This window comes from Setaria viridis, chromosome 7 (assembly GCF_005286985.2).
Source record: "Setaria viridis chromosome 7, Setaria_viridis_v4.0, whole genome shotgun sequence".
NCBI classification, from domain to species: Eukaryota; Viridiplantae; Streptophyta; class Magnoliopsida; order Poales; family Poaceae; genus Setaria; species Setaria viridis.
Window position 1 is genome coordinate 28652734 of NC_048269.2, and position 68450 is coordinate 28721183.

The 68450-nt window shown below is 45.3% G+C and overlaps 8 protein-coding genes and 1 long non-coding RNA gene across 14 annotated transcripts in view; 5 read left to right on the plus strand and 4 right to left on the minus strand.

Moving 5' to 3' along the window:
* LOC117865710 (galacturonokinase) overlaps window positions 1-475 on the minus strand; it is a 5993-nt gene extending 5518 nt beyond the window's left edge. Inside the window, exon 1 of the mRNA XM_034749945.2 lies at window positions 35-475. Within this exon, the coding sequence (XP_034605836.1) occupies window positions 35-97 (63 nt within the window). The 5' untranslated portion in view covers window positions 98-475. The remainder of the gene's footprint in view (window positions 1-34) is intronic.
* A 7155-nt stretch (window positions 476-7630) lies between these two features.
* LOC117864527 (uncharacterized) lies at window positions 7631-8621 on the plus strand. Its single transcript, XM_034748663.2, has one exon. The coding sequence runs from the start codon at window positions 7659-7661 to the stop codon at window positions 8181-8183; it is 525 nt and encodes a 174-aa protein (XP_034604554.1). The 5' UTR covers window positions 7631-7658; the 3' UTR covers window positions 8184-8621.
* Window positions 8622-12918: 4297 nt separating this feature from the next.
* LOC117865634 (nuclear pore complex protein NUP88) lies at window positions 12919-20040 on the plus strand. 2 transcript variants are annotated; one of them, XM_034749864.2, is made up of 10 exons: window positions 12919-13418; window positions 14388-14539; window positions 15745-15867; window positions 16046-16190; window positions 16700-16761; window positions 16987-17200; window positions 17950-18864; window positions 19084-19333; window positions 19420-19688; window positions 19761-20040. In XM_034749864.2, exons 1-9 carry the CDS (start codon window positions 12990-12992, stop codon window positions 19686-19688), a joined length of 2559 nt encoding a protein of 852 aa, XP_034605755.1. In that variant the 5' UTR covers window positions 12919-12989; the 3' UTR covers window positions 19761-20040. The 2 variants fall into 2 exon arrangements, with proteins under 2 accessions (XP_034605755.1, XP_034605754.1); XM_034749863.2 differs by having other exon boundaries at window positions 19420-20040.
* Window positions 20041-20839: 799 nt separating this feature from the next.
* On the minus strand, window positions 20840-26611 carry LOC117865633 (26S proteasome non-ATPase regulatory subunit 1 homolog A). 2 transcript variants are annotated; one of them, XM_034749862.2, is made up of 13 exons: window positions 26359-26610; window positions 25212-25275; window positions 25020-25125; window positions 24815-24926; window positions 24565-24733; window positions 24292-24426; window positions 23867-24210; window positions 23635-23770; window positions 23306-23554; window positions 23006-23226; window positions 22670-22928; window positions 21756-22499; window positions 20840-21411 (listed from the first exon to the last, which is right to left on the minus strand). In XM_034749862.2, exons 1-13 carry the CDS (start codon window positions 26505-26507, stop codon window positions 21076-21078), a joined length of 3024 nt encoding a protein of 1007 aa, XP_034605753.1. In that variant the 5' UTR covers window positions 26508-26610; the 3' UTR covers window positions 20840-21075. The 2 variants fall into 2 exon arrangements, with proteins under 2 accessions (XP_034605753.1, XP_034605752.1); XM_034749861.2 differs by having other exon boundaries at window positions 24565-24926; window positions 26359-26611.
* A 770-nt stretch (window positions 26612-27381) lies between these two features.
* Window positions 27382-29649, plus strand: LOC117865821 (uncharacterized). The gene is made up of 4 exons (XR_004642640.2): window positions 27382-27539; window positions 28133-28350; window positions 29344-29426; window positions 29510-29649. It is a non-coding gene; the product is annotated as an uncharacterized lncRNA (long non-coding RNA).
* LOC140223371 (probable nucleoredoxin 3) lies at window positions 27925-30597 on the minus strand. The gene is made up of 3 exons (XM_072295148.1): window positions 30263-30597; window positions 29301-29792; window positions 27925-28692 (listed from the first exon to the last, which is right to left on the minus strand). The coding sequence occupies exons 1-3, from the start codon at window positions 30344-30346 to the stop codon at window positions 28099-28101; spliced, it is 1170 nt and encodes a 389-aa protein (XP_072151249.1). The 5' UTR covers window positions 30347-30597; the 3' UTR covers window positions 27925-28098.
* A 1906-nt stretch (window positions 30598-32503) lies between these two features.
* On the plus strand, window positions 32504-36352 carry LOC117863474 (YTH domain-containing protein ECT3). 4 transcript variants are annotated; one of them, XM_034747187.2, is made up of 9 exons: window positions 32504-32718; window positions 33315-33397; window positions 33475-33649; window positions 33973-34049; window positions 34167-34404; window positions 34541-34608; window positions 34797-35252; window positions 35362-35574; window positions 35659-36352. In XM_034747187.2, exons 2-9 carry the CDS (start codon window positions 33320-33322, stop codon window positions 36025-36027), a joined length of 1674 nt encoding a protein of 557 aa, XP_034603078.1. In that variant the 5' UTR covers window positions 32504-32718; window positions 33315-33319; the 3' UTR covers window positions 36028-36352. The 4 variants fall into 4 exon arrangements, with proteins under 4 accessions (XP_034603078.1, XP_034603079.1, XP_034603080.1 ...); XM_034747188.2 differs by lacking the exon at window positions 33315-33397 and having other exon boundaries at window positions 33455-33649; XM_034747189.2 differs by lacking the exon at window positions 33315-33397.
* A 204-nt stretch (window positions 36353-36556) lies between these two features.
* Window positions 36557-41376, minus strand: LOC117863475 (serine/threonine-protein kinase STY13). Its single transcript, XM_034747191.2, has 3 exons — window positions 41143-41376; window positions 39686-40675; window positions 36557-37274 (listed from the first exon to the last, which is right to left on the minus strand). Exons 2-3 carry the CDS (start codon window positions 40597-40599, stop codon window positions 36935-36937), a joined length of 1254 nt encoding a protein of 417 aa, XP_034603082.1. The 5' UTR covers window positions 40600-40675; window positions 41143-41376; the 3' UTR covers window positions 36557-36934.
* Window positions 41377-59870: 18494 nt separating this feature from the next.
* Window positions 59871-63056, plus strand: LOC117863032 (coniferyl alcohol acyltransferase). Its single transcript, XM_034746608.2, has 2 exons — window positions 59871-60367; window positions 61837-63056. The coding sequence occupies exons 1-2, from the start codon at window positions 59927-59929 to the stop codon at window positions 62764-62766; spliced, it is 1371 nt and encodes a 456-aa protein (XP_034602499.1). The 5' UTR covers window positions 59871-59926; the 3' UTR covers window positions 62767-63056.
* Window positions 63057-68450: the final 5394 nt, after the last annotated feature.

Sequence of the window (68450 nt, forward strand, 5' to 3'; positions counted from 1 at the left end):
GTCGGGCCCCCTTGCCGGCGCAATGCCGCCTCACCTCCTCCGCTGCCGGCCACCGCGATGGGCCTCCTCCGACTCCGACTCCCTCCGGCGCCACCATTACTTGTCCACCCACCGCCGGTCGCGGCTCGCCGCCCGTGGCTGTGGTTGTCGCGCGGGTGGCGGCGCGGCCGCAGTAGCGCAGGCGGCAGGCGCAGCCTTGAGTGGTGGCGCGTGCGAGTGCGGGTGGCGTGGCGAGATCGTAATCGTACGTGGTGGGGTCGGGTCGGGTCGGGGTACTTCCAACTTGCTTTGCTTCAGGCCTCGGCCAGCTTTCTCCGATTTATCCCCACCGGGGTCGAGTCGAGGGAGTCGTTCATCGGCGTTCTCGGATTTGGGCCGGGTTGGCCTCTTTCCATGGCTGCAGTGGCCGTGCGGTGGATTTGGAGCTAACGAGGGGTAGTGGATTAGTGAGATCTCAACAAAGATTAGTAGCTACTGTACTAGCTAGTGGATCATCACTCTCACTCAGTCACTCGCCGCAAGTGGTAGCGTCGGGGGCTCGTGAGGGTGCAGCATGGTTCGTGTGTCCTGAAGTGCTGGGGCGGGGAATTTTATCTTTTTCGTTGCCGTGGTCTGATGACGGATGATGAGATGGATCCACGAGGATCGTGTGAACCGGCTCTGATCTGCTCCTGCGGTCTGCGGATGTGCTTCCGAGCTCTTCTGTTTGGTGCGTGCAGGGGATTGCGCCCTTGTGCAAGAGACGAGGCGCGCCGCTGTGCTTTTGTTGCACTCACCCAACCTGCCATCAGCGGCCAGCTAGATTAAGCCACTGCGCACATGTCACCTACCGCTACCGGATGTACGTTTGGGTATACAACAAGTGATCGCGAGGACAACGACAGAGCAGACGGTTCTTGTGCAGCTGTGCTGCGCCTGCGCCACGGCCGTGAGCCCGTGATCTGCACGCAGGCAGGACCACACACCGACACACAGCAAGGAGCCAAGGATGATGGGGTTTCTTCTCTATTCTCTTCTTCAGGTTTCTCCAGGTTTGAGTCATGATGGCCCAGTTTAACCGAAGATATTTCCGGGCCGTCGGAAGTCTAGGCCTCCTGGGCCAGCGGCCCCGACTCCATCATCATCTCGTCTAGTCTTCTTCTACATACAGCCCAACAGGGGGAGCGAACCCATGAACAAACACAAATGGCCCAGTCGTGCCAGCCCATTCATCATCATCCTACTCTTCTAGATAAAGGCAGCCCACAGACCAGCTTGACCCGAAGCTTCCGTTTCTCCATTTCCAAGTCAATACAGGCGTCAACACACAAGTGGAAGAAAGCATCGGGGAGAACATGAAGCCGCCATCCGCCATCTTTGCGCACGAACAAGCTCCGGCCGGCGGCGACTGACCGCGACGACGTCGGCGAGTCGGCAGCACTCGGGCACCTTCCTGGTGGTGGCTGGACCTGGACGACGAATAATCTTCGTTCACGGCGCGGCTCGGCCGGCGACTGACTCGATCGATCGCTTTCCCTGGGGTGGAACGGCGACTGCTGCCGGTAAGAACACGCTGCGGGCTGGTCGATGTCGACGCGTATTTCCAATCTCGTGGTCAGAGGTTATTGGCTAGGCCGAGGAATCTGCGGTTGCGTTCCAGAGATTGGAAATACGTTCTTGGCACGTCGGCAACGTGCCGAGATTGGGTCACGCTGATCGATCCTTGGGTGCACGTAATAGCTTGGAAGTACTCTGGTAGCAGCTAGCAGGTCCAAAGACTCCAAGCGATCGATCTCGCTCTGTCGCCTCAACCGTGACTGAGATCGTTCTGCATCGATCGAACTGTTTCTGTCAGTAAATTTTCTTGCTTTCGTATGGACCGGGATTCCTAGTGCCAATGACGCCGAAAGCTCGAGCACGCATGCAGCAGCCAGTTAAGCACTGATACTGTTGCAGGAAGGTAATTAACAGCTTAATCGTCGCTGCAGTGAGAAGCAAGGGGCACTGGAACTGGAACGAGGAGACGGTCGAGGCAGAAAATGAGTGTGCCAAACGGCTTTAATTTGCGTTCCGCCATTAATCATTCCTTGCCTGCGCTTTCGCGCGCATGCATGCGCGGTCGCCAATATTGATGCCGTGGCACGCGCCTGCGTGTGGTCGAGTGACGCGCATCCTCGGAGCTGCGGCACGACGGCTTTTGCTTCCACCTCCTAAAATTTTAGAAGCTAAAAAGTAACTAAAATCTGCCTAAAAAATCAAACACATCACCTAAATACTTCTAAAAAATTTCACCCCCTCCTAAAACCTCCTAAAATCCATCCTGAACCCCCACAACCCCGCCCACATCCCGAACGCACGCCTCCGCTCCCTCACGTCACCCCACTCCCTCGTGCCGCCAGATCCGTCACCCTCGTCGCCGCTCCCTCCCCAACCCCGCCACCGCTCCCTCCCTCCTCCACGCCGACGCCCGTCGGATCCGCCACCCCCGCTCCCTCACGCCGCTGCACGGGCCTATCGCGGCGCCCCCACTCCTCCTCGGCGCCAGCGGCCGCTCGCTCCCCCTCCGGTCCGCGCCCTCCCCCTGCCGGATCCACCGCCCCCTTCGCGCCCAAACCCGCGGAGGCAGCGACGGCGTCGGGGTGAGCATGCGGCTGAGCGAGATGTACACGAAGGAGGAGCGGGAGCTGCTGGTGGAGCTGCGCGAGCCGCTGCAACAGAGCGAGAAGGACCGGAAGGGATGATATTTTTTTTTTGCGTGCAAGGGTAGCAGGGGCAGTAGGGAATGGCACCATGGTTCTTTTGTCACAGCATTTATTGCTTTTAATCAGTTTTAGGAGGTGGAACCAAACAAAAACTTTTAGAAGATTGCTAATTTTAGAAGCTAAAATTTTAGGAGCCCTGAACAGGCCCTACATTTGCGACTTTGGGGCTCGATCGGTCGACAACTTTTGCCCACGAAATCGAAAGGCTCGAGTTTAGGTCGCCGCATGCTCCAAAAGCACGAGAGACGCCAGAGGGTCCAAGCGACATACTGACATTGATGACCGAGTGCAGGCTCGTTCTTAATTTCCGTCGTCTACACACATAGCTGCTGCTGACGTAGGAGTACTGTAGTAGCATGAAAGATAGTGGATATAGAACAAGCACGCTCCAACGCCACGCCTCCATATATCTGATGATTATATGCATGCATGTGTGATGCTCCCTCAATTTCAAATTATAGTTTACTTTAACTTTGATCTTTTCTAAAAAAATATATATTAACACCTCTAGTACTAAATATGTATTTCGCGATGGATTTTAAAACTAAACAGATATTGTAAACATTGGTGTGTGTTTGAGTGTTTCCTACAAATAAACTTAGATCAATGTTAGAGGGATGCGACTTAAAAAGGCAAATAAAGTGTACTTGCAATTTGGAAAGCGAGAAACACAACTATTGTAGAACTACTATACTCACCGAGAGGAATTTTCGCTGAAAAGAAACTTCCAACAATGACATCGACGAGCCGCCAAAATATTCGCCGATCAGCTTTGACACGTCCCTTTCGTTCGTGTGCAATCACCTCTCGTTGAACGGTCGTGTGTTTAGTTGGAACTTGGAACCATGCATATCATATATATGTTTCCATGACAATTTATATGGTGCTACTCTGATGTGTATAGCGTCATTGTTTCCAAGGATCACGGTATAAAAAAGTTTCGTCCAATGAAGCAATGACAGGTCGAACGCGCCGTATGCGTGACGGGTGTCCATTTTTCAAAGTCGGGTCATCAGATTGACCGTTGGTTGGCGACAAAACGAGCCTCCTGTACGCAATACGCAATACTACTAGCTAGGGTTTGACTGTGCCAACTAATTTAACTGCCAGAGTACTATGCCAATTTCGATGTTGCAGTAGATGTATGTAGTAATTGCCGCATGCATGTTTTGCACAGTCTCCAAGCAACTTCGATACTTTGGGTTTCCAAGCACAACGTATCTTTTTGCATGCGGCGTGCACCGGCCTAGGTGATAGAAAGTCAAACTTAGACCAGCCAAGAATCTCACGTAGCGTAGGACGCACAAGTATTGGTGCCTGGTGGTACGCTGGTACTGATGTGTCGGTAAGGAACTATGGATAAAATGTAAAATTAGCAGTACAGCAGTACGTTGGTGGTTGCAAGTTACTGCTAGTGTAAGGAGTGCTTGGTTCTTTAGGAGCTTCTAAAATTTCTGTCACATCGAATATTTAGATACTAATTAGGAGTATTAAATATAGACTAATTATAAAACCAATTGTATAAATAGAGGCTAATTTGCGAGACAGATCTATTAAATCTAATTAGTCCATGATTTGACAATACGGTACTACAGTAAACATGTGTTAATGATGGATTAATTAGGTTTAATAGATTCGTATCGCGAATTAGCCTCCATCTATGTAATTGGTTTTATAATTAGCTCATGTTTAGTCCTCCTAATTAGTCTCCGAATATTCGATGTGACATGAATTTTAGTCCGGATTAAAGATCCAAACACCTCCTAATGCTAGCACTAGGAATACAATTTTTCCAAAACACAAACGCACAAGTCGTGAACTTGAATCAATATGGCAAGGTTACTGCCGAGTAAGTATAATGAGATGCTAATTGAAGGATTAAATTAACTTGAAGAAATATATTACTACTCTCTCCGTTTCAAATCGTAATCATTTTGATTTTTTTAAATACATAGATTTTGCTATGTATTTAGACATAATGTGTACTACTTAGATATGCATAGTAAAAAATCATGCATCTAGAAAAAGATAAAAAATAACTTACAATTTGAAACGGTGCAGATGGAGTAGTAGTGATCATTAGTACACAATGGTTACCTTTTAAGTATTTTGAGACTTAATCTGAATTGATAGCTAGCATTTGGTCGATATGTGTACCACTCCGGCCATCCATTTTCAATTTCGTTGAGGTTTAATTAGGAGCTAGGGTTAGAGTTCTTGTTCTTCCAAACACACACACATCTGAGGATCAAAGGAAGTTACGGATATGATGTTCACAAACATAAAAAATATCATTGGGGGAGATTGGACTAGAAGAAGTCCTAGTGAACTATAGCAGCATACATGACAGCATGACACAGCTGATCCTCTCCCTCCCCGCTGCAAGAGAGAACAAAGTACATGCATGCGCATCACGAGCGGTTGCTAACTCTGCTTCCGCTGGATCTCAAAGTTTAATAGTACCTGGCTTAGTGTTGGCTAGCGGAATAGTTGCATGTTCTTTTCCTTCGGAATTGCTGTATCACGTTTCCGTCCATAAATGCCTCGAGCAAGGCCGGCTACCAAACAAAAATATAATTCGGAGGCAGGCACGTACGGTAACGTACCCGCGCCAGCAGAGATCATCGTGATGCCAAGGAGGAATCCACATGCATGACCTGCATGTTTCACTGGTTACTGATGATCACTAACACTGTTTGATTTGGTCTGTACAGTATATCATTGGAAATTAGAGCAAAGGATTTATTTGCATGCTAAAGCAATGTTGATGTTTTTTTTTTAAAAAAAAAAGCCATGTTAGTGTCGATTTCGTCCCCATCTGGATGTACGCACGGCATCCGCGTCTTTGTGGTTTGTGATCACGGTTCGTGTTTCGCCACGTATCAGTCGCCAGGGGCTCGTTGTCATCAGTGGGCCGGGGTTTCACCTCGTGGTAGCAACTTTCTAGAGACTACGTACGACCGGTTCTGAAGAATGATATTATAGCAACATTATGAAGTGGAGGTACTTCCGCATGTACTTGACAAAGCGAAAATAATTGTGCTTGCTTAGTTGGTTTAGTGACGAGAGATGCTCTCGTTAGTGCCGATCTTACTGGAGGTTCAAGTGTGTCACGTGCCTTACCGCAATTTGCGACTAATTTACAACGAAAAACAAACCGGAAAAGGGCACAAAAAAAATGTCGTTACACATCGGTTGTCACAAGTCACAGCTCGCAACTATCTCGCCGCGGACTCGGTGTGAGGACTCCACATGACATGGCGCCTGAGACAGTACGTATGCGTAGTAACAGGAGCAGCCACATGTCAAGTTTTTTTTTTGAGGTAGCCACATGTCAAGTTGTCATCAGCCAAGTGTCGGCCGTGCATGTTAGCTCTTTGGTTCAATAACACAAACAGAAACACAGATGCTTTCATCTGATGCACTGCCAAAATTGATTGTAGCTAGTAGCTTTTGCGTAGCGAGGAATGGGCCAAATTCTCAGAGCAGAGACTAGCGATGCAAGAAAGGTGAAAGGGAATCCGCCGCTACACTGACCAAACCAAAATGATTGGTCTCTTCCTGCCGGTTCGGTTTCCCCGTCGTGATCCCAAGTAATAATCCATCAATCTTACCAACCAAATAATGATCATCAACCTCACCCTTATACGAATAAAATCAATCACCAGCAACTCCTGCAGAGACGACGAAGACGATGCAACGAACACCTTGCCATGAGACACTTGCCCCCGCGTTTAACCACCGCAGTGGCGGTGTTCAGACTTTGCTTAAGCATCAGACTAAAAAACACAGCCATCATGTGGTACGTTCGTACAGGACAACACGATCAGTAGCGCCGGTGCAGGAGAAGGGCGACGCCGTAGATCCCGAAATCTGAAGGCCGGGCAGATTAATGTATCCAAGTCAATGCTGTGCCATTGCCAACCGCCAAAATGATTAGGGCAATCACAGGCAGCTGGCTGGCTAAGCTCAGAAAATTAGTGCTAGTATAGTGCTTGGCGGGTGCATTATTCAGTGTGCTCATCACATGTTGCTAATGCCTTCGATCACCTGCCATGCATGTTCTTCTGATCTCTCTCTCTCTCTCTCTCTCTCTCTCTCTCTCTCTCTCTCTCTCTCTCTCTCTCTCTCTCTCTCTCTCTCTCTCAATGCGTACACCGTACATCCAGCAGCAAATCCAGAGGAGGAAGAAGATGGCCAGTCATATGGAGCCCCTAGACACGCATGCAGGCCTCGCTGGATTCCTGGCCGCCCAAAGCGCAGAGGCTCTGACACCGGCGAGCTGCTGTGGATCTGCAGCAGAGGCTAGAAAATTTGGTCAACTGGTGGTTTTCGAAGCAAAGGCTTGTTGGAGATGGTAGTAAGGGTAAGCTCTGCAGCAGAACGGCAACGCTTCGTTTGACTGAATATTTGAGCTCAGGTGACTGACGGTAGATTTGCAGCGGTTTTCGATCCGTTTTCCCTGGATCTGAACCGCCGACGGTGCTTGGGCTCCTCGACAGAAACGCAACAAACTTTCAGATAAGCTTGCACATTGCCCGGACTGACACCAAAGGCCGCATTTTGCCCTAGATGGCATAGCCACGAGAAGCCTATTCAGATTCCCCGGACTGGCATTCTCTTTACGTACGCAGAAACCTCAACTTCATTCATTAATCGACAGAGCGAGAAAATCACAAAGAAAAAAAATACAAGGTGGGACCCACCGGAGAAAGAGCCTCAACTGGGGCCCACCACCCCATCCTTCCTTTAAATCCCCACCTCCATCGGCGCCGCAGAGCTCCACAACCACAGCATCACAACGGAACCCGTAGGAAACGCCCCCAAGACCCACCATAATTTCCGTCCTCCCCCCCCCCCCCCCCCCCCCCCCCCCCCCCCCCACCGAGTTCGTAGCCAAGAGAAGAAGAAGCGGAAATGGAGCAGTCCGGCGCAAAGAAGTCGAACAAGATCACCGAGATCGTGCGCATGCAGCAGATGCTCAAGAAGTGGCGCAAGCTCTCGGTCGCCCCCAAGCACCCCGGCTCGCCCACCGCCGGCTCCGGCGCCGATGCCAACGGCGGCGGCAATGCCGGCGAGAGCAAGGCCAAGAAGTTCCTGAAGCGGACCCTGTCCTTCACGGACAGCCCGCCCTCGGGCTCCCCGCCGCCGCCGCCCAAGGGCCACCTGGCGGTGTGCGTGGGCCCCGCGATGCAGCGGTTCGTGATCCCAATGGAGTACCTCAAGCACCGCGCCTTCGCGGCGCTGCTGCGGGAGGCCGAGGAGGAGTTCGGGTTCCAGCAGGAGGGCGTGCTCCGCATCCCCTGCGAGGTCCCCGTCTTCGAGACCATCCTCAAGGCCGTCGAGAAGAACAAGAAGGACGCCGCCTTCTGCTACTGCAGCGTCGAGTACGCCGCCGACGAGGTCGGACGCGGCACGCCCAACAACCCGCTCTGCAGATAGGTGGAGCCTAATAACGAAGCAAAACAAAAGAAAATGTTCTGTTTTTTCTTTTACATTCTTCTTGTGTTTTGTAAGCGTGGTGTGGTGAGGGATGAATCGATAGTATCTCCCCCCGCGGATTAGAGTTACTGCCAGATTTTATCTCTGTTGAGCTGAACCATCATGGATGCAACTGGACTATCGAAAGATTGATTGGAACGAAGGATTTTTCTGTGTTCTGTTGAAAGGCAATGAGTAGGAACTACCCCTAACTGAAAGATTCGATTTTTTTTGTCCTTTCATCACCCTTGATTTGCAGTAATTGCCCTTTTATCTTTATGCAGTGCATCACGGTTGTTTATAGAGAATCTTGACTAGTTGCGCATACTGCATTGTACTTGTACTTCATCAGGACATTTGTGTACTATTATAATGAAATGGTTGCAACTTTAGAATTAACTTGTGGTATAGTTTGATCAGAGGCTGTAATATCAGTTGTAATTAAAAGCAATCACGATTATTGTTATTTTTTGTTCAGAGGAGAGCCTTTTGACTAATACTTCCTCCACCTCAAAATAGTATTTTGTTTCGGTAGGACAAGACTTTGACCTACAATTGCTTTATATTAATATATATCATTTATATGATGCGGAATTACAATCATAATTACTAATTGGGTACTTTTGAATACAAATCTAATAACATCAATTTTGGATCACACAAGTTAATATTCTAATAGAGTAATCGTTGGTCAAATGCCTTATATTTGAGATGGAGGGAGTGAGTACTCATGAGGGCAACGACGCAAAGTATGTGGTAAGCATTGATCAAGACTTGCCTGAACGAAGGAACAAGCAACAAGCTCGGATACTGATACCCTGCAAATTGACAGCCAATCGTTTGGTGGAAGAACTGCAGGGATAATGCAACTTTCGAATTTCTGAAAAAGGTCGTGGAAGAACTGCAGGGACAACGCAACCTTCGAATTTCTGAAAAAGGTCAGTAATTCTAGAGAATGCACCGGTGCACTTTGTTCCCAATCAACAGCTAAGTTTACTGATGAACGAGCAGGGAATCAACACCTGAGTCTGTTCAGCTCCTCTCTACTAAATCCATCGAGCCTACATATTCCTGATGAAATTCAGATTTGGCGCCTGTTTGCTACATCCTGTTCTGTATATTTCGTGGTTTGGGTTTTCATTGTGTCTTCAAGAAAAAAGTTTGGCACAATATCTTCAGTTCTCAGAGCTTCATGGTTATCTGAGCTTTCCATTTCGTTGCAGTTCTTTTTAAACCTTATATTTTTTTTAAACCTCCATTTTGTTGCTGTTGCTTCTTTGATTTTTCTCATCTTAGGCGGTACTAGTTCTCTCTAATGATCTAATCCACATTATCCTTGAGAGATCTGTACTAAGTTTTCCTTCTTTTCAGGTCAATGTTTTTTCTGCTGTTTTCCGCTTTAGCGTTGGCTTGAACGCAAAGGAAAAGTGGAGTGCCTTTTTCTCAATTAAAAGGAACAGCCTAATGATTTCATCTGTCATCTTATCAGTACATTTTCAATAAATGTGGGGAGAAAATTAGTCCTTGAAGTAGAAGAGACCTCCATATTACTCCAAGAAAAGTGGCTTCACACCCCTGATCGCTCGCCGACCTTATATCTTCTTCGCTCAAAAAGGTCCATCAGCTGGTCCAACAATTCATCTCGATAAGGTGCCGCAGCTTCGCCTCCCAATGCAAACGCATGCTGCACCTCGCCGGAGGTCTACTATGCCTACGTTGAATTTCCGGTTAGGAGCACAAGATTGTTACGCCCGAGAAGCGTAGATGCCGATCCCCTGAAGTCCAACCCAATTATGCAACTTCTTTATTTTGAAAGCTTCAGAAGCTTCAGTCCAACTCAATTATCCAGTGACAAGGATACGAAATTGTGAACGGATGGCCGGTTGTCAAGAACTTGGCCTTCGACTTCTGCACTCTTTACACACACATATCAGTGATCAAGTGGATTTCACCCTCTGGAAGGAATGGCTTGAGCTGGTCAGTTATCAAGGCTGGAAGCTGAGATTGACAGTTCTGAACATTCAGACTGTTGACAACTGCAATGTAAAAACTTTATCTTATCCGGTTCTGAAAAAAGAACTGCCACCATTTTCAATCGTTGCACATCTGAACTCTTCCTTGGATTTCATGCCAATCCCCATGAGCTAATGAGCCTCTCAAACCGCAAGAGCCAGCCATGTGAGCTGGGCATGTGCCCTGCACGTTGCGAAGTGCCAAGCAAGTCATGGAGATTGTCGTCGTCCCCGTAGGTTGGGGTGGCGGATTAGTTTTATGGGCATCGATGGGTTGCCAGCCATTGCCCAAGTCAAGTACCTGCAAGGACGGTCCTTCTGATGCGGCTCCAGTACCTGCACTGCACTGCATCTGCGTTGGATCCCACGGATCCATTGAATTGCTGTTACCAAGGCACGAGCAGCACATTGCGTCGCAAACTACCAGTGGTTGCCGGCTGCCGCTGCTTGTTCCTCGGCAGCCGGGTCGCCGCATGTGGGATTCACGCGACTGCCGATGAGGAGAACCGGCCTATGCAATCATAGACAGTAGGATACTGACTAATCTCCTCCAGCTGCCGTTGAGTATGCTGATAAGGAAATAAGAGCAGAATAAAAACTTTGCTATGGGGAATACGGTATTGCAGGTGATTGAAAAAGTGTTTTTTTTGTTCCTTCCGCAGAAGAAAGTATTAACATTGAAAATAAGGCTGAATTGTGAGACATCAGTGACGTGTGAAATAGACCTCTTTTTATTTCACATGTAAGGTGCAGAATTTTCCAATAGAGTGATGAAAGCAACAATTGCTCAAGTCGTATGGCTTATCATGGAACGAAAGAAGTATTACTGAATGGAACACAAAGGAAGCTTGAGTCAACTTTGCATCTTAACTAAAGAAGTATTACTGAAGAATTCAAAGCTTGAAGTTAGACTGCACATTTGGTTGTTTTCAGCTGCTGTTAATAATTAATTGAAGGTAAAGAACGGTGGATCACTGTCTTCAATTGACAGGCAAATGATCATCTTCCTTCATCTGCCTGAAGCCCTGAATGAAGTTTCTGGTTGTAGGATTGTAGCATAACAATACAAACAAGTTGGCCACATCAAGTTAGCAGCAACAAACAACCACCGTGCTCACTGCTCCTGGCCTACTGATGAGTGATGACAGTTATTCGGCTGAAACAATAATTCGGATCGGTTTCATTTATCGCAAACATCGGAGCGTGAACGAAATGAGTTTGCCATGCAAGGACATGTGACAAGGCACCTCCATTTGAAGGCAACACACAGCTCGCATTACTTGCTGTGCCCTACTGATGGATGGCCAGGGAGATCTTGTTCATGTGCTGCTGTTTGCAACTGCCGATGACACAGAAGCATGAGAAGCTTATGCAAGTTGTTGTTGTTTATTCGCATGTGATGAGATATGGAGAAGATTTTTGCTGGTGCTTTGTTTCGAAATCGTGTCGGAGTATGTGTGCCTGAGTTGCTGCTTGCACAAGAGAACTGCAGACAGATACTACAAGTGAAGAGAAGAGGCACGTTGGTTGTACCAAAGAGAGAAGATATGGAAGCACATGACCTAAATCCTCTCCACATTTTGTCCCAAGTTTCGTGTGCAATGAAGTATAAGAAGGCTTAATCCTGATACTTATCATGTGAGAAGATGTCAATGTTTCTTTCAGAACCTGTTCGGCATGCCTACTATATCTCTGAAAGCGGAAGAGAAGTACTGATCATGACGGCAAATTGCTCCAATGTCTTCCTATACTGAAGAGAGCTACCAGCATGCATCACTTAGTACTGATATCATTCACGTGGCACGATCTGAGCTCATCTTGCTGCCTAAATCCTGTAGCCTAACTACACCAATGCAACAGATGAAATTGTGCAGTCTGAGCCGTTTATCCAGGGGCGAGGTTTCTTCAGTGCAGATAAGATGACTGCATATGATACGCTATCAGAATCACAGCTTCAGACTGACCTAACAACGAGACAGATGAATCACTGAAAGATCTGCAGTTCGTTCGCAGCTGTATCAACTCATGAGCACACATGGATTCAGACATTGCGTCCATGCCATCCACGTGACGGCGGTACGCCAAAGGCTTCGGCTCCACGTTTTGCTGTCTTCGGTGCTAGCTGCCATAAGGATCCTTTGAGTAATCACATTTGTCCAGAAATAAGCAGGCAGAGAAGCCATTCAAAAATGTTCAGTAAAGTGGTTGGCCCTACTGCATGCAGGAATCGGATTCATTCAAACTGCAAAAGCGAGCATCGAAGCATATGAACCTTTTCATTCACACCATCTGTTTTTAGCAAATTGAGGTGCCATCATCGCATCATCTGCTCCCGTCGATGTCATGATGGTGACGAAAGCGAAATGGTAAGGAGCTGTTGTTTGAAAAGGCGCTGACGCTGGCACGCTGCTGCTTAGTTTGGAATGCCAACCCTGCTTTCGTTTCCATTTTTCTTCGTTGCTTTTTTTAGATGATTTTTCTTCGTTGCTGTGGTGCTTCCCTTTGTTGACATTGTTGTGCAGCGGTGCGCTATTCTCTATTTGGGCTGAGTTTCTCAATGGGCCCACGTTGTTGGCTCGGGCGTTTATTGATGGGCCCATCACGGAACTTGGGTTTTGTTGTGTTGTGTGGCCTTTTTGTTCTTTCTTCTTCGGTCTCGTTCCGTTGTCGGAGTCGCTCGAGACCTCGAATCGAGCCCAAAACCCTTTGCCCCGACCGTTCCACTGCACTTCAGCACTTGTCCTCGTCGCCGCCGATGACTCGCATCACCGCGCCGCCGCCGCCGTCCTCGCCCCCGGAGTCTCCACCTCCCATCCGCCACTCGCCGGCACCGGCGACCCCGCCCTCCCGCCGCCGTGGCCGCCACTCGCCGTCCCCGTCCCTCGCGCTCACCCCCTCATCCGCTTCGACCTCCGCCGCCACCTCCTCGAGGCCGAAGCTGCGCTCCACGCCGAAGCGGTCCTACACGCCGGCGCAGTGGGTGCCGCTGTCCTCCCACCCCGCCTTCTCCAGACGCGACGGCGAGGGCGGCGGTGGCGGCGCCGCGTGGGACGCCACAGCGTCGCGGCTGTACGCGTGGGACCCTTCGGCGTGCGGCGCCCACCGGATAGGCGTGCGGATTAGGGACCCGGAGGTGGAGAATGATGGGGGGGAGGTCGCCGTGGAAGCCGCCGTCCCTTCCGAGGTGAGGTGTTTCCCCTTGTGTTTGCGCTTTTCTTCTAGGGCCATGTGAAAACGCTAGGGATCGCTTCTGTTCTCTCCGTAAGTTCGATCCGGTAGGAGCTTATGTTTGAGAATTCGCTGTAGTGACGACCTCAATATGCAATTCGCTTCCACCTTAATACTAAAATTTTCAGAGTACCTTGATACTAAATTTGCCAGTGAAGCTTCTGTTGCCGAGGTGCTGTGGAACTGTGTGCACATTGGGATTGTTAGTGCTGCAAGTGGAATTAGAGTGCAGGTAGCAGCTGTACAACTTGTGTGGTGGCTTGTACTGTCTAATTTCTAGAAATGGGAAGCTTGTTTTTAGCACCATGTTTGACAGGATGGGAAGGACTAGAAGAGGCAAGAGTTCCTTCCAATCTCTGTTCCCATCTAGTTTTAGGGGGCCTGTCTCCCTCTTCCCATTCTGTTGAGCATGTTATTCAAACATGTTAGTATGCAATCCCTAGCATACAAGACCAGCTTCTACACATGAGACTGCAGTCGCACAACATCTTAGCTGCATGTTTCTATCTTCTGGTGATTGGGCGGGAACATAGAAGCAGCAGACATCCTCATCCCTATTACTTCTGCAAAGAAATTATCTGATTCCTTCCTCACAATAGTGAATGGGTCATATTCCCTGTGGGAGCGAGAATTCCTTCCCTCGGAGTGATATGATTCTTTTTAAGGTGGTGGTTCTTATTTAATATTTTGATGTTTAATGACACTTTTAATTCTACCCACCTGATTTTGTTCTTTGCAGTATCACTTCACCTGACCTCAGTTTTGTGCATGAAATTCTGTCATAATTGAATTAGAAAAAAACAATGTGCTATGCTTGTACTCCAGGAGCAGAAATCTTTTATAAGTCGCAACACTAGTGTGTTGGTTTGTTACGGATGTCATATTCCATGGTACTTCATTCCGAGTTATTACTTTTGCTGTACAGATTTTGATGCCAGAGACTGATCTTGGTTACGTGGTCACTCATGTATCACTTAACACTGATGGTTCATCACTGCTACTTGTTGGATCACACCATCTTAGTGTCCTGTACGTACATGAGAGGGTGTCTGAAGACGGTGATACAATCATATGCAGGTATATAGCTGCTCCATACTGCTTTATCACATACTGACTTCATTCACTTGTTCCTTCATTTCCTGACTGTTACCATTATGTAAGTTGCAAAGCTAATATTGTAACAAAATCAATTGAAAAACATTTCCCCCAGCATTCCATTGTTCATGCACCTGAAGATCATTTTTCAACTTGATATTGTTATAACTAGATTATTAATTACTGAAGAAGGTGCCCCAAAAGCTTGCATCCATCTACACTATAGATTAAGGGAATGTATCTGGTGCAAACCAGATACCCTGTGCAACCTTGGAAACTCTGAATCAAGGCTACAAGATGCTAATCCAATGGATAGCGTTAGAGATTGGGTTATTTTGCACTTAATCGCCTGCCGGCCAGCAATGCAAAATTGGTTTTTTGCGAATCCCCCCTGCCCCTTCCATCCAACCCCCCCTGCGGACCCATCTAGGGACGCCGCCGCCGCCCCGTGTTGGCGATTCGCCACCGCTCGTGGCCCTCCACCGGCCTGGTGAGAGCGCCGCCACCCCTTCGCTGCCGCCTGTGGCCCGTCCTCGCACCAGTCGAAGTCGGTCGGGAGGCCGTCGGTGGGGAGGATGGGCGCCTGGTGCGCCGACGACCCCTTGAGCAGGTCCCGGGCGGAGGAGCGGCGGAGGTCGAGGAACTGGCGGCGAAACTCGTCGGGGGTGAGGTCGGAGAAGTGGGTGACCTCGTGGACGGCCATGGGGTCGAGCTGCTGGTGGCGCCACGTGCCGCGGAGGTTGGCCTTGAACACGGACATCCGGTGCGCGCGCTCGCGGTCACCAGGCTGGCGGAGGGCAACGGGCGGCGGCGCCCTCACCAGGTTGGCGGAGGGTCACGGGCGGCGGTGAAGGGGCGAACAGTGGCGGCGGCGGCGGCCCTGGATGGGTCTGCATGGGGGTTTGGATGGAAGGGGCAGGGGGGATTCGCAAAAAACCAATTTTGCATTGCTGGCCGGCGGGCGGTTAAGTGCAAAATAACCCCATCTCTAACCCTATCAATTGGATTAGCATCTTGTGGCCTTGATTCAGAGTTTCCAAGGTTGCACGGGGTATCTGGTTTGCACCAGATACGTTCCCATAGATTAATGAGCTGTTTATCTATCTCATAGCTTGTTTTTTGTGTCTTTATTTTACTAGAACATTTTCTTTCCTACATTTGACTTATATATTTGAAATTCACAACAGGACTGCACCAGTTGCTTCTCAGATCCTACCCAGTAACAGTGACGGCATAAAAGTTCTGCAGGCATCTTGGCATCCTTTTAGCAACAACCATTTTGCAGTTTTGACATCAGATGCCGTTTTCAGGTATGCTAAACGAAATTTGGTTCTATGTGGACAAATGCCATTCTATTACTGTATAAGCTTCTTTGTCTTCAGTTTATTACAGTCGGAGTGACTGAGAAAGATGAGAAGCATGTCTCACACCAGTTCGTATATTTTTCTTTATAATCCTTTGATTGAAAATCAACAAATCGTTCTGCAGGTTATTTGATCTGTCATCCGATTTAGAGCAGCCAGAGCAGGAATTTTATTTGCAGCCAATACTACCTGGGAAATGTCAGAATGCTTCGGCGATTTGTCCAGTGGCATTCTCTTATGGGAGTGATCATCTATGGGATAGATTTTCGGTATGTTACATAAATAAGCTTATCTAGATCTTATAAAAGTCCTCTAGAAAAACTGAATTAGTTGTATCATCTATATTAGGTATCAAGAAGAAAAAAAAATCAGAATTGATTTTTTTATTCATCTGGATTATTATGATAACTAGCAATGAAGATTATGCAATAGCCATTTTCCACATAAAGGATATAGTGTGGTCTTGTTCAAATCATCCTTAGGGCAATTTACTTGTTATATAATCTCCACAATTTGCACTAGTGACATCTTTGTACAATGAACATGGAAATGACATGCTATTTTTTTTTGTTTGTTTGTGTGTCCACACTGCACATATAATTTTTTCCCTGTGGGATCTACTCCTGCAGTAAGTCATAACTGAGTTACAGGAATACATGGCATGGTTGGCGGCTATCAAATTTAGTTTGAAGTTAACATTTGGACATGCCACTCTTTATAGTTACCATTTAATTTTGTGTTGGATGGCTTATTCTTCTGCTTGATTTCACATATGCAGGTTTTCATCTTATTCAGTGATGGTTCAATTTTTGTGCTCTGTCCTGTTGTTCCATTTGGAAGGTAATATGACTTCTTTAGTTCTGTGTTTAATTATTGGATTATTTTAATTTTTCTACACTGCCTGACATTGTTGAAGCTACAAATTCTTAGATTTTTTATTTTGCAAAAGGCATCTGTTAGACCAATAAATCAAAATTTAATGCCTCAATGTTACTTAAATCCACAATGTCTTTCTCTATCTGCAGGTTTGTCTTTATTTTTGAGATTTGTTTTTCTATGATGCAGTGATTATAGCAAGAAACATATCCAAGAAATATATGAAGATGTTAATGCATTTGGATTGAAATCTTCAAATCCAAATGTTGTCACTAACTCACATTTGGCCATAGCTTGGTTGGAGGCAACATTTCCTGACTTGTTACATCAATCAACAGAAACCAGTTTGCTGATGTCAAAAGCTCATCCATATGCGCCTGTAGATGATTCTCTAACTTTACAGGTCTGCTTGTACTTCAATTTTATGATATATTTGTCTGAGACCTTGTGCTATGCAGCAAACAGTGAGTGTCTGTTTATTACAAAATAACACTCAAACACTGAGAGTCTGCTTATATAACAAAATGACTTCCCAATGGAGCAGTATAGTAAAGTGGTGCTGCTCATTTTGATATTGGAATACAGGCTGATATTTCTCTTACCTTTTTAGTTACTTTTATCGTATGTGGGGGTGTGGGATGGCTAGATTTGTAACTTGTCCTCGTACTAGATTATTGCATATAGTTGGTCAGTGTAGCATCAAGCAAATACTTTTTTAGGGAAAGAAGTGGATGGCTATGTTCCAAAACCAGTTTTGCGGAAAATAAAAGAGAATAGAATGTTTACTAGTATACAATAAATTAATAATCCACACTTTTGGGGCCGGTTCACAGTGTTTATGTATGAAGAAAAGGAACTGAAATATTAGAAGGTTACCTTACTTTCAATAGGTAAAGCGTCCTCTATAAGTTAATCTATTATAAGCTTGATGTTTCAAGGAACAAGAACAGTTATCTACTAAATAACTTATCTCTGATTGCTATTTATCTATTTCATTATTATTATCTTGCAGAAAATTTACAATCTTTTGAAAAGAAAGTTACAAAATATCATCAATTGGATAAGTGAACTGCTGGAGAGTGTTCCTTCATTTATTTGACATTCCAAATTCAAATTGCTATTGTACATTGATCCAGTTGAGCATCCATGCAGGGGCCTCTTTGTAGGGTTTGTGAGGAAAACAATGAATCTGAAGGCAAGACTAGCACTTGTGAAGGCAAAGCTGTAGGTTTTATGTACAGTTCTGCTGGCAAAGATTCAGTTCTCGTGACTGCCTGGGGTAGTGGACAGCTCCAGGTTGATGCACTTGCTGATGAAATTCAACCACAGTGGAACATTGGGATTCCTACTCGCCTTAATGTCGATTCACATGGAAAAATAAAGAGTGTTGCCATGATATGTGACTCCAATTCACAAGATCCGTTAGCCTTGAGATCGCATCGACCATCCAGTATGGGATCAAATGTGAAGAGCAACATAGAAGCCGTTTGGATGGGGCACTCTCCTCCTTTGCTAAGGCTTGCAATTGTGGATTTAGCGCTACCAAAAACTCCTAGTGATAGCTCTTTGTCCCTGTTTCTAGATCCCCTTGTTCCAGAGAGATTTTATTGTGCTCATGGTGGGGGGCTTGACATGGTCACGCTGCACTTCCTACCATTTTCATACCCTGAAATGGCTTCAACACCACCCTCCGTGCATCCTATCCTCACTACAGGCAATAGTGAAACAAGTTCTCCTTTCCTTTGTGGATTTGTTACCATAGCTGATGCATATGGTCACGTACAGTTAGTTGGCATCACATGCCTGGGTGAGTGCTTTGTGGTGGAGATGAAGGGTTGGAAGGAACCTACACCTCTTCAGCTTGACATAGATAGCAAGAGTATTAAGGATGTGGAGCCTCCTGCAACTGGAATGATCAGCAAGGAGCTTATTGCTGGTCCAGACCCACCCATACTTCCATCTTCGTCAAGCCTGAAGTCATTGACCCCTGACTCTATTGAAGGAAAATCCACGCTTCATCACTATATTAAGGTCTTCCACGAGTACTATGTGGAATACGGACACAAGGTACGGAATTTTTACCATGATGTTTTGTAGGTAGTCCTTATCATATTTGCATATTTTTCAGACCATAAAACACTATTTGCTATTGTTGGTGGACAACTGCAAGTATGCAATCACTCAGTTCTGCAGATACCTGAAATTGTTAACATCATTACTGATTAGATAATAATAAATGAAGGGATGAAAGGAAAATATGCTGATCAAGAGTTTGATGATAATTAGGTCTTCATTGAGCTCAAGGAGCATGCAGACTATGTGAAGACAGAACTTGAAGACAAACAGAAACGCTTAGAAGCAGTGAAGAAATCACTTCTATCCATAGAAACCAAAGACCAAGACATTAACAAGAGGATAGATCGGGCCTTCAAGGTGTACGAACTGTTGGAGAAGCGGATAGATAGCTTCAAGATGCTTCCTGCTGCAAATAAGAAACCATTATCTCAGGCAGAGCAGGAGTTCAAGGCACAACTAGGTCTGTACATGTGTTAGCTGACCTCACATTCTTTTCCTGCAGTCTCATGTGCTAACAGAATTTGTATCCGCTAAAACTTTTTGCAGATAGATTTGCAGATGTGGAGCTGGATGCTTTGCGTTCTTCTATTGCTGCCCTGAGCGCGAGGATGAAGCGGTTTGCTCAGCAGCCCGTGGGAGGTACAGCTGGCACAGGAGTGATACTGTGGCAGGCTCCGAAGGCGGGACGAAGCCATATTTCTGAATCCCAGATGTCGCTGCTGAAATCTTCGCTCGAGAAGCTCTCGATCCTCAACGAAGAAAACAATCTGAAGTTGCGGCTAATTGATCATGAACTCAAGAACAAGGAGCAATAGGTGATATGCTGCTGTCCGAAGGCAAAAAAATGTAGTTGTTGGGCACAAGACTAACAATCTTATGGTTGGCAGGTCTTGGCCCATATGTGAATTTCATAGAGACAGTTTGCTATCACACTTTATGTGGCGAAGGTCTGGTGGTCCTGTGAACTTCACTGAATACAGCAGCAACTGTTGGTTAAACTTTTCAAGGGAAGGCTGCACACGATGCGAAGTGTCAAGCAGTTAGCTCTGCAATTGGGTATCTGGGTGATGTAACTAAACTAATCCCGTGTAGTTCTTGCATTCTGCCAATTTGGGCCATCGTGTATTTCTCGTACAACCTTAACATTACGGAGTTGCAAACTGCTAATCCGTGTTTTGTGTGTAGTCCAGTGGGTACAGATTAGATGATCGGTGATTGAAAAGGGGGTTCACCTCGACGACCGAGAGCATTGACTGGCATTGGATGAGGTTCGGTTGCCGGCTCGCCCTGGTACTAGCGTGTGTTTCGTATGGCCGGCATACGACTGCTTGTTCACGTTAAGCCTTTTGTAGTGGGGAATAGTCTAGATCGTGCTACAACATGAGATGAGCATCTAAACCGGTGTGGTGTCCGGTGGTGCATCACAACAAATAGCGAGGGAAGTGCAATCACGTATGCATGCATATTTTGAGCTTGTAAAGGAGGAAGAGTACACACTCGTGCTGATTTCTGCTGTAATTTCCCGCACAAGGTTTAGTACTGAACTTCTGATCTGTCCCTTCCGTGATGTTTGCGACAAAAACCAGAAGGAAAGTTTGGTTTTGGACACGTAAGGATTCCCGTTTCAAGAACGGCCGTACCACCGAACTTCCTCAATTTGTAAAAAACATGATCAAAATTTCACATCAGCATACCACGTTCACGTTTCACCATCAAATTCCTCCCTCGGTACTTTGCACGAGTATATAAACCTCTTGGGTCAATCTATGTGTAAAAAAACATTGCATGCTCTTAACTGCCCAGCGTTCGAAAAGTGTGCAATATCAGCATTGCACACAGAGAATTAAACCGTGGCAAAAACGTGTTCCAGGACAAACACTTGAGCATATTACATCACAGGGAAAAGAAAGCAGGCAGGAGCGCTGGGCTTTGACCCAGATTCCCAACGTCGATCCTATAACGCCAATTCAAGTAAATTCTCTACTCATGATTCTTCAAAGGTCTTCAGACCAACAACAAAGATCCTATAACGTCAATTCAAGTAAATTCTCAACTCATGATTCTTCAAAGGTCTTCAGACCAACAACAAATTTCCGCACACTACATACTCAAAAAGGGGGAAAAACGAATAAGCAAAGGTATAGCAGGGATTTGTAAGTTCAGGCCACCAACACAACCCTCTACAGACCCAGGCATCTATGCTTACGAGGTGTACTCGAAGGGTTGAGGTGGCTGCGGCTCCTCATCTACAGCCATGGCGGATGATCCGGATCCTTGTTGACCTGCAGCAGCTGCCGTGTTGCCAGTGGTTGCTGCAACTGTTGAAGGGGCATCGGTCAACGCGAGGTCCTCAGCTTCAGTGGGCTGCAGGTCCCGGAGGAGGATGAATCCAGAGGGAGCAGGCTTCACCGGGACGTATCGGCTACCTTCGATAAACCTGATGAACTTCTCCTGGGCAGGAATGACACGAGCCGGGTTTGTGAGGAGCTGGAAGGTTGGCTCGGGTTCAGGGGCCTTCTTCTCTGCGGCGTTATCAACCTTGGAACAACAAGAAATACAGGTAAGTCCATGGTGTCTCCAACTATCTTTAAATATACAGCTTTAAGCCAGCTTATGTTAAACAGCAAATTTGTCTGGATCACAATCAAGTAAATTTATTAAATGTCCAGTAATAAACTGCGCTGACTAGTTTTATGAGCTTCTCTCAGCAAGTGTTTGGTTACAGCATTTGTTATACAGTGATTATTGATTACTAAAGACTCGTTACACAAAGCATCATCCCAATCTCAAACTGTTGCTTACTCGTGGATGTTAACACATAGAACACAATGTTACAAAAAGAAAACACAATTAAGAAAAAAGGTACAGTAGCTATTTATTACCTGCATTGCATCAGCATCCTTCTCCTGAGTTTTAGCCGCCTTGCCTGAAGTAGAACCAGAAGCCTCTTCTGTGGCCTTCTCCTGGTTAGCTTTGCTTTCTGCATCCTTCTTTGCCCTAGATTTTGCCTTGGCGTAAGTTGACAAAATAGCCGTTGGCAGCTTCACAGTTGAAGTTGTAGTCTGCTGAGTTGTCGGTTTGGGATACTCGAAAAGAGATGGTTTAGCATGTGACAGGAACTCAAACTTCGGCACTTTCAGATCAGAGTTGAGCCCAATGAAGGCTGTTGGTGAGAAGGCCAGGCTGATGAAATATAAGAGAGGATACCAGTACCAGAACTGACTGAAAACAGCGAGACCAACCACAGCAGTGAGTTTGTCATGCTTGTTCCTTGAGAGGAGCTTGATTGTGACATTCCTACCACCAGCATCGAGAATGCCAGAAGCTAGTATGGCGCCCATTTTGCTCATGGTGTCCTCATGCTTGTCAAGAATTATCTTTTCCAACTGACGCCTGAATGCTCCAACACGAGAATCAAAGGATTCATTGGTCTGGATCATTACCATTGCCATAGCAATTAGTGCTCCCTGGCGCACGAAATCAACAACATCTGATGTAAGAGGCTCCAGCAAGGAGATCGCATCACTTAACCCGGTTCCTGCACAAGATATCCCAACAGCTAAGGCTGCACCATAACGAACATGTGGGTTGTATGATTCAGAGAGCAGGGACACAATTCTTGGAGTCTGCAGAATCACAGAAGAAGGTGTAAGGTGCAGACTAAAAAAGTAGTATTGATGCTTGTGGTCTTGTGGACGAAAGTTCATGTATGATAATCCACAGAAATAGAGTTACACAAACGCATCTAGTTAAACATAAGGTAACTAAATGCAATCTAGCTATTAATTCCACAAACCTGCTCGGGTTCATTGTATAGAACAAATCCAAGAGCCATAACTGCAGTTCTCCGAACATCATCACTAACATCCGATACAGCAAAATGCAACAGCTGATGGATAGCTTTGTTGTTTGCAGTTCCCCTGTAGGCTAGAGCCAATGCGTACATACCACCATAACGTAGTATGGGATCTTGATCTCTAGTCATTTGTTCAATCAAGGTGTCTGCTTCTTCTTCCCTGCCATATACTGTCAACGCAATGCCCAGAGATAAACCCCTAAAGAAAGAGAGCAAGAGAAATGTCAGAATAGGTGCTTCTTGAGAAATACCAAGCAGCTATAGAACAGCACTGACCTTATAATCTTTTCATGTTGTGTATCATGTGCATAAGCAAGCATCTCACTAGCCTTCTCACTGGCAGTCCCAACCATGAGCAAGCCCATGCCAATACCAGCAGCCTCACCAGCCACAGCACTGTCTGTGTAAAGGACATTCTTTATGTCCTCATATATCTCCTCATCTGCTGTGCCCAAAGCTGCAAGCCCAAGTCCCAAACATGCACCATGTTGGATGACCTATATGGCATTGGTTTGGAGTTAGAGAAGTATGCATGAAATGAATAACGAGACAATAACAGGAAGAAACAATAATCACCTCAGCACTGGTGTTGCGAAGACTTTCACGGAGGAACTGCTTGATTCCTTCACCATGATTGGCATGAATCAGACCTAACGCATAGAGGGCACCACCTTCTGAATATGGACTGCCACCACCAACTGCACCACTTTGAGGTAGGTAGGGGGCCATTAAAGCCCGGCCCTGTTGAAGGTGGCCTCTATGAATGACACCTAGTCCAGCAGTTGCACTGAATTTCGCCCAATTGGTTGCTCTGCTTAACCACTCCTGCAATATAACACCAAAATAAGATGGTGAGATGGCTAAAATATATGATGCAGAGGCAGCAAGTAGAAAAATAGAAGTACCAGATTCTCTCTTAGGAAAGTGTCTACGGTAGTTCCTGCATGCATGACTGCATTGGCACATATTGTTGCACTGTGGCAAACACTGTTTCTCATTTCCACTGCCTGCTTTATTGTTTTCAGAATTAAAAGATCCGACCTGTTGAAACAAGAACCAAGCCAAATCAGTATCAGGTGGAAAAGGCATATGCTCAAGGTCAGTTGTCACCATTTAACAAGTAATAAATCACTTTACCTATTGTGGCTATATAGAAATTGCAATGTCAGCTGAATAGAAGTTTCCCCTGATAGTATTCCTTTAATTTTGCCAAGCCTGTCGGTGTGTGCTATCTCATTTGGATCCACAGTATGAGCATTTCCATTCGGTGTAGTTGTGTCATCACTCATCTGAACATCTCCAGCTGCTTCTGTGCCTGTACCCGCACTAGCAGTTTGATCATCTTGTAAAGCTGACCCAGTGTCTGGGTTAGATGGCACAGGGGTCGGCGAGGCCAGACGATTTCTCACATTCAAAAGGAAGGCCTGGTTTTCGTTCTCTACAAGATCGAAAGCAATCTGATAGGCGAGGAGAGCATCATCCTGGAGAATGTGCATAATATCTCATGTAAGCAACTACAAATGGCATCAAATAATGCAGCAGAACAAAGACCAAAAATGTACCTTGCTTCCAGAAAGCAGCTTGTCCAATATGCTTGCGACGGTTTCTGGCTCACCCAGAAACATAAGACACTGGCAAATGCTCAGATAATCTGGATTTGGCAAAGTTTTGTATATTTTAACAAGACAGCGGAGAACCTGCAAAGAGAGTGAGGAATTTGATCAGACAGTTAAATTTTGTTTTAGCAGTTACGCCAGAAATTGGTACAACTCTAAAGATCTATGCATTTGCGTCTAACAAAACTAAATACTGAGTGTGCTAGATAGGCTTTTTACCTCAAAGCGATATTCACGGTGATTAACATATTGATGAGAAAGGTTGATGCAATACGATAGAGCCCCTTGAATATTATCACACCGAACGATTGCTTCCTCCAGCTTATCCAGCCTCCTGCATTCAACAGCCATACCCATGGCCTGTTGATATTTTCCATCAAGGATACACCTGAGATAATGAATTAACATTAGGAACATAGCTAATCCGACGAACTGGCAGATACCACAAATCAATAGAATATCTTCATACTTTTCAAGCATCCTCTCCACTATGGCCTCCAATCGAGGATCAATGTTCTCCTCCTCCTCCGTAGCTTTTGAGGCTCTGGTCTTGATACTGGCATACTCATCTAATGCTTTGGCTGAAAGAGAAAAACCAGCAATTGAACATGATGACCAAAATGTACTACTATGATAGTATCATCCATAATAGCTCAACTCAAGATCCTTCTCACCTAAAAGAGCATGGGCATAATCAGAATCGTCGGAAACATCAAATAGGGGTCCAGCACCAAGTGCATATGACAGCGAATCATTTAGCTCACCCAGGTAGTAAAATACCTACATGATATAGAACAAATTTTCAGCATTAATGTTGCAGAAGAATGACCTTTTCATAGAAATATAAAAATATCAAGACATAATACCTTAGAAACGACTAGTGCTGCAAGCTGCCTCTGATCAAACTCCTCATCTTCATACAAGCTCTCACTGCAGGAAAAGGAAAAGGTTGGAACCTGATTAGTCACTTAAATTATTCGACATACAAGAAAAGGGCACACTTTGTGCTTGCTCAGTCATGAACTAATCACAAAAAATATAGGGCCAGATGGAGTTAATTTGTTGTATGTTACCATCCTAGTACCTAGCTCCATAACTAAAACCCACGTAAAATTGTAGCTACACTATCAAAGGTAGGGTAACTTCCATGAAACGCATAGGCATATAATGAAATCTAACTTGGTGTATACAATTAGAAACAGAAATTAAAGTCAAATCACATACGAAAGGATTCTCCATGTGGAATAAACATTCCAGGAACAAGAAATTTATAATATAAAAGAAAACAACTATCAAGACACATAACCACCTAGAAATGACCAGCTTATCATACTGCATCCGAATTGTGCATTTACTCAACAGAACGGGGAAAGTCCCGATCACATAAAATAAATTTGATGAAGGAAATGATAGACGTGCTTTATTTTCCTACCATCGGTTGAAACCAAGCAGATACTTCCCATCCCCACTTCACACAATGTTTCCCTTATATTTTAAAACATAATTGTATTCCAAAATTTTATGATCAATCACCACTCTCAGTTCTCTCCTACTGATATCCCCCTTTACTTCAGGCGAATAGCTAAGCCTCTCCACCAAAACCCATACTAAATCCAAGCAAGGGTAAGGCTGCAAAACATTGGAATTTTTACTTTGGAGTACCAATTCAGCTACAAGAACCAGTATATGTAGCTATGTTATCACTACAAAGAACACATGAACACGAATTGGCCCTCCGGAATTCCCATCTAACAGATCAGAACCGACCCATGACCTACGTTTCCCTTGCACAAACTCCTGATCGAACTGAATGAATCGGACAACACCAACAGCATCAGGGCAACGTCCCCTCCGTAGTTCTGATCAATCAGCGAGGCAGATCGAAACACTAAAAAGTCGAGCCCAGCCGCGGCGTGCGTCCGAACGAATCGCATAGACACAGCAGCTACAGCGGCGGGAACTAGCATGCCCAGCGGAAGCGAAGAGCGGAGGAGGCAGGACGGCGGGGCTCACATGGTGGGGACGCTGGTGGAGATCTCGGGCCAGAAGAGGTGGACGACGGAGTTGAGGCTGGTGAGCGCATGCAGCTTCAGCTCCGGCGCCGGCTCCTGCAGCATCGCGAGGAGCCCGCTGGCGGAGCTCACCGTGGCCACCGCCGCCATGGCCGCCGCTGCCGTCCGTACGCCGCCGCCGCCGCCGAGGGCGTGCGAGGGTTTGGGCGTCGCGAGTTCTGCTTGGATGAGTCGGCTCGGCGACGACACGGGAAGGCGAAGTGAAAACAACCAGAAGAGCAAGGTGCGGTTTGCAAATATAGAAACCGTACGAGGGTTGAGTCGTCAGCCTAATCGGACTCGAGGAAACGTATTCTTTCGATAGGGAAAAGAGTTCGGAAATTTCTGTTTTGTTATCTTTCCTGTATACAAACTTTTCTCAAATTATTTTGTAAAGCATGTTTCTGTAAAATAAAAATATAAGAAATACCGAATTTTATAGGAAGACATTATCTAATATGCGATAAATAACACTTCCCATCCATCTATAACACTCGCCGTTCCACGTAGTTGTATCATGTCAAATCGATCGATTTTTTTACATTGCACATGATTGACAACTCCTCGCTCCAACGCATGGCAAATGACTTAGGAACTCATAGTTTGCACATCAAGAGTAGAAACGCATGTTAATTTTTCTGTCTACTTACACATGTGTGTTTGGTGGGAACTCATAAGGTGTCATGGTGTTATCGGGGAACTTATTTGGCTACGAGGATGGTCCTCCATTTATTGGTGTTTTTGTGATCACGGTGTAAACTTAGATTCAAAATTGAGCATATCTTATCTCCTAGTCGTACTCCATTATTAGGCCTTACCCTTATAACCTTATTCCTTGCTTTGTGTTGAGACTGCGCTATTTCAGTTTACCAAGCACGAGAGACTGCTAATAATTAAGCATAGCGACCTTAGTTAACATCGAGTGAATTAAAGACTCTTTCATGTATGGCCCTTTATGTAAAAAAGTGCAAGGGCACGTCTGCCATCAGAATTGAGTTACGAGGGTTTTAGTGCAATTATCCATGTGATCTAAATTCTTCGCCCTCTTTTATCCTGTTCCCCTCGGTCTTCAGTCTCTCCACTCCACACCCCCCGATTTCTCCCTCGTCAAATCTGCCAGCTTGCTACTTGGAGTAAGGAAAGGTAAATCCTATTTGCATGAATTCTGATGAAGATTCCACCTATGGCCATATCTAGTCCGTTAAGTGTTAAGCGTAAGGCGATTTCTGCTATCATTTTTTTGCATTCTTCAAATTTGAAGCCGCCGTTTTTTCCTATGGTTCCGCTGTCGCTTGATCGGCTTCGAACCCATCATGCAGCGCCATTAGAACTCCGTAACTATATTACTGATGATTCTTGGAAATTAAAGTAAAATTTTACTTACCTGTCTTAAACTCTTAATGTCAATGGCTGCACGCCATATGTTCGTCGAAATAGCTATCCGTAGGGTATGGGCCAATTACTCCTTTTATAGTATTTGAAGCGAATCTGACAATGTTCTTACAAAATCATCATGTAAACATAATGCTGTTCGAATCTTTAAAATTCATTGCTTATTTCCTTTGACCATGTAGTTGATGCATTCAGCGAAGGACTCTTGTCCATTGCTTTCATCGAGTCCTTTAGACTTTAGAGTACAATAGAACCATTTTGTCAGTCTACATTGATGCTAAAACTGCATACTTTTAACTATATACATATCTTAGATGCTTTCTGCATTACTTGCTCCTACACAGGAGGGATGGAGGTCAAAGTTACATGGCTTACAAGAGAACACCCAGTACCTCCCCTTCTGCTGGCATTCATCACAGACATAGGCCTTAGCCATGTCCAACTCAAGCTCATGCCTGTGTCGTGGATTGTTCACTCGGCGTGGCAGCTTGTCTCCTTCCTTCCTGAGTGCTTCATTCACCTCAGAAACTCTAGATTCTGTGAATGGGAATGCTGTTGCACCGTAAGTTGAGATTGCTGTCCTGCCATCTGTTTTTAGAACTTTACCATCCAAACCAAGTATCAGGAGCGCTGGGATGCCCTTGATAGCGAATATTCTTGTAAGCTCTTGCCTAGCAGTGTCAGAGTAAGGGATGGCAAGCCATGGTGTTGCACTTAGGCTTTCTTCGAATTCCTCTTTACTGCGGTCTATAGAAATGAAGATAACCTCAAAGCTTCTAGGTCTCAAGATTTTCAGTTCATTGTACACCTCCATGAGCTGTTTCGTGAAGGCACGGCAAGGTGGGCACCAGTGTGCCCCAAAATACAGGCCGACAGTCTTGCCAGTAAGGTCAGCTATAGAAACCTGAAAAATTGTCATAGGAGGTTGAAATTTGACTAAATGGATTAGAAGGGATAATGCAAACTAGAAATTGATGCAAGCCTAATATATGAGACACTTAATATGGCTTCACAATTATCAACAACTGCACATCACCATGGAAGTGTTGTTGGTCAATGGTTAGCTACAATCAAATTATCTGAAAATTTTCCCCAATGGTTGCTACCATGTAGTTTGCTTATACAATATTAAGAAACTACAGTCGTTTTCATCGTGTGTTTTATGCTTTATATGGCTAGAACTATAAGATAAGTGTAGATAGATTAATGATATATATTAATCTTCTGTTTCCAATTAATATGTTATCTTTTCTTGTAGAACAAAATTAATGAGATCCTAACATGTATAATATTGTGCTTGAATAATAGTTTGTATTAATGTGCACTGTTTGACTCCTTTCTGCAAGGTTTTGTTGTTTCCCTGTCATGGATATGCCTACTGACACAGTTTCTCAAGTCTGTATCTAAACCATTTTTCTCACCTGAATCACGTCCTAGTTTTTTCACAAACTTTCTAGTGCAGTATCAAACATATTACCAATTAACAGAGCGGTTCATGAGATTTTTGCTCACCTTTGTGCCATATGCACTTACGACATAGTCTCTGTCCTTGCAGCCAAGAAGCTCCTGAAGCTTACCTCCTTGTCTCCTGGCATCATCTATGGCCTCCAGCTCCCCTCGCCTCTTTACACTGAAGGGGTATGCTTCTGCTCCGTACTCCTCAACCAGCTTCACTGCATCCTCTTCGAATCCTAACTCACCAGATGGTGTTACTGACAAAGGAATCAATGCGGGGATGTGCTCAATTCCAAAATGGCTGCACAACTTTCTCCTTAGGCTGGAGTTGAATGGCAGAGCGAGCCATGGCATGCTTTTGAAGTGATCCAAGAAGCTGGTCTCGTCATGATCAAGTGATATGAAGATAATTTCGATATTCTTGCCAGTATTGCGGAGCATTGTGTAGATTTGGACTAGCTTTGGGGTGAAGTTCCTGCATGGCCTGCACCAGTGAGCTGAGAAGAAGAGGCAGGTCACCTTCCCTTCAATGGAGGACAGAGGTACTTCCTGCTTTTTCACAAATGATATCAAATTCTTTCAGTCAGACATATTTGGTAAAACAAGAAGTATTTTTCTTTTGAGAACAAGCGCAGCAAAATTGAACACACCGTTTTTTTTACTATAGTTTAGTTTTAAAATGAAACAGTAAGTGCTATTACTTTGAAAGAATGATGTCAGGTACGTATGTTTGCTATTTGACCTCAGGCAGATAATTCCTTTTATGCATGGGGAAGTAAGGACCACAACGATTTTCTCCTGGAGAAGCTCTACAAAATTGATGTTTGTTTACTGGGGTTAAAACTTGCTCGCATACCAACATGTTTCGGAACATAAACTTAGGTAGGAACTAGTTACGCAGAGTAAACTGAAAAGTCCACGCTTCATTTCTGAATGGTGTCAGAAAACAAAATTCATTTAGAACATTGGGACAAAACAAAAAACGTTTGAAGATCAGAGTTCTGCCATTCCTCTCTCACCTTTCCTCCATTGGATAGAAGAGATTGAACACCAGCCAGCTGTAACATTTCCACATGTTTCTTCACCTCCTCCCTTCCTTCCATCTCTCCGCCTTGTGCCTGTGTGGCAACAGCAATGAAACAAGAAAAACGTTTGGTTGTCTTTAGGTTCCGTCGTAAACATCGATGCTTCAGGTTTTAAGGATGGATGGCTGTTCCTACGAATGGCATCTTTGGCATGTTGTGTGTGCAATTGGTCGAGTAATATTCTAGCAATATGCTTTCCAATATCCCAGCAGCCGTGGTGAAAACAGCAAGGTCGGATAAGGATAAAACCGACGGGCAACCGGGCACCAAAGCTGAGCAAGTGCGCATGGGACGGCAAGCAGAACAGAATGGTGTGCTCATCCTCCAAACCAAATCAGCATGGATGCCGGATGGTGATGTGGACGGCAAGGCGCCCCGGCCCGTGCGATTCCCCTTTACCGCAGTTGCTGTCTGCTCCTCCCTCTTTCTGGACTTGCAATTTGTAATCCGGATACGCCCTGCAGTACAGCTTCTGAACTCTGCTAATTTTGGATGCCTGTCGTTCCAACGCTCTACGAATTGGAGGGATTTTCGCTCTGACTGTCTGTATGACACAACTGTTGGGAGAGCGTCAAGTGTCGCGCTCAACACTGGAACCTTTTTTGTACGGCTCGGTTAATTATCGTTGCAGTTTCAGCTTGTCAAAGGTTTTTCGTCTGTGAGATTGTAAGATCAACTGACGGCGTTCTACTGGCGTTGGCGTGTCCTTACGGCCCAATGATGATGGCCCTGATGATAACAAACAGCCCAGGCCGCCAGGCGTCTAGTAGCCCAATGGCGGCAGAGGCCACCGCTCGCTGGCTCGCTGCTGCCGCACCCCGCAAGCCACACGCGCGCGAGCGGCCAAACTTCCGCGTGCCGTGGCATCAGCTGCTGCTGCCGCGTGCCGGCTCCGCACCGCACGGCTGCACCGCGGCGGCATCGGCCGCGCGCCCGCGACGTTGGACGCTGGCGCCTCCGCGCCGTTCCCGCAACGAAATTTACAAAGCCCCTACCGCCTCGCTGGGTCCGCGCGTACGCCACGGTATTTCTCGGCATACTAGTCCGTTCCTAGCTACTCTACTCCTACTCGGCTTTCTCATTTCTGCCTGCGTGCAGCAGCGTCCGTCGCGTAATCTGAAGGGCCCCGGAGAGGCAACGTGCGGCCGGTTTCTTTGTCGGGAGCCGAGAAGCATCCTCGCAGTCGCAACTCGGGCACGGCAGCACAGGTCTCTCCACAGACAGGACGAGACGACGACTCACGGGTCGTCCGTCTACAAAAGCACAAAGGCCTTTATCGTTCTGCGCCTGCCTGCGTTACCTTCGCCTCGAATCAACCAAACGCTGCCCGATGCAGCAGGGGTCTCGACTTGTCCTCTACGTCGCGAGGAAGGAAAGCGCGTGTACGCGCTAAGGGCACGGTCGCTGCGCTCTGACTCGGCAGCCTTCAGCCTTTCACACTGTGGCCGTGCGCATGCGGAGCCGCCTCCTCGCTTTCCAGCTTCCTCCTCCCAAACTTTCTTCCCAAGAATGGGGTCGACATCGTCACGTCGCTGTGACTGTGTCAATGCAAGATGAAGATGGCTTGGCAAAGGGAGGTGAGTGAGAGCGACCCGTAGGATAGGGTCGAGCAAGACGAGGGACGGGGGTGGCCATCTTTTGCAGCTCGATGTCGACCTCCCTCATGGGGGTTCATGAGATCACAGTCCCTATCTGCGAAGCCCTTTTGCCACCGAAATGCAGTTTTTTTCCTTTGATTTGAAAATACAACTCTGAAAAATGAACCATAAATCATGTCATCATATCAACTCTACAAGCCACCGCAAACACATAAGTCTCCTAAAAAGTAAAAAAGAAAAGAAAAATACAAACCCATATTTGAAGAAGGGTGGTTCAATTTTGATCTCACATATTTAAAAACAAAGTAAACACTTACAAACCCGAAAACCTTTTCTATTTTGAGCTAAAATGAGTAGGTCCTCTTGGAGTCCTGGTTCTACGTGGAGTGCCACATAGGTCATACTTAGCCAAAACTTATTTGTTGGCGTGAGAAGCATTAGTAGCTATTTAAACGGTTGGGTTTTATCTTGATTCGAAGACAAGGAACGAAAATTAAATAAATGACGTGAAGACTTTTGAGGGGAAAAAAGATTTGTCACCCAAATTGTCCTCCAGCGACCCTTTTATTATACCCTGTTCTCCCCTAACAAGTTCAGTACCGCACACAACTCGTCACCCTCGTTCTTCGCCCACTCTTGCGTAGGTAGGCTCCCCCCACCACGCCACCGCCCTCCGTCGCAGCTGCGCTTCAGTCCTCTCTCCCTTCTCTCGTTGACGTCCCCGTCGTCGTCCTCTTCCGCCGCCGGAGTGGAGTGGGAATTCACCTGGACTTGGATTGACTTCTTTGGCTGGTACGGAAAACCTTGCTAGCTTGCCATCTGCAGAATCTTCTCTTTGCTGCTTCATCGCATAGATGCTCGATTCTGTTTGGTTGACGACTTGACGTTGCGGATTATTTGCTTGGTAGGGGTACTAATAGCAGTTCATATTTCCAAAAATTTTCAGTGGTTCAACTGAACCCCCATTCCCCCATGCAGTTCGTTCGTGATCAGCTTGTTAGGAAGCTGAAGTTCCTATGTACTCAGTCGCTTTGTAGGGCATTTGTGTTTGACCAAATGTTTAAGACTTGTAAAATTTCAGCTGTAAAAAATGGCGCTTCAAGATGTGTCCCTATTCAGTTTTCTTCAGACTCCCTGAAGAAATAGCATCAGTTACTGTGTAGTGTATAATGGGAACTTGTTGGCGATGCGCTGATCACATGCAATTTCTGTAAAGTTAGCCAAAGTCTGGAACGGTACACATATATCCATTCAGTATAACGAGACTAGTTCATGTTTGGTTGGGCCTGCTAGTGTCATCATATTATTTGTTACACGCTACTTTGCGCCCATCACAATGTAACTTATGCTGCTATGCTGAACTTACATATGGTGTTCCTTTTGAATAGATCATATGGTGCCATCGGAATCACAGATTGTAGTCGAGAAAAATCCTTCCACGAGTGTGGATGCCAAAGAGCAGATTATAACAGTAATGCTTGTTCGTAGTTTTCATCTTCTTTGCTAAATAATGAAGCATTGCTAACAGGAATGTTGCTGTTCTGTCAGCTTGTTTCAAGCAAAGATAAAGAAGTATCTACTACTATCGTGCGAGGTGCAAGCTCATTAGAATCACCAAAAGGTGCTCAAGAGGAGGCTAGCTTTATGGGTAAAGGTGGAGAACAACAGTTTGGCTACCAGCCTAATGTGTACGGCTCTCAGCCACAAACACTCTTTTCTGGAGGTTAGGATGTATTTCTGTCTCTCTACGTTGATGCATACTCCTACCTGTACATTATTGCACCAGATAAAAGCATGACTGCATGAGGATGTTGCATAGCATGGTCTAAAATCTCTCCAAGAAACTCACCCTTCTTTTGAAAAGTCCGGTCTTAGCTCTACCTTGGCCTCATGGAAGGGCAGAAAAACGTAGTTTGAATTTTCCCAATTATGTTTTTGCTGATTGATAAGGCAGCATATTGTCCTTTCATGATTTTCTACCTTTTTAGGGCCCATGATTTCTTTTCCCTGCTTGACTTGATCTAAGCCTTTTACTTTCTTCTTCAGGTTATTTGAACCATTTGGGTCAATGGGAAGAATATCCATATGTTGCGAGTGTGGAGAGACTTGATTCTGCATACCCTGTAAGTATTGGGCTGTTGATCTTTTCCTGCTTCCTCGTTTTTCCTGATCAAGTTTTAAGTGGTTTTACGGGAAAACTGGTTACTAATGTTTCTCCTCGATACGCAAATAATCCACAGGTGATGTATGGAGCTTACTCCCCTCTGTCAACCTTTGGAGACAGCCAGTCATATTTCCCTTTTCTCTACCCCATGTCAAGTCCTTACTACCAGCCGGCTGCTTCTCCAAGCATGGGATATTCAAGTTCTGCTACAGGAATATCACAATTTGATCCTATGCACCAGTATTACCTTCCTGACGCACTCTACTACTCACTGACTCCTGGCTTCCATCAGCCTTTTGGTTCCTTTGATGCAGGTGCAATTTCATTTTTCTTAATATATTTTGTGGCTCCTCGTAATATATATGAAAATTTAATTTCTGTTTTCAGTATCACATATATTTTGCTATATTATAGCATGGCATTTGTACTGATTTTGTGGAGTTGTTGCAGTTCCAATGCAATCTAGTGGTGTTTCTGAAGTTTTTGGGCAAGGAACTGCACCCCTGAGTTCTGGAATGGTATGCGGTTATGCAACTGTATTTTAGCATGTTTTTCATTGATTACATTAGTGGTTATGCAATTGTATTTTAGCATGTTACCTATACCTACATTGATTTTAAAAGTCAGTTTTGTATTTTTTTTTCCTTTTACTGCACCTACCATGTGACTAATGTTGTTTTAAAACTGATGGCATGCATTCTTGCAGCACCAGGAATCCATGGATAACTCTGGATCATATACTGCATTCCAACAGGGTGGTAAATTTGGAGGCAGTACACCATGTTGGAGGGCTAGTAGCAGATTTGGCACCTTCAACAAAGGCTTCAAGCATGAGAAGGGCTCTGTTGACTTTCTGAATGAGCAAAGCCGTGGTCCAAGGGCTGCCAAAACAAAGAAAGAAGTGGAGAGCTCTTCAGCTGAGGACAAAAATAAAAAGACATTGTTAACAGTTGATCCTGAGAAGTATAACCACCCTGATTTTGCCACTGAGTACAAGGATGCCAAATTCTTCGTAATAAAGTCATATACTGAAGATCACATTCACAAAAGCATAAAGTATAATGTCTGGGCAAGCACTGCCAGCGGGAACAGAAAGCTAAATGCTGCTTATCGTGAGGCAAAAGAAAGAGAAGATTATTGTCCTATTTTCTTGTTTTTCTCGGTATGATCATTCACTTCACTGTTAGTTTCTTTTTTATCTTTTTTGCTGAGAAAACAGAACAACTTTTTCAGACCTAGGACCACAAGGTTACAGTATGATTTCTTTGCAGGTTAATGGCAGTGGTCAGTTCTGCGGTGTAGCTGAGATGATTGGACCTGTTGACTTTGACAAGAGTGTTGATTACTGGCAGAATGACAGATGGAGTGGCCAGTTCCCTGTGAAATGGCACACTGTTAAGGATGTCCCAAACAACCTCGTTCGGCACATCATCCTGGAGAACAATGAGAACAAGCGCGTGACAAACAGCAGGGACACGCAGGAGGTGCAACTAATGACATGGCCCCTTGTTAAATCCTTGTGTTGATGGGGTTCCTTTTGAGCAGTAATAAACTTGACTAACTTGCAGGTGAAACTGGAGCAAGGTGTCCAGATGCTAGCCATCTTCAAGAACCATGGAGCCGAGACAACCATCCTTGAGGATTTTGACTTCTATGAGCAACGAGAGAAGGCTATGTTGGACGATAGGCAGCAGTGGAAGGTACAGTGTGCTGAAGCCAAGGCCCAGAAGCTGGTGAAGACCAGTGCAGCTGTGGGCATTGTGACTCAAATCTCAGACACCATTGCACAGGCTGTCCAGCTGGAAGAAACCAAGGACAGAGAAATCAGACTGAATGTTGGAGACACTGCAACTGCTGAGAACGCTTCTGCTGCTCCTGTGAAGCCTGAAGAAGCCATGCCAAATACGGCGGAATCTGGAACAAAGGAAAGTGGTTGATTGTTCCTTCACCTTTCATGATTAATTATGAGGAGCAGCTGTATCTGATGATATGTCATAGAGGCGAGATGGAAAACGGAGTACCCAAAAAATGGGAGTTGCTGGCTATTTTGTACAGCATAGGCTAGAGGTGAAGGCACCTCATCTGTTTTCTTCTCTGACTGACTTTCACTGAGCCCCCTCAAGAATGATGCCCAGTGACTTAGCGATGAGGGTGAGCTGCATTTAAACGTGGGAGTAAATTAGCTTTTGTATAGCTTACAGTTGAATCACTACTACTCTATTAGCCATTTAATTGCATTTCCCCAGCGACCTGGTCACCTTACTCAGTATTGTTATGTCGTTTTTTTTTTCAGTGGCACATTGCTTATTCCATCAACAACTGTACATTAGAAATATCCTTGTCAAAATTTAAAAAAACTGTACCTTAGAAATACGTGAAATTGCTTCAGAGTTCAGACTCTCACCAAATTCTGCAGATTAGCTGACGACAGATACTATCAGCACTGTTGCCACTGGAGCAAAGCCATTGCCAGGAAATTATATATGCTATATATACTCTGAAGCAACACATGTTTGTGCACATAAGCATATTTCAGCAGGAGGGTTATAACACATGAACAAAGCAACAGGGACACAAGGCCGTTACAAGAATAGGAACCCTGCATGATGTTTTGACAACAGGACATAGGCTAGCCCTAAAACATCTCAAGAGTCTGAAAGCACAAACTAGGTATATTCTAAGGAGAGAAATATTTGAGAGACGACAGGCTTACACCTGAGTATATACACACACAGCCATACACTCAGGTGGATTTTCTACTTCAGCTGAGCAAAGTCTTGACATATGATAAATACACTCAATTATGCTTCCACGGAGTTCTTCTCAACTTTCCTTTTGTCGGGTTCAGTCGGTGGTCATCGGTTGGGAGATGCAACACCGAAATCGGGCCTTGCGGACAGTGCTCAATATCTCCATCTCAGCATGCTCCAGCATCCGGACAACTTCAGTGAACGGCGGACGGACATCAGGGTTCGGATCCCAGCACCTGGTCATGATCTCGCCAAGGGTGGGCAGGCAGTCCTGAGGTATGGCTGGGCGGACACCCTTGTTCACCACAGCGAAAGCGGCTTGTACTGCTGTCATGTTGGCGAAAGGGAGCATGCCAGTTATAAGCTCCCACAGCACAATGCCAAAGCTGTAGACATCAACTTTCTGGTCGTATGGCCTGTGCTGAATCATCTCTCTGCAAGAATGAAAATCAAGGTGTCAAGAATCCTTGCCATTTTTATGTATATGCGAGAATAGCTTCAGATTTAAACAACACAAAAAATATAACCAATAAGCAGCTGGGTATGTAAGCCTGCCAATAGCATCACAATGGACCACCATTACAAGAAAGAAACAGAAAGACATGAGTCAATAACACACAGTAACTGTTTCAAAACATTGGTGTGTGAAATCACTGTTCTATATTGGGTTTGAAATGCTTGTCTCTAAACAATGTAGGCCCACATGCTATTGCCGCAAAGGATACCACAAGTTCACATGGCAGGCATGGCAAATGAAGTAGTTTCCGTTTGACTATTTCCCAACATGTCAGAAATGGTAGCTGAAATGTGTTTCCATATGTTTCCTGTTGTGTTGCGTGTGCACATACTGTGTTTAGCATACTTCAACTCAACAAAACAGCATCTGCCAAGGGACCTGTTGCAGAATATATGCTATCCACCATCTGCCAGGGCACCATCCTAAACAGGAATATTTCTTCCTGCCATACCTTTTGGAACATTGTAATAAAAAACATTGGATAACACAATAAAATTCCGTGAAATTCCTAGTCTTTGTTGATCTCCAGTAACTACAACCTTTCCAGCTAACTGTCTTCTTTATTTCTTTCTGTTAGGCACATTTCAGAAACCAGTCTATCAGGATGCACATTCAAGACGAAACACAACTCAGCTTGGAGACATACATGCATCAGTTCAACTATTACCTCAAACTAGTCTTTTCCTATATAACACAGTATATGCGACTAAGTGTTTATACCATTAAATACTACACAAAATAGAATGAGGTAGACAAATTCATATAATTCTCAATTCTAAATACTCGGAACAAAATAAGTGTTGAAAGTTTGTAGAAAATGAAGAGGACCACCCCTTGCCCACAACCCACAGTGGCATAGCCAGGTGGGTGTCCTGGTGTACCTGGGCACACACAGGTTTTGCAAATGTCAGTGGATATTAGCTCTTTACATGGCATAAATCATGTACGGTCTAAATGTCTAATACTCCTGGACACCAGTGCACACCGAATTGAAAATTTCTAGCTACACCACTGCTTGCCCATGAAAATAAACCAGATAAAAATTATGGTAGTGCAAGCCCAGATGGTTAGATAAACCTGTCACATCCTCGAAATTGATATCTCCAAAGATAAGGATTACAGTATGGAACAGTGAATAAAAAGAGAAAAAAAAGTACCAGGATACAATAACCATTAGTTTTGTAGCAGAAGGGTTCAAAAATAGGTATGTCCAAGTGACATGCATCTGAATATCAAGGTATTCTTAGGTGAGCGAAGTTGTAGCTTATATTCTACTTGGGAGCATTTAAGAGTCTGTAGCAGGTGGTATTTCAAGAGCATCTCTTTTCCTTTCTTTTCGGAGAAAATAGTCACTCTGATATTTCAAGTCTGAAGTATTAATTATTATTCCATATAAAAGAGGAAGATGTAAATTTAGTTTTAAGTCATGCATTCTTAGTTATTACATATGGAGATAATGATGCAGTAAAACAACACCTAATCTGGGATCAAAGCTTCTATAAAACATCCAAACACAAAAAACCTACTTGAATTCCTTTCCATTTTGCATATGCACCCTCAAACAAGCAAAACCTAAAATATGTAGCAAAGATGTTGTTTTCTTTGAATGTCGTTTTGCTCATGCTGTGTGGTCTGTTATATATGCGGCGTCAGGTTTATCTCAGCCTCGTAGTGTTTCTAACATGTTTGGAAGTTGGCTACGGGGTATTGGAAAAGACCTAAAGCTGCTAGTTCTGCTAGGAGCGGCTGCTACATGTTAGTCGTTATGGCTATGCAGAAATGATATAATCTTTGGGAAAAAATATAACTCTTCTCCCTTGCAGGTTATTTTCTTGATTATACACTGGCTCCGCACGTGGGTTATATTACAGAAGCCAGCTTCACAGGACTTGGTTGTTGCGGCATCACTACGACTGGCGCAGGTGGCCAAGGAGTTTTTTACCCAGGCACATGGGTGGCGGTCTAGTTTGAGGATTGACTGTCAATAGAGTGTTTGTGTTATGTCCTGTATTTTCTTTTTTAGGCTGTGTGCATCCCGCTATGCAGAGGTCGGGAGTGTTTTAAAGCATTGTATCCACTCGATGTAATGTTCTTGAAATTAATAAAAGTTCCATTATCCAAAAAAAAATGTAGCAAAGATGTCAATGAAGATAATTCCTGGATAGCATCGTATGACCAAACCCATTAAAATACAATGCCCAGTATCAAAATATGGAATTTTGTGGCCCATGCTTTTGTTATGTTAAAAAATAAAACAGAAAACTATTAAGCAGAATAAACAGTGAGTATAAATCAAGCAAAATTGATGGGATCAGTAGGTCAACTTACGGTGCCATCCAACGGTAGGTTCCTGTTTCAGGTGTCATCCCCTCAGTTTTGACTTCAATCCGAGCTACTCCAAAGTCTGCTATCTTAATAGATTTATCACCAGCAATCAAGAGGTTGTCTGATTTTAGATCCCTATGAATGAACCCAAGACCATGAACATAGGCCATCCCCCTTGCAACATCCAATGCTTGCTTCACCGCCAGTTTTAGTGGAACTGACCTGTTCTGCCTCTTTGTCAGAAACTGTCTAACTGATCCACCCTTTGCATACTCCGTCACAATGCACCAAACCACTGGCTTCCTGCATGCTCCAACAAATTTAACAATATTCTGGTGCCTCAAGGTTGCAAGCATCATAACTTCTTGCACAAACTGCTGCTCCATTAACCCGGCTCTCTCTGGATCAGCCTCTGGCCTCTCCAAAAGCTTAATCGCGACATCTTCACCATTATAGGTACCCCTGTAGAGCTTTCCAAAGGCACCTTGTGCAAAGGGCATTCCCATGTGGAGCTTAGCCAAATCAATTGTCCACTCCTCATAATCCTTGAGTGTCTCAGTTGGGTACCTTGGATCCATCAACGCTTGTGCTAGCGCATCATCACTCAAGGCATGAGACACCCGTCCATGACGGAAAATGCTGTGCCCCCCGACTGAGTAATTGCCTACAACAGGTCCCTTAAGGCCCGGGTGATTGAGCATCCTAGTATGGGAGTCGCAAGACCCTACACTACTATTGTCCACAGACATTGCAATGGAGCCACCATGTGTGCTGGTCTGCATGCTGTTAAGGCTATCGATGGACATGTTTGAGCCCTCACCAAGCTTTCTGTAGTACGCCATGTCGCAAAAATTCCCACCATTGTCATGACCGCCAATACCACCAATCATGCCAGCGAAATTGGGACCTTCCACCATCGCGCAAACAATCAAACGTTCTCCCTTTTCTGCAGTTCTCCTGTCGCCCCTGATATGTTGTAGGAACAGTGGCCGCCTGCACAGCAAGAATACATCAGAAATTAGAACTATTAGGGTCCTACAAGCAGCTGTAACTAGGGCACTACAAGTTAAGAACATGTGAACATTCAAGAAAGGCTCAAAACAGGGGAAGCAGCCACCGAACCTATCCCAAATGGGAACTATACCTCCCGAAATGCTCAGAAGTCGACGAATTTGAGTTAAAATGCATTAAGCATCCCCAATCCCCATGAAAATCATGCAGACCCTGACGAAAGCTGCAGCCTTTACAACGAATCAACAAGCTCCGCTTCTAAAGAAGCAAAGGAGAAAAACAAAACGCGGAAAAACCAGGTCATCTTCCTCGCCCGAGAACCTAAAAACCAAATCAAACACCAGGAAGCAAACTAGCACCCCCAAAAGGACCCCGCCCAGACCAAATCCCAAGCTCAAACCACCTCCAGAAACTAAATCAAGCTCAAACGAACCCCCAGGAAACCTCACCTCGCGCGGCTCACGGTTTCGGGCGATTCGGGGGTCGATCGGGACGAGGCGGCGCCGCGGAGGAGGGGGGCTGCGCCTGGAGGCGGCGGCGGCGGCTGGGGACGGAGTCAGAGCGGGGAGACGAGGGCGATGACCAGAGACCAAGAGGAAAGGAGGAGGAGGAGAGAGAGAGCCTCGGGAGAGAGAGAGAGAGGAGACGAAGCGAGTGGAGTCGCCTCTCACTTTCTCTCTCTTGGTAAGTGCGGTGTGTTAGCCAGAGGGTGAGCTGGTTAACTGCTCGCGGTCACCGCAGGGGTTGGTTTAGATATTATCCTATCAACGGAGGGCCTTCGTGACATTTTGTCCTCCGCTTTCTGGAGGCTTGACTGCTTTTCAAAGCATAATCCAAGGGCTTATCCGTGAACCCGTGCCAACTGGAGGGCTGCAGCCGCGAAACTGCCTCCCGGTAACAGCACAAGCCCACGTGACGTGACACGACTGGAGGCCGTTGGTGTCGGTAATTAAAGAGGGAGCGCGCGCGCAGGCACAGCGGCATTGCTCCATTAATTTTGGCACCAGGCGAATAATAATCTCGATGGCATGAATGATTGATCGGGCAGGGGGGCTTTTCGTTAACGAGGTGCCAAGTCCGTGGTACTATCGGTGGGCGCGCACCACGGCTGCGTCTTTGTACGTCACCGGCCGGCCGGCCGGCGTCGGGCGCAGACGCACGGCACAGCTGGCCTGCCTGCGCTGGAGATCCCTCGCTCGTGCCGGGAGATGGGCGGTGACCGGTGAGCTTTTCGGTTCCACCCCAGGCATCGTGCGCGTGCCGCGAGCTCTTTACACACCTTTGCTGCTGCATGCTGGCTTACCCCAGCCGGTCTAAGCAATAATTTTGCTTCGTGTTTGGCTGACTTGGTAGTACTTAGTGTGGTTGTGGTTGTGGACTTGTGGTTACTGGTTACCTTGTCTTTGCTAGGTGGAGTTTAACCTTTTCTCACGTCTTCTGATACTTTACATCGAGTACATGTTATGCACAAGTGAGAAAACTGCAGCACAACAATTGATCATGTTGGGTCCCGGTTCACCAATTCCAAGCACACGCTAATGCAATTGGACCCGTGGAGCGTGAGCGCTGCTTCCGTCGTCGATACCGGTGTCGCTCAGCACTCCAGCATGGCTGCCATGATGTTGCGCATGCATTGCGGCCTCAATGCAACCTGTGGCGAAAAGGCCCTTGGAGAGCTAAGGGAGGGAGAGAGGTGAGCTCGCTCGGCCCATTCAAGAGAGGAGACGTAGAAGAAAAGGACATAGGGTTCGTCTATTTACCTTGCTAGCAAGGATACAGTCGAGCAGGACCGTCTCCAAGAATTTGAGGCCCAAGAGCGAAAAGCAGAATGGGGCTCTAAAAGTTAAAAAAAAATCATATGTTTAATATATCTAAGATATACTACAGAATTATGTAACTTCGATACATAGTTTATAGAAAAAGTAATTTGAATTAATTTACATGAACTCTAGTCTTCTCAAGATGATAAAACAGAATAATGCTGAACCTTGATATTGGAATGAGCAATATTCTGTAAATTTTGGATGTGTGACATCAACTATCTTTAAAAAAAACTTCCTATCTGAAGTTTTAACCTTCTACCGCATAGCAATTTACATCATTTGAAATTCCACAAGTGGTCTACATGACAAGGGACAATTATGGAAGTAATCAAACGCTAAAATAATTTCTGAATTCCATCATTGGTTGATCGTTCGACACACTTACCAAGAGGCCTGCCATGCATACTGTATAGCAGAGATGGCATGCGTGATGCCTTCATTCTTCCGGATACTGTATAGCAGTGGCCATGGACATGCAATGGGACTTTTCCTTTTCCCTTCCAGATTAAGTCCATACTTAATCACATATTAGTGGCCCCAGATTTTTGGTGGCCCTATTCCGTCGCTCACCTCACGCTCCCTCGTCGACGGCTCTGCAGACGAGGGCCAGATGTTTGGATTGATGGCAAGCTTATCTCGGAGCTGGCGCTAGTTTTACTTGCTGATGCAGGCGAGCCACCGGCTCGCCAGGGCTGGTAAGGATATGCTCACCCGGTAAGGTAAGGTCAGGCAAAGCTAATCCAGGAACCGAACGCCCCCTGTAGATGATAACGTGGGCACCACTAAACAAGTTGCTAGTTAGGATTGTTGACGTGGCCTCACATCAAACAAAATCACCGTCAAAACCAATCGATGGGATGTGATTCACATGGTTAAACTTGACTAGTCTTTTGCATCCACCAAATTTATAGTAGTGTGAAAGTACGGATAAGTCATGCAATGTGCTTATGGTTTTGTCATTAAGTTTTTTTGCAGGTTTTCTATCGGACACGAGGGCCATGTTCATCCCATCAGAGCCGACAACGCTATGTACTAACTCGAGGCAAACATATTACGATGATAGCCACCTAGATTATTGCTACATCTATGTTGGCAAAAAAAATCCCTCAATTTATTATGTGTAGTTCTCTTTTCCAAGTTGTAGATGTTGTACCTAAATTTAAGAGTTGTAACATGATTCAAGATTTTCAGTGAAAAGCTCTTGTACGTGTCGATTGCATATGACTCGCGGATTGGTCTTGGTAAAATTGTGCTAATGGTTGTATCCGGTGCATCCCAAGGAGTACCGATTCAAACAAGTTAAGCTGGCCTAGTTGGGCTGTCAATAACTCGGTTTAGGTAATTTATTATGGATAATTCCTCACAAACATCACCAATATGTTTTCGAGTCGAATTCTTAATCAAGCCTCACATTGAGTTTGAGGGAGTGTCAAGTGTAATAGTGTACTCCCTCCTTCCTTTTATATACGACGTTGGTTAGTTCAATTTTGAGGGAGTATATAATAGTACATAGTATGTCTATATTTAGCCCACCAGGCCCAGGTCCCAAGTCCCCTGTTATCCACATGTGTATACCAGGGCCCGAAGTGAATAGAACAAAAGGATATTATGTAACTTCTACAAGTTTCTAGCATTACCATAAGAGTCACCACATAGCTTAAATCATTAGTAAGTGGCACCTCAACTTGGCCAAGTATGTCCTTTACTGCGTACAACGTCATGATTAAATAAGTAGTCTTTCCTCACTTTTCCAAGAGTTCAGCTACTAACATGCTTTATTAGATGGTAACTAAGATTAGTGTGCTCATCTCCGCTTTGTAGGAAATCTGCCAAAGCTTACCTATACAACTAGTTGCAGAATAATTTACTACTTGTTAAAGCACTACTGGTTACTAGTAATTTGGTTAATTTTCCAATCACAGTTAATTTTACTAAGAAATTAACTCTAGGATCAGAGACCTAGCTAGGTTAACCATATTTCTGTGCTACGTGCAAGGTGCACACATGTTTAAAAGGGTTAGAAGGTCAGTAGTTAAGTAAAACGTACGCCTCTAGTTATATGAGTAGTAGGAAGCAAAAGTAAATGGTGCTAGATCAGACATATCCTTCTTAAGAGGACACTCGCCATGAATGAAAATTAGGATTAGGATAAGCAGTAGCAGCCTATGAATTAATGGTGACAACTCAAAATGATGTTTAATTGCTTCAGCTTCTTATTAGAAAAACATTACTAGCAACGGATGCCTATGAATGCAACAAGATGTTTGGTTTTGTTCTTTCTGGATTCCTAAATTATTCATAATAATAAATTACTAGAAAAAGATAACCAATTAGAAAGTAAAGCTACTCCTAGATAACTAAATGTTCAGGCTAGTAAAAATTATCAAAATTGAAGCATCCATTAAGAATGAGCTTTTACATATGCAAGCGATATTGAATATTAATCATTCACTGAAACACAATCCTTGCTAAAGGTATGAGATCAGTTATTTCTAGCTCAATATCAAATTTATCATAATACTAGGTATTCCTGGGATACCAACCCTTTCAATAATTATTATGTGTTAAGCTTCCCAAGAAGTAGTATAGGAAAACTCATGTTTATCAAGCAACAAATTATGCAAGCAAGTTAAATCATATTCATCTTTTGTTTTTTCTTCAAAACTTAAGACTTAAATAAGATTCATAGATAACGAAAAAAACTAATGAAGGATGAATCATAGTACAATAAAGTAGAAATTAACAATATGAAATCAACTTTGCTTGAAAAAATTAAAAATCAATCCCTACACACAACAAAAAGTTATCTATGTTGAAAACTTACTTTACACATTCACAAAAGTATTGTAATTAGCAATATTTGCAAAATTACTTTTGTGATTTAATAATGATGATAAGATGGTACACATCTTAAAATTGTTGGGGAGCAAAGCTTCCAGTGACTCTGAGCTCATATAAAATTGATGAAATCATTTCCTTAACCTAAAAACTTCTGAATTCTCTCACATTAGTACTCAAACCAAGCTGTGAATCATCAATGATTTTTTTCACTACGTGGTGATGGTCACCGTTAACACAAGGGACATTTCCTAAGAATCCTAGACCTTTCTCTAGGTCAAGCATTTAGCTTTGGTCAGCACACGAACATAGGCCTATGACTGTCAAAAATAACATTTTTCTTCAGGAAAAGATGGTACTGATGCGGAATTAATTCATAATGAGATGGACCAGAAGAACATGCAGTCGGTGGAGTATTTTGAGCATGGAAAACTATTGTTGGGAATATCTAGTGTGTAGTATATATGTGAAGTTGGAAAAGGAGAACGGCTTGCCACGCACGCTCGCCGCACCAACCGGCAACCGCCAGGCGAGGCGAGGCGTGTACGTGTCGTGATGTGTTGTGGTGCTTAATAGTTACATGATACTGACGATCATCCACACCTGTGCGTCTGATCGACTACTTCCTCTACTTCCTAGAGGATGTTTGTGGAACTGTTCTATGAACATCTTCCTGCAAAGAGCAACACATTGAAGAGGCGGGCGGGACTGAATGGTTCCACGCAAGCCGCTTGAGGTATGGTGGACCTCTCTAGTTTGGATTTCAGGCTTGGCCTGGAGTTTCAGGCCCTCCCTCACTCTAGGTTCGGTCTCTCCTCCCAAATCTCCTCTCCCAATCCATCTCTAGATTTTTTCTTGGTGGCTTCTTTCTCCCGTTCTGCTCATCATCTTGATGCTGATGTTGTGGCTTTGATCTTGCAATCTATTTTGGGTGGCAATGCACTAAATTTCTGTGTTGTTCATCTTGCGGATCGGAGTTTTTGTTTCTCTGTGGTGAGCAAATTGATTGGATTTATGGTTCATCGGCTTAGCAAATTTGTTTGCAAAGGTATTGCCGTTTTCTTTACTCTTTGGAGGGACGGTGGCCCTGATTATCTCAAAGAAAAGGCCATGTGGGATCAAGAAATGGAGGCTGAATGGTAGCTTGCTCGTCGTGCTAAATCCCAGAGTTATGCAGATGTTGCTGCGCAACCTGCTGATCCTTGTAACCATAGCAAAAGATCGGTGTTTACACGTCTTCCGTATCCATCGTCTTACTATGCATCTAACTTTGGTGCTCACCAAATTCACAATCTGTTCTCCGAGCTTGGGCTGCGGGAACTGCTCTCCCATGGTGGCATGCCACCCGGCCTCCTCCTTCGGTAACTAGGAGGTCCGAGGGTGAGACTACACCCTTCGGACTGCCCAGGACGGCCTGCAAGATGAGGTCACGTGCGGACGCACACGGCCACACGCCTAGGCTTCATCATCGCCTTCGCCGTCAAGGAGAGCCGTCACGATCAAGGCCATGCAACCGCACCAAACCTAGTATGGTCCCGCAGGCGAGGTAAGACCTAGTGATAGACATCACGGTGAGGAGTGGCCGTGAGCACACTAAAGAGGTTAGGAAAAGCCGGGACGAGCGGCACACCCCGTCCAGACCACTAATCAAGGCCCACCCATTCATCACCAGTACGGACGACAACAACAGCACCCGTCCCATTCACCACCGCGGAGTTGGCGGGCGGGATGGGAGCACGCCACGAAGTAGGTCAGGCCGTGCATAAGCAGCCCATGCCGCACAGGAACCACTGTACAAGATGTGCGAGGCCCACGACTAGCCAAGGGGATAGGATAGGGAAGCCCCTTGTTGCAAGGAAGACTCGACCATGCCACGACCCCCGACCTCTGAGGTCGGGGACCTTCTCCATTTCTCAACATTGTTGCCCGGTCCCTGGTCTATATAAAGGGAACCGAGCCTCCATTCACTCTCTCTCGCATTCAACACATACACCCACACAACGCATGAACGCTTGCTTGCAAGCACCCCGTTGTAAGCCTAGCGCACTTGATCCAAAGAATACGACTCCTGCCGAAACTGTACGTAGTGATCTTCCTGAAATAGTATAAATCCTTATCTCTGGTGTGCTAGCCATTGGAAGCGAGGAGAGCGCATCGTACAATCACTAGTCAGCGGTATGAAATACTGACCAATATGCAGCATGATCCTCTTTTGGAAAAATTGGATTGGGTATTCACTTCCTCTACTTGGGCTCTTTCCTATCCTGACACTTCTGGGAAGGTCCATTTCAGATCATACCCCTTTTGTGGTCAAGGTTGGTACTCACATCCCAAAATCAAGCCTGTTCAAATTTGAGAATTACTGGATGAACTTTGGTGATTTCCTATGTGTGGTAGAGCTTCACTAGAATACCTCCCCTTATTTTGCAAATGTTGTCCAAACAGTTTCTGCTAAGTTCAAATAGGTGAGGGTTGGATTGAAGGCATGGAGTAAAGAGTTGTCAAAGCTCAGTAAGCTCATCAATAATTGTAATTTTGTTCTAGCTTTGGTAGATGGCTTAGAGGATCAAAGGCCCTTGAGTAGGTCTGAAAGTGCTTTTAGGAGAATTGTGAAACATCATTTACGTGCACTGTTGGAAGCTAAGCGTATCTACTGGAAGTAGAGGAACACTACTCGTTGGGCAAGATTTTGGGATGAAAACACAAGTTTATTCCAGGCCATGGCAACATACTCTTACAGGAGGAAATTTATATCCAGTCTCACTCTAGAGGATAGCTCTTGTGTTTCTGACCATGAACAGAAAGCTGGTGCTCTCTAGCTATCATATAAAGAAAGATTGGAAATCTCAGAGTTCACTGACATCTTGTATAATCTATCTGAGCTTCTGCAAATAGTTGACCTACCCGTCAAGGATGATCCCTTTTCCATGGAAGAAATACTAGAAGTGCTCAAAAACATGCCCGCTAATCATGCTCCTAGGCCTGATGGGTTTAATGGTGCTTTCTTCAAGAAATGTTGGAATATTATAAAGGACAACATTGTGAGACTCTGCAATGACTTTGCCAATGGTAATTTAAATCTTGAGAGTATCAATGGCTCACTTATTACTTCAATTCTGAAGAAGGATCACCCCCAATCAGTGAATGATTATAGGCATATCTCGCTTTTGAATTACTCTCTAAAGTTTCTGACAAAACTGTTGGCCAATAGACTTCAGAAGGTAATTTTGAGAGTGGTTCACACTAATCAGTCTGGCTTCATTAAAGGTAGAACTGTTCAGGACTGCTTGGCTTGGGCTTTTCAATTCCTGCATATCTATCATAAGTCCAAGAAGAAAATTATGCTGTTGAAGCTAGACTTTGAGAAAGCCTTTGATAAAATTGAGCATGAAGTTATTCTGCAGGTGCTAAAGCACAAAGTTTTTCAGATAAATGGATCTCCTGGATTAAAGGCATCCTCTTTTTTGGATCTTCATCAGTCCTCCTTAATGGTGTGCCAGGAAAGCCATTCAAAGGTAAGAGAAAAGTTAGGCAAGGGGATTCCCTTTGCTATTTGTGCTTGGAGCTGACCTCTTGCAATCTATTATCAATGCTGAAGCTTTGAATGGCAACCTTTCTCACCCTCTGGGCTCTGATTTTCGTGGTGACTTTCCTATTTTGCAGTATGCAGATGACGCCTTTGTAATTCTTCCTGCAGATAAAGTTTAGCTAAGCAATCTTAAGGACATCCTACAGTCCTTTGCAGCCTCCACTGGTTTGAAAGTAAACTTTGCTAAATCTTTCCTTGTGCTAATCAATGTGGATGGGAATAAATGGAGTGAGTTCACAGAGACCTTAGGCTGCCAATTAGGACAAATTCCTTTTACTTATCTTGGCCTTCCTCTAGGCAGTACTAGTCCATCTGTTCAGGAATCTATGCCGATTTTGATCAAAATGGAGAAGCATCTAATGGGTATTTCTAGACATCTGTCTTATGCTGGGAGGCTCATTCTAGTAAACTTAGTTTATTCAGCTGTGCTTACCTTCTTTCTTTGCTCCTTAAAACTTCCTGTTGAGATACTGGATTAGATATACAAGTACAGAAAACATGTGCTCTGGCATGGTAGGGATCTATCCAAGAAAGGGGGCTTTTTAGTAGCTTGGAAGCATGCCTGTAGAAGCAAAGAAGATGGTGTCTTGGGGATCATCAACCTCAGAATCCAAAACTCTGCCTTCTTGCTCAAGTTTTTACATAAGTTCTATAACAAGATTGATCTTCCTTAGGTTCATCTCACTTGGCAATGTTTGTATGCCAATGGAACTCCACCTCATGAGAGGCACGGTGTGGGCTCATTTTCGTGGAGAGACATCATGTCACTTGTTCAAAACTTCTTCATGATAGCAAACTGCAAGGTACAAAAGGGGGGACACAGTATTTCCTAAAAAACGGGGGACACAGTAGCCATATTGAATGATCTTTGGGATCTTGGTGTCATCAAATGGAGATTTCCATAGCTGTTTTCTTATGCCAGGAAGAAATCTAGCTCAGTTTGGCAATTCTTAAATTGGGAGGTGGGTAGAACGCTTTGGTCACCTTTATCTCAGCAAGCGTTAGCACAACTTGTAGAACTTAACGTTGGAATTGAACAGTTGAACCTGAACACCAATCAAAATGATGTATGGTCATATATCTGGGGCTCAAATATTTTCACAAGAAAAAGAGCATATCTTAGCCTGCAGGGATCATATCCAGCTTCTCCTCTCTTTAAATGGTTATGGAAAGCAAAGGCGCAAAATAAGCACAAGTTCTTCTTCTAGCTGTTGCTAAAGGACATATTGAACACCAGGAATCTGCTTCGAAGAAAGAACATGTATCTGGAGTTCTATCATTGTGTGCTTTATGTTGAGAACTTAGAGGAACACATTGCTCACTTGTTCTTTGACTGTCCCTTTAGTCAAGCGTGTTGGCTGTATTTGGACATTCATTGGGAAGAGTCAAGCGTGTTGGCCGTATTTGGACATTCATTGGGCCTGACATGTTCATCAGGGCAAGAGAGCAATTTGGGTCAGCTTTGGACATTCATTGGGCCTGACATGTTCATCAGGGCAAGAGAGCAATTTGGGTCAGTTATCTTCAGGGAGGTAATCATTATTGCGACTTGGATGATACGGTGTCATAAGAATAGCATCATTTTTTATGGTGGCTCCCTCTCCTTTGCTCGTTGGAGAAGTTGCTTTGTGGATGAACTTCAAGCAGTTACCTTAAGGGTCAAACCGCAGTTTCGGGAGAAGATCAGGATTTGGTTGCGTAGCCTCTTGTAATTTTGTCATTTCTCCCTTGGGCCTAGTGCCTTGTAAAATGTACACATATCTTTTTCATATATAAAAAAAAATAGGGGTAGGGCCTCCCCTGCCATTTCCCTAAAAAAAACATCTTCCTGCATCGCTCTCAATCGTCTAAAAATTGGACCAACACAGTTTCTATTTCTGAGAACAGCGCATTCGGTGCCCCGGCAAACCCCCCCTCCCCTCCCACTATGGGTACTTTTGCGAATTCAATATGAACGTTAGTAGCACCGTCACTAGATCACTCATATTTCACATATTCTTGATTTACTTTGAATATTTCATATTTAAATATGTTGTAATTTGCCTAAATTTCTAACACCCTCTTACATAAGCAAATCTCATCTACAAAAAGCATGTGAGAGGAGGGCAAGTATAAAAGATGCACATGTGCACAAATACAAGGAGAAAGATGCACATGCACACCAAGGAGATCTCCTGGTCAGTGCAACCATTTGATCGGCGCTTGTTACTTTGGGAAAAAATGAGGTGGGCTAAGGATATTAATTGCTTGTTACTTTGCACGGTCTTTCTGACGAAACAACATGAATCAAGTCGCTTGGTAAGCTTATTGCGTCGTTTGCATCGTCACATGCACTGCAGGCCTTCTTTCTTACCAATCTGTCTTAGTCACGGCCCATGGGCATGCTGAATGCAGGGTCACGCCTAGGCAACCATCCACGCGTACGGAGAAGCGGCCGTTTTGGCACCTATAGCTTGTAGCTGCTGAGTAGGGCACAACCGCACAACTATAGATTAAACGTGCATTTTGGCCCCCCTGGATCTTGTGGTTTGCTGTTGCATTGCTCCATATATTAAACATGACAGGCACGAGCACAAGACCAAAACACAGCATTTTGGTCTCGCAGAGATTGAATGATGTGTTTTTCCTTAATTTTTCCAACCTTCATATATATGAAATTTCCGCAGTCGTGCCTGTCATGGTCCAAACAGATCCTTTACATTTGCCGTTCGCTCTAGGCATCTGGCCTCTCTCTGTGTCTCCCATTCTGTTCAAATTTAATTTACGTTTACCAGTCTTAATTAGCAAACTTAAAAAAAATAATTTTCTTTTTGAACAATGCAAAGCATGCCACATCTTCTCTCTCGAAAAAAAGGATTAACAGCTATTTTTTGAACAATACTACCAATCTATATGAATGTGCTCCAACAAGCTATAGCCCTTTGTGATTTCGCTTTAAAAATAGCATGCAGGCGGTATGCCTTTTTCATGTGGCCAACTAAACCTAATATCTGGCTTCAATAATGCAACATTAGATATCTTCTGAGCTTTGAATTGAAGATATGATAGCTAGGTTTTGATTGATTTTAGGTTGTGTATATGCCCATTTGTTGTAACCAACGAGAGTTTCTCAAGGTTAAAGCCCACTCCTTAACTAGATGAGTCAGGTTGCTTGTTAGTTTCAACTTGCTTTTAGGTCTCTTTCTCTTGACGAGCTCTCTTGACTCCTTTTCCTACAGGATTGGAGGTGGAAGAAAGAAGGTGACCTGGTGAACAAATGTGGCTTTGTAGTCTTTTGTCTCCATGCGTTTATTAGGTAGATAGAGATTAGCTCAAGCATCACTGTGTGTAGTAGGTAACCACCAATGTTTGTCTGTGTGGAAAAACGTAATGCTAAGCAAATTCACAGTTAGTGACTGATTCAATTCATGAGACAATGCAATCAACGAGAATTAAGTATGGCATGCATGTACGAGCTTCTCTCTCTCTAGCTTGGTGATCGACTTATTAGCAGGCATGAGTCGTAGTACTAGTAGGGTGTTCTTCGGTAATACGTTTTTTCTTAACCATACTCTCAGCTATATCGATATGCCTTATTCGCGATGGGTTTGGTTATCTATAACTTTGTCCAGAATATTTGTCCATTCTCTGTTTGTTGATGACGAGCATCCAAATTGTCCAGGATGATTGAACAAATTACTAGGTGACGCATCTTCACCAGTTCTTCACGGTTGGCAAGACCACCAGATCAAGAGAAGCGTTAATTGATTAAATAAACATATTGCCATATTGGTCCAGTTGATCTATAAATGTGGATAAAAAAGGTGTATAGAATAATTGCTAACTAAAATCTATCACAGCCGGATAAATATAAGTACACATCTATATGAGTATTACGTTAGAATTTCTAATACTCATGTGTCTCTAACCTGTGCGGAGCATGAATATGAATTGATGGGCAAAAGATTTGTTAACATGAGTATTAGAATTGTTAACAAAAGAGAGAGATGGGCAACAAGGTAAGCAATTTTGATTATTAGTTATGGACAATAATTTTTTCATGAATTTCTAATACTCATGTGTCTCTAAGGCCTTGTTTACTTGCCAATTTGGGAGTGGCAAAATTGGCATTCTGCCATAAATGTGACACTGTAGCGTTTCGTTTGTATTTGTGAATTATTATCTAAATAATGACTAATTAGGCTCAAAAGATTCGTCTCGCAAAGTACAACAAAATTGTGCAATTAGTTTTTGATTTCGTCTACATTTAGTACTCCATGCATGTACCGCAAGTTTGATGTGATGGGGAATCTTCTTTTTGCATAGTGCCAAAGTTGGAAGTTGGGGGTGAAGTAAACAAGGGCTAACCTGTGCGGAGCATGAATATGAATTGATGGACTAGTTTTACTAATCAATTGTATGTGGTATGTGTCCTATATTAATTTTGTGGACCGTGCTATAGTTTGACTACTAGAGTCTATGCTGTTGTCTATTTGTAGATGTACACCTCTTGCACGCATCTTGTATTTATAATATACTAGCCACAATGCTCTTGCGTTGCGACGGGAAAACATGTTCCTATCAATCATGTTGCGGCATGAAAAAAATGAATAGACGATGTAATACGAAACAACACCGTACGTCATCTAAACATTAAATTTTCAGAAACCTTGAGAAGAGGGCGCCGCAGGTGGGATTGGAGGGAGGGGAGGTGCTGCCGCTAGCTCGGCAGCTCGGCTCCAGCACACGATGGATTCGTTAAGGGCATAACCCTAGGCATCACTAGCGGTAGCCTACTCGGGCATCCTGCACATCCTGGGTGGCGACGGCGGTCCGGCCTGACCGATCCATCTACCCAGCACCGTGGGATGCGTGGCCGCCTCTTGTGACCCACGCAAATGCCTACAGCGGTCTCGGTGGCCTAGTGCACGGCGTGGACGCTCACACAGCGACGAGCGGCAGCACGGAGGTGCAGTGCCGTCAACGGCAAGCGAGCTAATAGCCCCATGCTAATTTCATTGGTTTCTATCTGACAATTCAGTTTCTTAGGGTTTATAAATTTTCTTTTATGATCTTATATCGTGTTCGAATATTGATCAGTTTGTGTTCTTTCTTTGTCCGTATACAACTTGTCTTCTTGGTGTGTTAGGATATTGATGATTTGTGTTCCACTTCTGGAGGATCGACTTCTAGTATCGGTCAGTAACCCCTCTTTAGTACCGGGCGCCCAACTGGTATCGCTTGGTCGGTACTAAATGCCACGTCATTTAGTACCGGCCAGCCCAACTAGTACTAAATACGCCATTTAGTACCGCTCGATAACACCAACCGGTACTAAATTGCGAGCCACATCACGCTGTTGCGGATGGCAGTTTAGTACCAGTTGGTTTTACTGACCGGTATTAAAATTTATTCCTTTTCTTTTTTTTACCCTTTTGTTTTAATTCGTATTCATATCCGACGGAGTTTTTACTAATAATATTACGTTAATATCAACTCATTCAAATCATTAACACTCAATAGTTCATACATCAATACTTAAGGTCTTAGAGAGAACAAGTTCAAGTCCATGCATGCTACATATTTAATAATTCTCTTCACTTATGTAGATATGCCACATAGCTTAAGTCTCCAATCGTAAAGCCTAGAACTTCATCAATATAAGCTAGAGCATGAATTAGTGCACTCTCTAGCGCTTCACAAGGATGGTCACATGCACTACCATAAATCTCGAACAATGGAGACGACGTCAACTGAAATGGCCTGTAGAAAGTGAGATGAGCCTGGAGCTTAAAATCTCTGGTGCGTATCGGGTTTCCATCGGTGTAACTATAATTCAACACATCCAAGACTTGAGCCAGAATCACATGAAAGCTCATTGCCGCCAAGGTTTGACCAAAGACATCCTAAAAGAAGAGAATAACGTGATGAAATTTAAAAGATGTAACATATTTAAAGATAAAAGGATGATTAGATATGTTCCATACCATGTCATATTGATTCAGCTGACAAAGCCTCTCAACAATCCTAGTCACATTGCTCTCTCCCTCCTCGAGCACCTTTATTCAAAAATATGAGAAGTCTCGCACAAAGTACCCATGATCCTTAAGCTGTTGTAGGCAGGCCTCCACGATGGTCCTTTCAAACCCTACCTGGTGTTAATTGACCCCATGCGGTAATCGAAACCATCGGGATAGGCTGTCCTGGTACTCTCATCCAGTTGGCCTGTGTTTCTCGAACAGGAACTTGAAAAGAGATTTTTACTCGTTTAAAATTCCGTGGATCAACTATCTCGGAAGTGAATTCCTAAAGGATGATTGGGAATTGCTCCTTTGCTTCGATCGTCTTTTGGCAAGTCAATGACGCGATTAGGGAAGTGAATTCCTGAAGGATGAGCCAATGGTGGCTCCTCGAAAATGTAGTATCCACAACCGCCACCACCATGGCGGCCACCTCCACCACGGCGAGAAGAACTTCCACTTGCCATAGTTAGCCCAAACTATCCAAATAAAATTGGGATAAGATAATTTGCCACCATTTTTCTTAACTAGTCAACTTTTCCACCAATAATACATTGTCATATACGCACATCATATACATTGAAATAAATCTAGACCATCATTTCATAGACATCCACAATTCTATCACAATGCTACCCGTGAACATCTACATATCCTCTAAGAGATATAGACTTATGCCATAATTGTATCAAAAAAATAATAGTATCTCAAAGTTATCAAAAAAAAACTAATTGGGGTGGGCGCGCGGGGGAGGTGGGGGAGGGTTCCATACCACGGCCGGTACTAAAGTTGCCAAAATGGCGGGAGCTGAAACTGCCCGCCTCCAGTAGTTTCCTTTCGTGCGCGCAATGTCTTTTGTTTTATTATTTTTATGACTATAAAATGTTGTCATCGTGATAGTAACTAAATACATTACACATGAAAATGTTTAATTGTAATATAATATTCCGATAATTATGACAAGGTTGTCACATGTATATATATAAAATAGTAGAGATAAAAATTCAAACATCGATCGTCCGCATCATGGCCATTAATCCTCGTGACATATGTAGAGTATTAACTAGAGTAAATTATATATATGAAATAGTAGAGATAAAATTCATCATACATATTAAGTCTTACATAAATGAGATATTTAGAATAAAAATTCATCATACCAATCCTAAAATAATGGTACAAGATGAGATCTACGAGTCCACCTATTCTGGCTGAATATCATAAAGAAATCTTGAAATAATTGTCCAAACGACTTTTGGAGCAAGTGCCATATTTTCATAATAGAAGTACGGTGGTCCAATAGCCTGAACTGTTCACTGAGCATGGTCCATTTTGGCAATCCAAAACCAACCATAAGTCGATGGGTCAAGGTCAGTGAACAAATCTCTGCCTGAACTGACTATTAGCCACCATACTTCTATTATGAAAATCTGGCTCCAAAAAGTGTTTGGAAAACTATTTCAAGATTCTTATATGATATTCAGCCAGAGTTTGTAGACTCGAAGTTCTTCTATTCTCTAGCATTGGAGGAGCGGAAGTGTTACATCCATTGCCGGTCCATCTGCATCGTATTACATGAAAAATGTACATAGAACTTCGTATTAGATAAAGAACTTGATCAATATTAGGTAGAGAAAAGATAGAGTAAATGTGTTTATAATATTTAGTCCTCACTCTAAAAAAACTCTCCATTCTCCTCGTTCTAAAAGATCAACAACTACTCCATTTGTAACATAAAACTCATTCTAAAAAACTCTCCATTCTCCTCGCTCTAAAAAACTCTCCATTCTCCTCGCTCTAAAAAACTCTCCATTCTCCTCGCTCTAAAAAACTCTCCATTCTCCTCATTCTAAAAGATCAAAAAGCTAGTACTTATGATCAGAGGAGGGAGAATGAAGTTGCTAACCGGTCTAGTAAAGAAGCTGGTCGAGTGAAGAAAAACGAAGCCCGAGCAAATGGTTGAGCTAGCTCGGGTAGGAAGCTAAGGAAGCAACTCATTTATAGAGCAAATGGTTGACATTAGTAGTGGCTGGTAGTTTCAACCATTACTAAATGGTTTCAATTAGCACCGGTTGATGCTACCAGCTGGTACTAAATGGCATTCTCACCATTTAGTAACGGTTGAAGCCACAAGCCGGTACTAAATGGCTTCATGGAAAATCTAGTTGTCGGCCACGCGGTCCACATGCCGCCATTTAGTACCAGCTAAGGCAGTTCCAAACTGGTACTACAGGGACTCCAGTGGCACTGTGCGTGACGACCAGTACTGACGCCGCGCGTTAGTATCGGACAAAAAGGCGTCCGGTACTAACACGTTGGATGAAAACTCAGTTTTCCAGTAGTGTTCTTCCCGTATCCGGGACAGTATCTTGTGAACAACCACGAGGCGTGACCCACCTATCAGACTTTTTAAGTTGGACCAAACTAAAATTTTGAGCACTCGGTAAAGATTGTTGGAGATGTCCTAAAGGATGATAGAATTAAGCATATGCTATTTTACAAGAATAATATGTCTTATAAATTGAGGTTTTTTCTCTACCTTCATAATGTTTCTAAACGGATAATGTTACTCTCACATGCAAATAGATCATATTAAATTGACACGTCTAAGAAGTCTTAACTTGCAAGCAAATAAACTATGACGCTAGAAATATCTAAGAAATATATCCGCGTAAATCACTACACAGCCTGCTGGTGAAAGGACTACGTATATATGTGCCACGATTAGCTATAGTGTACACATCTTTTACTTGAGGCTAGAAGAAAGATTCGTGTTAGGTTCTCATCCATATAGATCGAGCAAATTTAAGCTAATTCTAGTGAAGTGTAATATATGTGCGTGCCCTTCACCCAGTCATGTATAAGTTTTTTTTTACAAGTATAATTAATCCACGAGATTCCCCGTCTGCATGCAGCACCATCATGTATTGATCGATCTGACGATCTCCAATACCGAGTTGACCACAGAATTTTTTTAAAAAAAAATGGAGATTATTAATTAGTTGGTCGGATAGCGTGCTTGTGATGTGTGCTACCATATATAGAATTACTCAATCAAATGCTATGATTACAGATACATTCGTGAAATAGCACGAAATGCCGAGTTGTCCCCAGCCGTTTCCTTTGAAATGGGGCTGCTAAATTACATTCCTTTTGAATTTTCTCAGACAGCTGATGGCACACTAGTGCTAGTTAATGCGACCTTCCTCTTACTGGTCTTGCATGAGAAATTGTACGCGCGCGGTTGCCGTGTAAGCAACTTTCTCTTCGTTCAACTATGTAGTATTTGAATGGATATAAATAAAAACCTATCTAGACTTCTGTCTATATTTGATCTCCGCTGTTTATACTCAAAATCTGAGGGCTAAATGTATCAGCCCCCACACGCTAGGCACGTCATCAGTTCTTGACTTTCAGAGAGCAGGTTTAATCCGGCGCGTACGTGTGTTCCCAATGCAAATTTATCAAGAGCATGAGAGGATGCATGAACTTTGTTAAAATTACAGAACGGCACTGCTAGCGCCCATACGTCTGATAGGAATTTTCCCATCGGACGCTCCGCAACATCAAAACAAAGCATCTGCAACATCAAAAATCTACAGTTGCAACATTGAAAAATATGCGAAAAAATGACTACGTCGTTCGACTCTGGGATAGAAAATTCCCGTCGCAACATGAACACTATGTTTCATACAACATTCACTGTGAAACATGCGGAAATAATAGTTACAACATCGATGCTTAACTATTGGAACATATATCGAGCCGTTCGATTCTAAAAAAATTTGGACGTATGTTGTATAGCATTACCGATTACTTCCTCCATCTCGATCCCAAATTACTGTTCGTTTTGGTTTTTCTAGATTCATAGGTTTTGCTATGCACCTAGATATATGCTATGTCTAGATACATAGCAAAAGCCATGTATCTAGAAAAACCAAAATGAATAGTAATTTGGGATAGAGGGAGTACGTTCGTTTGTGTATCTAGCACCCACCACTCCTACATAAATGGCAAAATAAGCGATTTGGTCCCTCAACTTTATCCCAAGGGTCGAATTAATCCCTCAATTTTCAGATCGGTCAATTTAGTCTGTCAACTTTTATTTTTAATCAAAATCGCCCTTGTACTGATGTGGCACTCCATACTTGTTTGAAACTAATGCAAAATATCCTTTCTACCCTTGACTCTTTCTTCCCTCCTCAATTTCCATACAGTGAGGTCCAGCACTTTTAAAAGCTCCGTCATTTCGTTCTGTTTAGCACTAGCAGACCTTTGCCATGTCGATCGAGACCGGTACTAAAGCCCCCTCTTTAGTACCGAAGTACCAGTACCGGTTGTACAACTGGATACCGGTTGTACAATCGATACTAAAGAGGGGTTACCAACCGGTAGTAAAAGTGTTTTCTCTAGTAGTGTTGAGATCTTATTGTTGCAGCAAGCTGATCTGTTCCCTTAGGCATAATTTGGCTGAGCCCATCGGTCATAGCAAAAACACGTACATGAACACATCAGCCGTGATGGTATGAGGCATGGAGAACAACTCTTTGTGATCTGCAATGATATAAAAGTAAAACAAAACAAGAAAAGAGCCTCACGAATTGTGAACCATCTAATTCGATCAGAGCTGCTCATCGAGTTGCAGAGAAGAATGATCATTTTAGTTTGAGGATTTCAGCCGATGGCTATTGGCTTGTGAAGAGGAAGTCAAGGTAAAAAAGAATTTTCATATTATTCTCATGCTAAAATGGAGCACCACATCATCCATAAGTTATGGATAAGGACGAATTTGAAAAAAAAAGAAAGTCGAAATTTAAGGGGCGAACTTGACCTCGGAATGCCTATTTTGCCTATATAAACCCACCCCGTGTGGCCGTGTCATGTCCCCAGATCAAAAACCAAAGCAAGTGCTCCCCTCCCCCCTCCCCCCCACCCCCCACACACGCACACCTCTCGCGCGTGCGCGCCCGCGCATACTCGCAGCATGGTCAAGGAAGGGACCACCGACGGCAGCGGTGCCCGGCGCGGGCACGGCGGCGAGGTGACGATCACGGCCGTGACGACGGTAGCGCCGGCGCTGCCGGTGCAGGAGCACCGCCTGGCGCTGTCGAACCTGGACCTCATCCTGCCGCCCATCGACGTCGGCGTCTTCTTCTGCTACGCGGACCCCGGCGGCAGCAGCGGCGCCGCCACCGTGCTCAAGGCGGCGCTGGCCAAGACGCTGGTGGCGTACTACCCGCTGGCCGGGGAGGTGGTGGCCAACGCGGCGGGCGAGCCGGAGCTGCTGTGCAGCGGCCGCGGGGTGGACGTCGCGGAGGCCAGCGCCGGCGACGGCACCGACATGCGGGACCTGCGGCTTGGCCTGCCCGACGAGAGCGTCGAGCAGCTCGTGCCCAAGAAGAAGGCCGGCGTCATGGCCGTGCAGGTTCGATCGATTCATATATCTTCCATTCTCTACCAAAAAAAAAACTAAAATACACCAAGCGAATCATCATCGATCGATAGGATACTACAATAATCTAGTAACATGCACGTACGGCTATTGTTTCAAGCATGCACAAAACTACTTGTAAGAATAGAACTCGACGGTGGTTATGTAACCGTCTGATCGTGGTGAAAAAAGCTGTAGCAAGATCGGGTTCGGGTGGCTCAGCTGTAGACCGGCCGTGCACGATGATTTGCATTGGTAGATGAAGCATTCAAATTGATAGTAACCATGCAAGTGTTTCACCTACGAGAACGCAGGGCTGCTGACAAAGAGAAAATCTACACGACAAATTAACTGACGTGACAAGGATGTACGTGCATGCATGCAGACATGCAGTACACCTGCCAACCTGTACGGCTACAGAATTTTATGGATCACCAACACGTACGCACGAAGATCTCCATTTCGACCCAAACTTCACCTAAGATTCGTTTCAAAAAAAAACTTCACCTAAGGTAAAAAGGTGATCTCTCACAGCTTTTTGGATAGATTCCATGTGGCAGTCAGCTACTTCAATCATATAGTGTGTCGTATATCCACCTCCAACCACACATTTTTTAGCAGTATGTCATGCCATCACTTCATGAAGTGTCCGCTCTGCATGGAAACCTTCTTTTCCTTATGATCACGACAATGTAATTTTCTAGTTTGCATTGGTACGTATGCCACTTTCATGCTTCATCAACCATCCTACCAAGTTTTAAATATTTGCATTCCAAGACTTTACATGTGTTCGTACACACTGCTACGTAATTTTTCCTTTTAGCGAGCTAATCAATTATTTCAGTAATTCTAGGTCATTCTGATTGGCTTTTAGTAGTAGCCTAGGATTGTCCACGGTGCGCAAAACATTTTCTGACTATGGCTAACTAGACTAACTTATGGACTTATCGGTTATGGCCAAGAAAAACGACGCTACAGCTCCGTATGTATTATGGCTAACCAGAACTTGTGTACGTATTATGTATAATAACTTGGTCAGGTCTCTTGGTCCAGTCAAGTTAGACTCACAATCCAGCGTGCGTTTAGATTACACGTATTATTCATCATGCTCTGCACCCGTAAAAAAATTGTAGAGAACAAAACATTATGTAACCATATTAAGTTTTTACTGATGACATTTTTTTGGAAGCCTCCAAAAGCATCCTACTGTTGATAAAGACTACTGCAATGTATAAGACGCCTTATTTGGTGGGATTCTTAATAAGTGACATTTGAGGTGGTTATTTACAATTTTGCCTGTAATAACTTAGTTAACCTTAACAGAGAGATTTGAGGTACAAAGATGTAGTATCCGACTAATTTCTTATGGACTGTTGCAAGTGCTACAAAAACGTACTACTAGCTACTATAAGCCTATAATCATGACGTCATCATTCCTAGCTAGCACATGCATGCACGCGCAGGTGACCAAGTTCGGGTGCGGCGGCATCGTCGTCGGCTGCACCTTCGACCACCGCGTCTGCGACGCCTACTCCTTCAACATGTTCCTCGTCGCGTGGGCCGCGGCCGCCCGGGGCGGCCCCGCACCGCCGGCCCCGTCCTTCCGCCGCTCATTCCTGGCGCCTCGTCACCCAGCGCCACCGTGCACGGGCACCCTCGCCGACCGCCTCTTCGTCCCAGTCAGCCTCGCGCCGGCCCTGCCGGACACCGCCGCCGCCAACCGCATCTACCGCGTGTCCGCCGCAGACGTGGCGGCGCTGCAGGCCGCGGCGGGGCCGGGGCGCACGAAGCTGGAGGCGTTCACGGCGCACCTGTGGGGGCTCCACGCCCGTGCGGCCTCGCGCCGCCGGATCGGGTCGTGCTGCATGGGCGTGGTCGTCGACGGGCGCACCCGCCTCCGCGGCGGCGACGGCGCCATGGGCACCTACTTCGGCAACGTGCTGAGCATCCCCTACGGCGTCATGGGCGCCGGCGCCCTCCGCGGCGCGGCGCTGGCCGACGTGGCGGGCGACGTGCACCGGTGGGTGGCGGAGGCCGCGACGGGGGAGCACTTCCGCGAGCTGGTGGACTGGGTGGAGGCGCGGCGGCCCGAGCCGACGGTGGCGAGGGCGTACCTGGGCCGCGGCGAGGGCGGCGAGGGCGCGACGGCGTGCGTGGTGTCGTCGGGGATGCGGCTCCCCATCGGTGAGGTGGACTTCGGGTGGGGCCGGCCGGCGTTCGCGTCGTACCACTTCCCGTGGCCCGGCGGCGCCGGGTACGTGATGCCGATGCCAAGCGCGCGCGGGGACGGCGACTGGGTGGTGTACGTGCACGTGGCGCCGGAGGTGGTGGAGGCCATGGAGGAGGAGCCGACGGTGTTCAGGGCGCTGGACAGTGGCTACATGTTCGGGTGAAGTGTCTGCTGGCCGCCGGTCGGATGGGAATGAAGATGCTGGAACGAGATGGCGCCATCGTGAGTGACATCGTTGCGTGTCTCTTGTTCGTGTTTTACGTTGCTTTGGGCTCCATCCCTGTATGTGTGTGCTGTGTAATGTGTACCTACGTGCCGTGGTGTTTACGTGGAACCACACGCGGCCGGGGACAGTCAAGAACAGAAGACAGAACTACTGCTGTAATAAGTGTGGTATACTGGTATTGGTATATATCACATTACCTGATCATCAATGGGAGTATCGTGTAAGTATCTGGTGATGACTGATGAGGCAGTGATAAAGCATTCACACGAATACATTGTGGACTCAATTTATCTTTTTGCCCCCGCGTCGCTCCTCCTCGCGACGGCTCGGGCGGAACACCAGCGTCCGGCGCCGCCGCCCCTCCTCGCCATCACCCGAGCAGCCATCGGAAGCCCGCGCGGCCGCAAGGAAGGTGGCGGCGGGGCTCCACCATCCTCGTCCTCTCCTTTCCTCCCCCTCGCGCTCTCTTTGGTGGCGATCATGACGGTGGCGTCCATGGCTGCGGCAGTTGCCGCCGGTCGTCCGCGACCGGATCCGTCCAGGGTCTGGCTAGATCCGCACCCTCGGGCGTCGGATCTGCTTCCCCGGGGCCTCAGCGTGCTAGGGATTTGTGGCGGCTGCCGCTTCTTGCGGCGGCGACGGCGGGGCTCGGCTTCAGCGGTACGTGCGTCGGGCGCGCACTTGGCTCGGCTACGGCAGCACCGGCGGCCGGCACGCGGTGTTACCCAGCATGGGCGGCGTGGCTCGGCTACAGCGGCCGGTGCGAGGTGCCTCAACTGCGGCGGTGTCCGCGGCCGGCGCGCGCGGCTTCACCCAGCGGCTCCATGGCGATGCGGCTGGGGCTACGACCAGGGCCTGCGGCGGCTAGTCGCTCCAGTGGCGCTGCGGCCTACCCCTGTTGCGAACGGGCTCCTAGGTACCGGCGTCTGTTCAATATGGCGCGGCAGGCGGGCTCCAAGGTACTGTGCAGCAGTGTGTCGGTGGCACCGTGGTGGCGTGGTCGACAACTGTTTGCTCGGGCGTATGCCAGCGTCGCCGTGGTGGTGTCGTTGGCTGCAGTTGAGGCTCACCAGCAACGCCATGGTGGTGGGGTTGGTGACGCCGGTTGTCTCTTTGCACCGTGGTGACGATGCGGGTGAAAACCCATCCCTCCTTAGGATGGCGTCGATGACGCTATTGGCGTCATGTCCTTACAGAAGGCGACGTCAGACATCTCTGGCACAGACCAGAGCTCCTGTCTAGGGCTAAACGACTAGGATGCCGATCTTCCCTATCGGATGAGGCGAGTGAAAACCCAACCCAGTTTGGGCTGACATCGGCGACGTCTTTGGCATCATGACCTTCTTAAAGGCGATGTCAGGCAATTCTAGCAAGGTAGCTTGCTTCAGCGATAGTTGCTACCGAGCAGGCGCTTTCTCTCTTTTCCTTTCTTTCTCTTTCCTTTAAAAAAAGAGGATCCAATCTGTGCCGTTGGTTGTGTGGTGGCTCATGTCGACGTCTCAATCCAACTAGGCAGAGTTCATGGAGGCTCGAGTCAATGTCCCAATCCGATCGAGCGGAGTTTTTCATTGAGGCTCGTGTCAATGTCCCAATCCAACCGGGCAGAGTTGAGTAGACCTGATCATGGGTTGCCCGACTCGACAAACCCGACCCGACCCAACAAATAAAACCGATCTGACCCGACCCGACCATGTGATGGGTCGGGCGCGGGCCAAATTTTTTAACCTAGAAAAAAAATCGACCCAACCCAAAAATTGCACACAAAAACCTGAACCTGACCTGACCCAACCATGTGACGACGGGTCGGACGCGGGCCAAAAATTCCGACCCTACAACCCGAAAGAACCCAACCCGACAAATGATCAGGTCTGGAGTTGAGAGAGACTTGATTGATGTCCCAATCCAACTGGCCGATGTTGTGTGGTTGAGTGAGTTTGAGTTGTGTGTTAGCGTGGTACGGTGCAAGTTGATGTCCCAATCCAACCAGCCGGTGTTGTTTTCTTTGTTGTTTGCCAGCCTGAACTTATTCTTCTTTTTGGCAGCTCTCCTGGTTCGATTAAAAAAAATAAAGCATACACACCAGAGCGATCGAACTTGGTGGACTGAAAACCACATGGGCGCACGCGAATTCTGCTTTACTCGGCCGGCAGGACAGCGGCAGCATGGTGCGTGGCACCGCACCGCAACGGTATGTGGCGCGGTGGTGGCTGGGCGCGCGTGGGCGAGCAGGGCGGCAGCGAGATCGTGCTGCGCGGTCACGCGTGTGCTCAGCTCCAGCACGACCGCCTCGGCATTCAACCGTGGTCCGTAGCCCGTAGGCACGGCAGGCAGCACTGGTGGTGGTGCGGCCGCCTGGAGCAAAGCGATGGCCGATGGGAAAAGGCAGCCCAAAATCTGCGGATTTCTGTGCCGGCAGGTAGGTAGAACTTAGAAGGGCTAGGGAGGGATCTGATTGGCATCTCCTGGACTACAGCCATTTGGGCCTCGATTGTTCAGTCGGTTGAACCATCTGAGGCCTTTAGGTTTGGATCGCAAAGTATTTTACTCATAGTTTTGCAAAATACATACTTTGGTTTGAAAAGTCAAGATGTATGGAATATGGATGCAATCAACCTTGCAGTTTATAATATAGTGATATTGGTAAAACTGTCCTCTTTTCTGAAATTTATAAGCTCTCACTTAGGACATTTGCTAATAACTCATGTGGCCTGTGATATGTAAAACGATGTCTTTTTCATAACACCACAACATATTTCAATTACCCAAGTGTTTTCCTAAAATGGCTAAATGGAGTATTCTTCTTATTCTTATCTTTTTCCTCAACTGATAAGTTTTTTATTTTAATTTAGACAATACTCAAGGAGGAAAATGAAATACTCCGTAGAAACCAAGAATTCTCAACCAATGTTTCCCAACAAAATAAAACCGTTGGCCACTAAGCAAATAACACATAAAAACGTTGGCTATTTAAGGAAGTTCTAAAAATGACCAATAACTGTTGTCATCCGTAAAACAATATTTGGGAAATGTTGTAAATCCAGTACTGTACACTTAATCCGTTCTCCAAAGAAATGTTGTATCGGTATTTGGCTTCTGGTTAAAGAAGATTTACTTGTTCTTAACCGACAAATTGGGTTGTAGCATACTTACAAGTTACTACCCGCCCTGTACTATAAGTTTTTTTTTAAAAAGGCAATAGTCCTAAAGTTTCAGGGTTCGTTTTAATTTACACAGAACTAAATGGATTCCGTCGGTCCCAAATAAAATCGCATGATTTGAACATATACATACTCTGCAAAATGTGAATTTGGAAAGTTCTCTGAGCACACTTGCAAACCAACGCCAAAGGTGTGCGCGAGTGGCCAACATAGGTACCCGTTAAAAGCACTCACTGGAGCCGTTGGATGGGATATCGAGGCTGTCCGTCGTTGGTTCACCTAACGTCTGTGCGTGACAATCTGCGTGCGCGAGCGAGCACCGCGCGACGATCAGCCGATCTCAGATGACATGATTGACAGTGAGAGATCGAACGGGCGAGCTAGGCGCCTAGGCTTTTTGGCCCATCTCTGTCCGATCGTCCTAGGCGGATCAACGTGTAGTGGATGCCGCACACATTGTTCGTGGGCTTTGGCTCCTACTGCGATCGCACGAACACGATTGCAGCTGAAAGATGCAGCGAATAATATATGCCCAGTATCTCGCACGAATTTGGTTGGTACGCAGTAGCGATCGAGAGAGTGCGTGTACTCACACTCCATCCGTTGAAAGCTGCAAGACCCATAATCTCGTACTATTGGAGTCGTCAGGGGAACTATGAATTACGATCGGGAAGCAGCAGGGGGCGCTCACTGTCGATGCAACACGCAAACGACAAAAGGAACAATTGTCATCGGGATGTCATCAACATGTCATCAAGGTCGTACTACGTCTCACCAGACGCCGGCCAGGGGCAGGAAACAATCGCCGCAAGCAGGGAACCGATCGATAAACCTGCCGGTTTTGGACGCATTAGCTAGCACTAGCAGAGACGACGGAAGCTTAATTGTTAGCATTGGTTTGACGAGTGCTAGCTCGATGGTGTCTAGTGAGTAGGTGGCTGTCCCTGTTGACTGCGTTCCTCTTTCACCTGGCGAAGCAATGGGGTCAACCCAGCTACCTGTCCTTGATCCGAATTCTTAAAGCGTCCGAGGCCACCTTTCCCCGTGATCTGACCTGACCCGGCCCTCTCGCCGTGCCGTCGTGCTCGAGCGCGTGGGAGAAATGGTGGCTAAATTACTTCTGATTTCTTTCGACGGGTTGCGACGTTACAGGCACTGGTGATGGTAGCTTACGAGCTTTAATTTGCTTCGTTTTGGTACATGTCGCACGCAGTTGGCTCCAACTGGCTCGCAAGGTCTTCTCGGCTCTCATCACCCTCTCCAAAAGTCCAAATGGATCGCCTTTTGGTCATATACTTTTACCTTTCTGGCTACCCGTCTTCGTCACCGTCGGCGCACGCCACGTCCCCCTTTTAATCTGTCGTAGGCGATCAGGATCACGAAAGGTTTTCACGTAGGGTATGCTACATACGCCGACGAGACCACGGGGGCAGAGGAGGACGCGGCGTGGGATCGTTCTCGCGACGGTCAGGTGCGGTGTGGGCGTGCCGTTTTAGGGCTTGTTTGGAAAAGAACGGTAATTTTACAAACAAGTCCTTAAACGGAACGTGCCATTTATTTATAGTGGCCTTCAAGGTCGCCATGGTATGCAGCAGGGGTTTTGTATTTTGGGGCATGCTTGGTTCCCGAAATTCAGCGCCACGCTTGTGGCGAAGAAATGAACTGGTCAGTAGTTAAAATCGCGTGGCGTGCCGTAGTAGTAACCAACCAAGCACCTACCAGACTTATGTGACAGTGCCAAACTTTAGACTTGGCAAGCCAAGGCGGGGAACTAAGCACCCCTTGGTTTCGGAGTTGTTTTCATTCTCCACCGAAATTACCGAAGTTTCACTGAAATTTTGTCAAAAACTTATAGAATCTGGAAAAAATATATGATTTTCTAAATTTTTTAATCTAAACAAATGATTAGCATGGATTATAGATTTATATCTATTAAGTTGGAGATTGGAGAATATGTAACATAAACAATAAGAAATACGAGTCTAGAGTAATATATTCACAACAAAACAAAGCATATCCATAGACCATAGGTGTAATAGGAATAAGAAACCTTCTGGGCGCTTGATTGGCGAGCCTGGACTCCATATCGCTCACTTGAGTAGCTATCTTACCTGCTCCTGCTTGCCGTGGGCGCTCGTGACAGGCAACCAGACGTGACGAACTGGTGGTGGATCCATCGTCGCGGCGTAACTCCCTCTCCGATATCTCTCTTGCGTGTAAAACTTTGTTAAAACGACGTGGTAGAAAGCAACGTGCGACTTTAAGGATATGGTTGGTTGTGGATTTTTTCGCTCTTCCAACCGCATGACCTTTACGCCAAATTTTGGAGCGTATGCTCCTAAGTCCTATGTATTACCTTGACAAATAGTCTTGACTTTTCGGTTGGATCGGAGCTGATCGGTATTGAAACTTAATACAGTAGCACCAAATTAAACAAGCCCAAAAGCTTGACCGATTGTGAGT

Excerpts from the sequence above, each read along its gene's own strand:
- LOC117865634 (XM_034749863.2), top strand. The coding sequence starts at position 12,990 with ATGACTCGCATCACCGCGCCGCCGCCGCCGTCCTCGCCCCCGGAGTCT. Across the intron at positions 16,762-16,986 it reads CCTGTTGTTCCATTTGGAAG|TGATTATAGCAAGAAACATA; the intron begins GTAATATGACTT and ends TCTATGATGCAG. Across the intron at positions 17,201-17,949 it reads ATGATTCTCTAACTTTACAG|GGGCCTCTTTGTAGGGTTTG; the intron begins GTCTGCTTGTAC and ends GCATCCATGCAG.
- LOC140223371 (XM_072295148.1), bottom strand. The coding sequence starts at position 30,346 with ATGGAAGGAAGGGAGGAGGTGAAGAAACATGTGGAAATGTTACAGCTG. Across the intron at positions 29,793-30,262 it reads TTCTATCCAATGGAGGAAAG|GAAGTACCTCTGTCCTCCAT; the intron begins GTGAGAGAGGAA and ends GTGAAAAAGCAG. Across the intron at positions 28,693-29,300 it reads TAAGTGCATATGGCACAAAG|GTTTCTATAGCTGACCTTAC; the intron begins GTGAGCAAAAAT and ends ACAATTTTTCAG.
- LOC117863032 (XM_034746608.2), top strand. The coding sequence starts at position 59,927 with ATGGTCAAGGAAGGGACCACCGACGGCAGCGGTGCCCGGCGCGGGCAC. Across the intron at positions 60,368-61,836 it reads CCGGCGTCATGGCCGTGCAG|GTGACCAAGTTCGGGTGCGG; the intron begins GTTCGATCGATT and ends ATGCACGCGCAG.
- LOC117863474 (XM_034747187.2), top strand. The coding sequence starts at position 33,320 with ATGGTGCCATCGGAATCACAGATTGTAGTCGAGAAAAATCCTTCCACG. Across the intron at positions 33,650-33,972 it reads ACAAACACTCTTTTCTGGAG|GTTATTTGAACCATTTGGGT; the intron begins GTTAGGATGTAT and ends TTTCTTCTTCAG. Across the intron at positions 34,405-34,540 it reads TTTTGGTTCCTTTGATGCAG|TTCCAATGCAATCTAGTGGT; the intron begins GTGCAATTTCAT and ends GAGTTGTTGCAG.
- LOC117863475 (XM_034747191.2), bottom strand. The coding sequence starts at position 40,599 with ATGGTGGAAGGTCCCAATTTCGCTGGCATGATTGGTGGTATTGGCGGT. Across the intron at positions 37,275-39,685 it reads ACCTACCGTTGGATGGCACC|AGAGATGATTCAGCACAGGC; the intron begins GTAAGTTGACCT and ends TCATTCTTGCAG.
- LOC117865633 (XM_034749861.2), bottom strand. The coding sequence starts at position 26,507 with ATGGCGGCGGTGGCCACGGTGAGCTCCGCCAGCGGGCTCCTCGCGATG. Across the intron at positions 23,555-23,634 it reads CTTTCCTAAGAGAGAATCTG|GAGTGGTTAAGCAGAGCAAC; the intron begins GTACTTCTATTT and ends GTTATATTGCAG. Across the intron at positions 23,227-23,305 it reads TTCGCAACACCAGTGCTGAG|GTCATCCAACATGGTGCATG; the intron begins GTGATTATTGTT and ends AATGCCATATAG.
- LOC117864527 (XM_034748663.2), top strand. The coding sequence starts at position 7,659 with ATGGAGCAGTCCGGCGCAAAGAAGTCGAACAAGATCACCGAGATCGTG.